Source organism: Lycium ferocissimum, unplaced genomic scaffold (genome assembly GCF_029784015.1).
Source record: "Lycium ferocissimum isolate CSIRO_LF1 unplaced genomic scaffold, AGI_CSIRO_Lferr_CH_V1 ctg381, whole genome shotgun sequence".
Classification (NCBI taxonomy): Eukaryota; Viridiplantae; Streptophyta; class Magnoliopsida; order Solanales; family Solanaceae; genus Lycium; species Lycium ferocissimum.
The window spans coordinates 179,017-251,105 of record NW_026725495.1 but is presented as its reverse complement, the minus strand read 5'-3'; the positions used below and the strand labels follow the sequence as shown (position 1 = coordinate 251,105).

At 35.7% G+C, this 72,089-nt stretch overlaps 4 protein-coding genes and 1 long non-coding RNA gene across 8 annotated transcripts; 2 read left to right on the top strand and 3 right to left on the bottom strand.

The window, feature by feature from the left end:
- The first annotated feature begins 24,549 nt into the window (after positions 1–24,549).
- Positions 24,550–26,934, top strand: LOC132044185 (uncharacterized). Its single transcript, XR_009412061.1, has 2 exons — positions 24,550–24,871; positions 26,400–26,934. It is a non-coding gene; the product is annotated as an uncharacterized LOC132044185 (long non-coding RNA).
- An 889-nt stretch (positions 26,935–27,823) lies between these two features.
- LOC132044179 (uncharacterized) lies at positions 27,824–33,263 on the bottom strand. The gene is made up of 12 exons (XM_059434666.1): positions 32,859–33,263; positions 31,935–32,171; positions 31,315–31,836; positions 30,690–31,235; positions 30,514–30,606; positions 30,318–30,440; positions 30,049–30,165; positions 29,664–29,943; positions 29,314–29,455; positions 28,847–28,883; positions 28,138–28,670; positions 27,824–28,052 (listed from the first exon to the last, which is right to left on the bottom strand). The coding sequence occupies exons 1-12, from the start codon at positions 33,261–33,263 to the stop codon at positions 27,824–27,826; spliced, it is 3,264 nt and encodes a 1,087-aa protein (XP_059290649.1).
- A 7,445-nt stretch (positions 33,264–40,708) lies between these two features.
- LOC132044195 (inorganic phosphate transporter 2-1, chloroplastic) lies at positions 40,709–47,869 on the top strand. Its single transcript, XM_059434681.1, has 3 exons — positions 40,709–41,767; positions 46,562–46,753; positions 46,837–47,869. The coding sequence occupies exons 1-3, from the start codon at positions 41,021–41,023 to the stop codon at positions 47,659–47,661; spliced, it is 1,764 nt and encodes a 587-aa protein (XP_059290664.1). The 5' UTR covers positions 40,709–41,020; the 3' UTR covers positions 47,662–47,869.
- Positions 47,870–48,462: 593 nt separating this feature from the next.
- On the bottom strand, positions 48,463–54,496 carry LOC132044194 (beta-arabinofuranosyltransferase RAY1). The gene is made up of 6 exons (XM_059434680.1): positions 54,154–54,496; positions 53,083–53,423; positions 51,928–52,180; positions 51,080–51,847; positions 50,604–50,850; positions 48,463–50,138 (listed from the first exon to the last, which is right to left on the bottom strand). The coding sequence occupies exons 1-6, from the start codon at positions 54,202–54,204 to the stop codon at positions 49,696–49,698; spliced, it is 2,103 nt and encodes a 700-aa protein (XP_059290663.1). The 5' UTR covers positions 54,205–54,496; the 3' UTR covers positions 48,463–49,695.
- A 736-nt stretch (positions 54,497–55,232) lies between these two features.
- LOC132044193 (uncharacterized) lies at positions 55,233–68,417 on the bottom strand. 4 transcript variants are annotated; one of them, XM_059434676.1, is made up of 12 exons: positions 67,918–68,417; positions 65,370–65,418; positions 63,723–64,151; positions 61,304–61,665; positions 61,023–61,217; positions 60,742–60,939; positions 60,421–60,495; positions 60,278–60,344; positions 59,171–60,188; positions 59,037–59,090; positions 55,924–55,998; positions 55,233–55,778 (listed from the first exon to the last, which is right to left on the bottom strand). In XM_059434676.1, exons 1-12 carry the CDS (start codon positions 68,215–68,217, stop codon positions 55,715–55,717), a joined length of 2,886 nt encoding a protein of 961 aa, XP_059290659.1. In that variant the 5' UTR covers positions 68,218–68,417; the 3' UTR covers positions 55,233–55,714. The 4 variants fall into 4 exon arrangements, with proteins under 4 accessions (XP_059290659.1, XP_059290661.1, XP_059290660.1 ...); XM_059434678.1 differs by having other exon boundaries at positions 61,316–61,665; XM_059434677.1 differs by having other exon boundaries at positions 63,723–64,148.
- Between the last annotated feature and the right edge of the window lie 3,672 nt (positions 68,418–72,089).

Below are 72,089 nucleotides of genomic sequence, written 5' to 3'. Positions count from 1 at the left end.
ATCCATAACCTCAACTAGTCATCACACAAAAAATGAAAATGGGCAATGGTGTAACTATGATTAGGCAGTGACCATTTTGGAACTTAAATCACCTAGCTCTTAACTATGTTCATACCAACATTAATCAAACTAATCCAAACTAGAGTTATGATCTACTAACAGCAATACTAAACCAGTGCATAAGCTTAAAACTATACCTTAATCTCTGTCCTTGAGTTACTTATCATTACACAATCTTAAACTAATCTAGTTTAAACTGAAACAAATAGCAACCAGACTTAACATATGAGGGTAAAATAAATTAATTATTTAACTCTAATAAGGTCACACAACTAAACATTCTACACAGATTGAGAAATAACAGAATTAAAATGATAAACAGAATGTTAAGACAAGGAGGAGAATTGCACACTACAAATCAGCAACTTAGCATTAAAACTAACTAAATTAATCTAACCAGGTAAAACTAAGACTAAAGGTAAATTACATTTTTGTCGAGTAGCGACGGGGTTAAATACATATTCGACGAAATTAGTCGTTCTACACTAATTTACAACAAAACGAGGAGAGAACACATTCTATCCAACTAAACCAAATAAACGACGAGAAATACTTGAACGACTACATTTCTACTTTTACAAAATTGAAGACGAAGAGAAGACGAATACGATTACCTTCTTCGGGACAGCGAACTAAGGCTATTTGTCATCGTCGAGTCTCCGAATCCGCTCGAAAAACTTGTCGTTTCAGCCGAGAACTTGAGAAGAGATTTCGACAGCCAAAAAAGAAACTTAAAGTTAAAAGAGGATTTTTCTGAAAACTTAGCAAGAACTATGGATTTTTAGTTATGAAGACTTATGAAAAAGAAAGGGATTTTTCAATTCAACTTTAGAGTAAATATAAGTTTTCTCTCAAAATTCCAAGCCCGTTTCAAGGGGGATTTTCAGCCTTCAAAAACCTATCTAGAACAGCCCAGGAAGGCCGTATTTATAGGCAAACACTGAGGGGGTTTCAACAACTTCTTCAAAGGGAATTTAGCCTTTAAATTTCGAATCAAAAGAGGGGGGAAAATCTGAAATTTCAAAAAGAGGAAATGATGAAGAAAAAGTGACGGATTTTCACCTTTTCAGATGGGTTTGATGGCTGTGGATTCGCTCTTTCCCGTTCTCAGAGGTCTCAATCGACCTTTTTATGAGTCGTCAAGCTCCACTTTCAGAAAAAGGGAGATGGGTGATGGGAGAAAAGGCGACTGATGAGGCCAGTGGCGTCGCTGACCACTTTAATCCAGCGGTCCGATGGCGTGGTGGTGGTGACAACGTGATGGAAGTGACGGGGTGGAGGCGTGGCAGCGTTGGGGGTTGTGCTGGTTGAAGAGAAAAAGGGATCGTTTGGTTAGGGATGTTTAGTTGAAGGAGAAAGAGTTAGGGGTTTGTTTGGTTAAGGCTGATTTAGTTTAGGGGTCTTGGGCCAGGTCGGGTCGGCGGGGAATTGGGCTGGGGCGGTTGAGTGTTGGGCCATAGATTTTGATTTAGATATAATAATAATTGATCCAAATTGTTAGTAGATGATTTGATTTCCTAATCCCCTTTTACTTCAATCAATTAATTAAAATATGCTTCTTTGTCTTAATTAATCCCCACAAAATGCATACCTATATAAATTATGACACAAGTAATTTAATATACGCATTTAGTTTAAAAATAGAGTAAAAGATGATTAATACGGTAATAAGTAAGATTAAAGGAAAAATGCCAATGCCAATATTGATATACGAATATCAACATTTTTATTATTATTATTATTATTATTATTATTATTATTATTATTATTATTATTATTATTTTTGAATGATTTTAATTATAAAAAAAAATGTTTAGTCCTTTTCAATTATAAAATATGATGTTTGGTCATTTTTAAGAAACAATAAAAATGTTCTTAATTTTAGCGAAATATATCTCAAAAAATAGTGTAATAATTAGCGAAAATATTCCAAACTCATTTTCGGGGAATTTTCACGACTGAGAAGCATAGTGGAATTAATTAAATAAAAAAGGAAGGCCAAAATTGGGTGTCAACACACCCCTGCACCATCATCCCTCGCCTTCACCATTTTACCTCCCTAATTTCCTCTCTCCCTTTGTTGTGTGTAACCCTAGTAGTGGCATATTGTGTGTTCATCATTCCTTAGGGCCTACACTCTAGTCTTCTTTCAATTTTAAGGTATAATAGATCATGTATTGCTTGTTCACTTGTTCATACTAGTTGTTTGCTTGCCTTCCATGTTTTTCTATTATTTTGCTTGCCTTCCAATTGCTCCATGTTTTTCTCTTATTTCGCCTGGGATGCTCATTTTTTTGTTGGGGGTGGTTTCTTTATGGATGTTGATTCATTGGTCTTTCGCCGAGTCGGAGGGCATTACGACAAACACACCTCATTCATGAGATTGTTGTTGTTTTGCCCGCCACATTTTTTGATGAAATGCCAAAGTGTGGTGTTGTTTGTAACATTGGCTTGGAGGGCATTACGACCACAGAGTTGTTTTGCTCGCTAATTGTTTCCCCTATTCTAACCCAAGCCAATGTGGGGTGAAGTCTGAGTAACCCCAAACTACGTGAGGATCTGCACCACGACCAAGGATTGTATTGAATTTGTTAGCAGCAGCCTACAAAATCATTCGACGCTCAGTTCGACGGTCCGTCGATTCATTCGACAAACCATCCTTCTAACATCGAATGAGTCCTCTTAGACGTGGACTTGACGGCCCATCGAGTCAAGCGACAGCCCATCGAGTCAAACGACGGGGCGTCCTTCCCACCGTCTTTAAGTTGTAATTTCCAGTGGCTAACAAGAGATCGACGATGAGATCGACGACTCGTCGATCGATTTGACGAACAATTCGACGCTCCGTCGATCTGTTTGACGACTCTTCTAGAAAATCGACGGATCGCTGGCAGCTTTAACATTATCACATATTTTGCACCTTTTTCTGGTTTTGTTATATTTCTATGGTTGTCTCAACAACGAAGGGTGTTCTTTTTGCAGATATGCCTCCAAAGGATCCAGTCAAGCGGGGTGGTCCTAGAAAAGGCCGAGGTCGGGGATAAACAGCCCTTACTCTTAGGGATGAACCCTCCGACTCTGAACGTCAAGCGGTGGTCCCAAAGACTAGAATGAGGGCACAAGCCACCACTCCCCACGCAGTATCATCTGCCCCACACTCCTCCCAGTCTGAAGAGAGGGCTTCGTCCTCCACATCCGCTAGTGCTAGCGAGGCAGCAACAGAGCAACCAGTCGCTCCTGAGCAAAATTCAGATGAGGAACAAGAGCGGCTGCGGCTGCAAAAGATTGAGGTAGCTGTAATCCGTTTCCCTTATGAGGGGTGCCGAAAGTACTACATAAAGGGGGCGACTACAATCAGCGGGGATAATCCGAGTAGGACTATTCAAGAAGAAGAAGAATAAATCAGTATGAGTGGATTAGAGAGTTACCCTTGGATTACTGATCTAATCCAGCACTATCATCTTGAGGCATTCACAGCCCTCCAGGGGATTATTACCCGACCATGGTTCGAGAATTCTATGCTACCTACAGAGTGCTTCTAGAGTAACGGCACAAGGACAAGAGAGCTTTGAAAATCGCCCCTCCATTAGACACAATGTATGTTCGGGGTGTACATGTTGATATCTCAGCCCGCACACATGTTGATATCTCAGCCCGCACAATCAACAGGTTTTATTTTGGGGATGACTTCGTGGCACCGACCACAGTGGAATATGATGATAAGTTTGAAAGAAGAGGCGAGCAATACGCGAGGAAATGGTTTGCGACGGTGATGGCTAGAGGGCTGGCGGACAAGGCCCCATGGGTGAGCAACTTGGCTGCCAAAATACATAAGGCGGATATCAGCTTGGAAGCTAATTTTGGTGGAATTTCGTCATATATCGGGTTCTACCCACGGGAGCAGATAACATAGTCGCACTGGACAGAGCAGTGGTTATGGCTGCCATGCTATCCAGGTACCCAATGAACTTGGGTGAATTGATCAGTAGATCCATTCGGGCACGCGTACAACAGGAGGCGACATCTTTGATATTCCCGTGCCTTATCACACAGTTGTGTAGGTTGGCCCAGGTGAGGAACATTGATACGTTCGTAGCCACTCTCCCCACAACAAAGGTGTGTGACATCACACGGAGTAAGGATGAGACCCTCCGTACATCTCAAGCCACAGTACTTCACTGTTGATCTCACGGATGAGCAGACTGAGCATGTTATGGATTCAATGCCACAGGGCACAGTTGATGCGGGCACGGAGGGACCGTCCGCGCGAGGCCTCCACACCATCTGTAGCTGATGCTACCCCTCCTTCAGAGGCACCACCTCGGCCTGCTGTCCCATCTTCATCTCTTATTCCTCCTTCAACCACAGCATAGGCCTCCGAGGATCTCTTTGTCCTCAACAGAGCCAACTTCAGAGAGTTTGCCATCAAGGTAAAGCGTGCTGTTCAGCAGGTGACCGGGATATTACAGCAGTTGGGTAGGTTTGTTAGCAAAGAGATTGCACCAAAGTTGGAGCCTCTTCAGGAGGCTATGGAGAGGTATCACGCTAGGGTGAATGCGTGACTTGACAGTTTAGAGATGCGAATACTCATTATTGAGAAGAAGAGTGAGAGTGGCACTTCGGGAGATTTGAAGACCGAGCTTGACCAGCTCGGAGGGCGAGATCAAGGCCCTTCGTGCAAGAGAGCTGGTTATTGTGGATGACCCGACACCACCTACACCAGTCGCCAGCATTTCAGATTTGATCAGAGTAGTTGACTTAGTGACTGAGGATGAGCCTAAGGAAAGTCGCAAGAGAAAGAGGCCTAACACATTGGCTGATGATGATGATGAGGGGGAGGATAACGAGGATGAGGACCCCAAGCTTCAGGAGGGTATTCGGCAGTCGAGCCTGGACACGAGGTTCACCGGAACATCTTCCAGCACCAGTGCTATCCTAGCACCAGTCAGGCCGATTACGATAGCTCCTCGGGACTTTGCGGCCCCACGGGGCCGACCAACTCCACCTCTTGGAGTCCCGAGCCGGCGGTGAGAGGGTTTCCATTCGCATTGATGCGGAGGAGACACCTCAGCAGCAACAACAGGATTAGAGCATCTCAGGTCGGCCCCTCCACCATGGGGTGATGGTATGATTTTTGATGCATTGGGGATAATGCATCCTCTTTTTGCTGGGGGTGGGGTAACGTGATGTATCTTGTAGTATATATATGTGTTAAATCTTGTTTAAAGTAATTGTGACTTTCATGGTTGTTGCATTTTGAACTTATGGCATGAATTTTGAATGAAAAGGATATTTGTGAACTTGAAAATGGATTGATTTGAAATTGACCCCTCCGAAAGTTTATTGCGTATCGTAAGTTGTAATGAATTGACATGTATGGTTCTTTTTGTGACATCATAGATATTAGAGTGTGTATGAGTTGAGTGTTCAAATCCTTATGCCATTGTGCGTGTGAGAACTTCTTGTGTTCATTGTTAGCATATGTAGATCTAGAACTTGCCTGGTAGGTTGTGCTATATTGCTTAGGACAGTTGGTTGTGAAGTGATCATAGGCCTTCCTTGTAAATAGTCACGTTAACCTTAAAAAGCCTAAAACCCGTTCTATATGAATATCATTAGTTCCCATTTTGAGCCTTTGACTTGTTTTCTTAATTAGCCGTAACAAACATTTTCCTCGCTTCGTGAATTCATTCCATCTTTGCACCCGTTCCCTCCTTGACACTACTAGAGAAAAGAGAGCTGAGGGTGGTATATGTGTGAAGTAGAGGCCAAGAGCCTAAAGCTAGGGGTGTGTGAGTTACATAGTCGAGAACTGGATGTGATAGCGAATCAAATTTGAGAAAGTGTTTTATAAAAAAAAATTTAAAAAAAATTGTCTCATAAAAAGATTGTAAAGTCTAGTAAGAATAAAATCACATCTTAGTCATGAGTTGAAGAATGAATAGAATGGGCGTGACGTGAGAATGTGTAGTGTCAAGAAGGATGAGTCACTAATTCCCAAATGAGTATCCTACCCATCCCCGAGCCTACATTACAACCCGAGAACAAGTCCAATAGTGATCACAACTAAACCATCCGAAAGTGTTAGGCATTGAAATTAAGGGCAAGCGTATGGTATCTGCACTTGTAAATCATGAACTTCTTTGTGAGCGCGAGTGCTTTATATTCTCATCCATCCTTGTCCCGGTTCTTATCTTAAAATTGTGTGTGGGACATTCTCTGATCTAAGTAAGGGCATAATGGTGAATACTCGCACGCGTAGATGCTTCTGATAATGTGATGTCATTGATTGAAGCGTCATGGTCAATTCTAATAAGTATTACGAAAGAACCTTGTTTGGGAATGAGGAAAGAGGGAGTTGATTTGAAAATGCACATGCCGGTAGTGATGAGCAAACACCATTGTAGTTAGTTTTACTTTATTTTTAGTATAGTTGTAGTTTTATTTTGTAGTTGTTTTGTCTGACTTGCTTGAGGACAAGCAAAGATCCTAAGTTGGGGGTGTTGATGTGCCGCAGATTTGTGACACATTCGACGCCTTTTTACTATGAATTTTGGTTGTTTTCAAGTAATTCTGGTTCATGTTAATATGTTTATGTTGTGTTTTAGGAAGATGATGGCCCAAAAGCAAAAACAAATAACAAAGGAAAAATTGGCCAGAAATGAAGAATCGATGGCCCGTCGACGTCCTTTGAAGCGTCGATAAGCTTGATTTTCCAGTGATGGCCTTAGTTGAAGACAACAAAGGACGGAGCTATCGATGAAGCGTCGAACTGATCGACGCTTCGTCATTTGTGTCGTCGACCAAGATTTGTCAACAAGAAGAGAGAAAGACGGAATACTCAACGGAGCGTCGAACTGGTCGACGGCACCGTCGAATGGATCACATCGGGGCGAAGAAATAAAAGACGGAGGAATCGACGGATCGTCGAACCATCGACGGATCGTCGAACCATCGACGGTCCATCGATCTTGCTGTCAGGGGAAATTTTGTCAATCGTTGCTGTGCATTTTTGGAGCCTATTTAAAGAACATTTTAGGTTATTTTTTGCAGCTAGTTTTTATTGCACACGTGAACAAAGTTCCATTGGTGGGTGAGCATTGATTACTCCACTTTTGGAGCTTAGTGAAGACAATAAGATTTCATTTTTCCATCATCTTTATCACACTTTGTAAGCTTTATGTCTCTATTATTGCTTACTACTTTTGTGACCATTATGTGTGAGTAGTTTCTTTAATCAAAGTTGTGGACCCAAATGATGGGTGTTATGTAATGTGTGTCAAACATTGTATATATATATAATGGGTTGTGATGTGTTTTATTATTTTTCATATTCATTGTTAGTTAGTGGTTGCAAACACTTGCTTATGCACAAACCCTAGTTTGTTTGGAAAGATGAACTAGGGTGTGAGTTGAAATAATATAACAAGGACTCGGGGCGCTAACCCTCATTTAATGAACTCACTTAGGGATAAGATGAGTTCTACTTGGCATAGTTAATCGGTCTTACTTGCAACTTTTCTACATTTGGGAAAATCATGAAAAGAAATACTTTCTAACTATTGGAAAATATTAAGAAGTGCATTAGAGATTAAGTGCATACAAAACCTCGACCCATTAGAAATACATCATATTGATACCCATATCATAACATCTAATCACCGCGGGAACACAACTTTGGTTCTTTTAATCCAAACAAATTCCAAATACTTCAAAATAGCGAATACAAACCAAACCTCTCCTCTACACTATTCGGAATAAAATTAAAGTTTCTAGAGATTAGTTACATATATAATTAGTACCTTTTTCTCTCCATATTCCCTATGGGATTCGACCCCAACCTTGTTTGGGTTACTATATTTGACAACGTCCGCTTTACGCCACTAATAGGTGTAATTTGAGCGTATCAATTGGGCTGGTGAGAGGAATGATAGAAAATCAACCTCCGGCTATGTATTCTTACTTATTGATGTTACTATTTCACAAAAAGTAAGAAATAAACTTGCACGGTGATTTTGTATATGGAAGCTGAATTTGTGGCTTGTGCATTTGTAGTACAAGAAGTTTTTTGGTTAAGGATTCTTTGATAATTTTAATATTGCGAATAATTCTCAGGATTCAATAATTTTATATTGTGATAGTCAAGAGGCTATTGCATATACAAAGGATCCTAAGTTTCATAATAAGACCAAACAAATTGATTTCAAGTACATATAACTTCGTGAGACATCATGGCAAGTGGATAAATATAATTGCAATACATATATACTGCAATTATTGCAAAAATGATTGTTGATCCTCTTACAAAATCAATATCTAGCTAGAGACATATTTGAGAAACATGATGTAGCTCTAGGTTTGCGAAGGATATGTTAAAATTTATGCATTGTAAGATGTTTTGGTTATAATAGTATACTTATCATTGAATATATTGAGATTATGTTGTTATTTTATATGCATGTAATGATATCCTACTGAAGGATATAAATGTGTCGAACAAGTCGCGAGACCGACTCTCTCACACGAGCGGTCGCCTCTGACATCGAGGAATGTGCAAAGATGAGACCTATTAAAACCTTGATTAGTGCAAGTTCATGTATATCTTTTGATAAAATGATCGGTCTTGACTAGAGCTCAGACTAACGGATTATGGCATCCTTATGACTTGTTTTGTAAGCCAGATGCGAGTTTTTTCAAAAGGTTAGATTTGAGGATTCCTTGAAAGGAGAACTCGGGTTAGACATCTGGACGTGTCTAGACCAATATTTATACGGTGTTGAATGAGTAAAATAATGAGACTCGCGCGCAAATATAAGGTGAGAACACTGTAAAGACGTATTTCATACCATGTGTGCTTAGAGACCAATGGGTTAATGAGGAATGGATCCCTGCTTCTTCATTGTGTGAGACCCAGAAAGTAATATTGACTTTCCATTGGAATACCCTTTGACCTTTTACTGTTCTTGAAGTACAGATCAGTGTTGCTACTTTAGAATGTCACTAATAGCTATGAATGATTCGGCAATGCAGTGCATGTCTAGGAAAGCAGTTGATCTGGGATGGACACTTTCGTGTAGAAAAGGAAGACAACTAGGATTAATAATTTAACTTGTATTCAGAGGTCGACCATCACACTTACCATAGGGTAACAAGTGTAATTGTGAATAAAGTTATACATGAACTCGAGTTCACCTCTTTAGAGGATGAGGGATTGGATAAGTAACTACTGGAGTAGTGAATGATGTCTGGGTGTTGCGAGTAACAAGATCCTCATGTTAGTAGTGAATCCTTTCCGCATGTGATTGGATTTCTACATGGAGCTTTTGTGAAACCTTAACGGATTAAGAGTATTATAGCTCTCGATGCTCGCAGGTCGCACGAACTATTTGTCGGTATGAATTGTGTGTGTTATTACATGGTACTGGCATGAGCTCAGTCCACCATGTGCGAAGTGGGAGATGTTGAATATTTGGGTTTTAACCGTGGGTCGCCCATGTGGACTGACCCGACCTATTTGTAATTGGATAATTTGGAGAAGTTACTTGGGAAGTTAAAAAGAGATTACCTCATCATATCACTTTAGCACTACTATATACATGCATGGGGATGTGATTAAAAATAACTTCTCCTTAAAAATAAAAATTAAAAACTTCTTCTCCTTAAGAAAAAAAAACATTGCTTTCTCTTCTTTTTGGGTACAGAGAAAATTCTCCTCTTATTCTCCAATGATCACACAAAGTAAAAGACATTAAGTTCGTGGTACATTAACTTTGTTTTCTACTTAATCGAAGTTCGACTTGGGGCAATTATATTGGTGGTGAATTCAACGATCTTCCGCTGCGTTAAAAGGTACGCAATGTTGTTCTCGGCCCGTGATTTATTCTAACAACGATGATTTACATATGCCTAGAGTTATAATTTCATTAATAATTACGTAGCATGTATATCATATATATATGTTTCTTTTTTAAATCAAAAACCACTATGGTGATAGACCCCTACCAATATATAAAAGTCACGCCAAAGAAAAATATATGGAGGAGGACATACACCTTTACCTCCATTACAAAGTGAAAGAATGCTCCTTTTCTTATCAGAGAATAAACAAAAGGAAAATCTTGAAACGAGGAGGACTCCTCTACCTTTGATCCTTATGGTTTCACAAACAATTAACTATGAGATGAGTTAGTGTCACAACATGTATACATACAAAATTATACTGGGCAAGTCCGATGGTGCGTCATTCTGATGTGCCCAATTCTGAAAAGAACATCTCAGCAATTCTTGCATCTGCATATATATTTCCTCCATTCCAATTCATTGTCATGTTTCAATTTCTAGGATTGTTTTTATTAATGATTTAAGATCATAAGCATATTAGATTTACTTTTTCAGAGTGGAAATTACAGTATTAGAATTTAGAAACTATATGAGAAACACTAAGACAAGTTAGGATAAATATTATTTCAAAGTATCTACGTTTGATATGGTAACTCACAGTATGAGGGAGAAAAAAAGAAACAGAAAAAGCAAGGTCCCAAGCTTTTCCACTGGAAAGGTGAGAAATGAGATAAAAAAAGATAAGATAAGGAAAGAAAAAAAGAAATAATATTTGCCTGCATGGCCGCTTAATGTGATGGACAATCTTCCTTATTGGCCTAGAGACTTAACTACAAACGGACATTACAATAACGTGGTTTAATATTTAATTTGACACTTGTAGATGCAGGACTTTACCTCCTATTCATTGCTAAATTTCTTTTATTCCTAACTAGCTAACTTGATGGGACGTTAATAATTGAAAATGTCAAATGCAAGACGAACCTGATTCACACAGTCAAGCAGCAAAGACATTCTTTCGTAACAGCTATAAAAAAAAAAAAGGGTCTTTCCCCTCATGGAAGGCTATTGGGATCGTCATGTAATGCATTGTATGTCTCATAATAGGTCTCATTCTTCTAATCTTTCTCGGAAGTCAATGACTATTCATTACAGTACCTATATTTTTTATGTACACATTGGTTTGAGAGCAAGTCATGTTTGTTAGAGGCGGATTCAGACTTTAAAGTTTATAGGTTTCTATTGTTTCAGTTAATACTATAATAATAAATGGATTCATAGTCGAATATTTATAATGTTATTAAATCTGTATTGCAAAAAATACTTTGAAACAATAACAGAAAAAACATAAACTGGACAGATTCTGCAAACTGCAGAAAATGAAATTGCAGAAACTGAAAAATACTATGAACAGTATGTTAAATTATATGGAAAAATCAAATCGAGCCCCACTCGAATTCACAAGCAGTGTCCTTAAGGAAATTATTCCCCTCAATGTACCCGAGGTATTGTAATCTTTCCTCCCAGGACAGAACGATTTACTCACCAAAATAGCGGTACAGCAAATTCTGATGACTACGAATCACTCGAAGGTAGTATATCACACGAAAGTTTTTAAGAAGTGTAGAAGAGAAAGAAGAAGAATATCAGAAAATTTCGTAAGTAAAAATTCTGAGGATCAACGGAAATATATAGCCTGTTTGGGAAAAGGTTTGCAACTTTTCAGAAAAGGTTTGCAACCTTTCAGAAAAATTCCGTTTAAAAACGGAGGGAAATTTTTTTTTTCCTGGAAAGAAACGGGTCGGGTCACAGGTCAGGATCTTTAATTAATTAATTAATTAAATAATATAATTAAATAATTAAAATTAAAGGAAATTTGGTCCAAAAAGATTATCAATCAATCAGATCATAAATCCAAATCTGAAGCTGAAGCCGAAGCCGAGCAGAGCGACGTCGACGGCGCGAGGGGAGACCCTCTTCTTGACCCTTTAGCAACAAGAAGGAGTGCTTCTACTTTTAAGTAGGAGAACTTTTCTTTCCACCACCTATGAGGGACAAATGCTTATTTCATAAAGCAAGAGGGAACAACTCATTTTCCCTCCACTTCTTTTCCTTCCATTTCCCATTCAACCTATCAATTAAACCCAACAATCCCCCACATGAATGGGGAATGGCTATAAGATAAAGGAATGCACGGACAAGTGTGTGATATATAAGCGAAGATTAATTGCATCTGGATAAGTAGGTTTCCCTTTGAACTTTCCGTAGTGAACTTATATCTAATATACTCGATCAATCGGTAGATGTGATATCTTTAAACCGTCGAACTTTGTTGTATACCTAGACAACATAAGTCACACAATTAACCCTCAACCGTCTATGGTTCTCACGGTTGTGTTCGTTTCAGCCATGAACATGCCTGGTTTCGTGAATGCATAGAGAATGGGCCTTTACCATCATTCCCCTTGAAACGGCTTATACTTCACACTCACATAGGTGATTTCTAAACGTGTAGTCCTATAGACACACTATCTGGTCATGTTCTGCCAGACTTAGACAATCATTAAAAAACTTTAATGCTTTATTAACTCATTAAAAAGCCTTAAGGTTTTATCCTTGTTTCTGAACATTGTCTTTATCACGAGAATGGGTTGAGTTATTTGACAATGTTGAACCGTCATTCATAATTTTGTTTGATCTCTTTGAACCTAGCTCTTGGGATCTCCAGTCTACTAGGTAGAGTTACCGCCATGATGACTTGTCCTAGGCCTTAACCCCATTCCCCTCGATGATCTTTCAACAAATTTCCCCTAGATAGGCCTTTTGTTAGCTGATCCGATACGTTATCTCTTGACTTTACGTAGTCAATAGTGATAACACCACTAGAGGGTAGTTGTCTAACGGTATTGTGTCGCCGTCGAATGTGCCACGATTTTTCGTTATACATAACGCTCCCTGCCCTACCTATTGCCGCTTGGATATCACAATGTATACATATAGGTGCCAAAGGTTTGGGCCAAAATGGAATGTCTTCCAAGAAATTTCGGAGCCATTCTTACCTTCTTCACCAAATTGTCTAAAGCTATAAATTCGGATTCCATTGTAGCAGGCGATGCATGCCTGCTTTGATGATTTCCAAGACACCGGCTTCTCCACCAACGGTGAAACATATCCACTTGCGGATTTAACTTCAGATGATCCAGCCGATCCAGGTTGCATCAATATATCCCTCAATTATCGCGGATATTTATTATAATGCAAAGCATAGTTTTGGTATGTTTCAAATACCCCAAGATTCGTTTCATTACATCCAATGAGTTTGATTGGGATTACTCGTGAATCGACTCACTTGCTAATAGCACATGCTATATCCGGTCGGTACAATTCATAATACACATCAAACTTCCCAAAACTCATGCATAGTCCAATTGTGAGTCACTTTCACCTTCATTCTTTTGAAGTGCAAAACTTACATCAATTGGTGTCTTTGCAACATTGAAATTTAAATACTTGAACTTGTCAAGCACCCTTTCAATATAGTGTGACTGTGATAATGACCTTGTGGAGTTTTATGGATCCTAATTCCTAAGATCAAATCAAAGAACTCCTAAGTCTTTCATGTCAAATTTGCTAGCAAGCATACGATTTGTAGCATTTACATCGGCAATATCTCTACTCATTATCAACATGTCATCAACATATAAACAAACAATGACTTCATGATTTGGAGTATTTTTAATGTAAACACATTTGTCAAACTCATTAATCTTAAATTCATTTGCCAACATGGTTTGGTCAAATTTCGCATGCCATTGTTTGGGTGCTTATTTAAGTCCATAAAGTGACTTAACAAGTTTACACACTTTCCTTTCTTTACCAGGAACCACAAAACCCCTTCAGTTGTTCCATGTAAATTTCTTCCTCCAATTCTCCATTTAAGAAAGCCGTCTTGACATCCATTTTTGATGGATTTCAAGATCATATACTACGCGCCGCCACTAACACCCGAATGATGTTATTCTTGTTACGGCGAGTACGTGTCAAAGTAATCAAGGCCTTCTTTTTGTCTATAACCTTTGACCACAAGTCTTGCCTTATATTTGTCAATAGTGCCATCAGCTTTCATCTTCCTTTTAAAGATCCATTTTGATCCTAAAAGTTTATTTCCAAGAGGAAGATCAACCAATTCCCATGTATGGTTGTTCAAAATTGATTCAATCTCACTATTGACTGCCTCTTTCCAAAATGTTGAATCAAAAGAAGACATCGCTACTTTAAATGTTTGAGGCTCATTTTCAAGCAAGAATGTCACAAAATCTGGTCCAAAGGAAGTAGATGTCCTTTGATGTTTGCTACGCCTTGGATCCTCTTCACTTGGTGTACTTTTCTTTGGTTCTTCCCGCGGTCGTTTAGATCTTTCACTTGACGACTCACATTCAGTTTTATACGGATAAATGTTTTCAAAGAATTCAGCACTATCTGATTCAATTACCGTATTAATATGAATTTCGAGATTGTCCGATTTGTGAACCAAAAACCGACAAGCTTTGCTATTTGTGGCATAACCAATAAAAGTACAATCCACAACTTTTGGTCTGATTTTTACCCTTTTGGGCAAAAGAACTTGGACCTTTGCTAAACACCCCCACACTTTGAAATATTTCAAGTTGGGTTTTCTTCCTTTCCATAGTTCATATGGAATGATTGTGTTTTGCTGCGAGGCACCCCGTCGAGTATTTGATTAGCCGTAAGGATAGCTTCCCCCACAAGCTTTCAGGTGTGTTGGAACTTATTAATAAAGCATTCATCATTTCCTTTAATGTTCGGTTTTTCCTTTCCAATTCCATTTGATCGGTGGTGGGTGTATGTGTGAAGGTTTGATGAATAATTCCATATTCTAAACATATCTCGCAAAATGAGATTCGTATTCTCCCACCCCTATCACTTCTAATCATTTTTATCTTTTTATTCAATTGATTTTCCACCTCGTTCTTGTATTGCTTAAATGCATCAATTGCTTCATCCTTACTATTAAGCAAATACACATAACAATATCAAGTGCAATCATCAATAAAAGTTATAAAATACTTTTTCCCACCGTGAGATGGTATTGACTTCATATCACATATATCTGTGTGGATTAAATCTAAAGGATTTGAACTCCTATCAATAGACTTATATGGATGTTTAACAAACTTAGATTCAAACAGATTTCACATTTTGATTTATTACACTCGAATTTAGGCAATACTTCTAAATTAGTTAATTTTTGAAAGGTTTTGTAGTTGACATGTCCTAAACGAACATACCATAAATCATTTGACTCACAATAAGTAAGACGAAGCTGAATTCTTATTAATACTGTCAACAACCATTACATTTAGTTTGAAAAGGCCCTCGGTGAGGTAGCCTTTTCCTATGAACATATAATTCTTACTTATTACAATTTTCTCACACACCAGCATGCACTTAAACCCGTTTTTGACGAGTAGTCCGGCTGAAACTAAATTCTTCCTAATTGTTGGAACATGTAACGTTGTCGAGAGTCGCACTTTGCCTAAGCCATCTTTGGGTATCTTCCCATATCCTTCAACCTTGGTTGTTGCAGTATTTCCCATAAACAACTCCTCTTCGGGTCCAAATGGGGAGCGTAGGTTGCAAATGCTTCTTTTACAGTCAGAACATGTCGAGTGGCACCGTAATCAAGCCACCACCTTTGGGTTTCCAACCAAATTTCACTCGATAGCATTGCACACAAATCATCTATGTCATCATTCTTCTCCACCATATTGGCTTGTCCCTTTTTCTTTAACTTCAGAGAGACAACAATCGGGGCTTTCAGGACTACTTTTCTCATAATTATAGTGCTTGCCCTTGAATTTTCTCTTTGTTCGCTCTTTACTTTTTCCAAAAGGTTTCTTCCTTTTCTTATTCTTGGAGCCTTCTTCAACGATGTTCTCTTCCATAATCGTTGAATTTCCTACGCGACTTTTCAAAGAACTTTATTATCTTCCTCAATCTTCAAGTTTAATCACAAGATCTTCCAACACATTTTCTTACGCTTGTTTCGGATAGTTCTTGAAGTCCTCCCATGAAGGAGGCAACTTCTCAATCACAGCAGCCACTTGAAATGTCTCGTTGATCACCATACCTTTAGCAATAAGTTCATGGATAAGGACTTGGAGTTCTTGAACTGGTTCCAAATGTAGGCTTACTATCTCGTCATCTCGTAGGGTCAAGAAACTTGGCAACCACGAATTTTTTCTGCCACGTGATCTCCCGCCTTTATACTTCTTTTCGAGTGCAAGCCATAATTCTTTTGAAGTTTTGGCAGAACTGTAGACATTAGATAGATCATCATCTAATGCACTAAGGATGTATCCTTTGCACAAAAAATCTGCATGATTCCAAGCCTCAATAATCATAAAGCGCTGGTTTTTAGGCATTCCTTCTCCAAGAATGTGAGGATTTTCATTTGTGAACTTCTGATGCCTAGAGTGGTCAACAAGAACATTCTTTTGTTGCCATCCTTTGAAGTTGATACCGTAAAACTTCCCGGTTTCTTCGTCGGCCATCGCGTGTACAACATTTTGGACTGCTTGACGACGCAACATTTGTCGCCCCAATGTAATGCCGCCCAACAAGAGTACCAACAGCAGCCCATTAGGAGCATTAACATCACTTTCTGTTTTCATTCCTCACTGTCAATAATTGGCAAACTATTTAATAAATGGCAAATGAAACAGAACAGTAAACAAAGAAGATATATCTTTTTTCATAATTTGTTTCACGATGAAGTTTTTATGTTCTTCAAATCGCGTCACTGTTATGAACTTTAATAATCCAACGAAGTTTTTATGTTCTTCAAGTTGGACTAGAAAACCAATGGAGTAGAAAACCAGAAGGTTTTAGTCTCCAAAATGTATCATGCATTAATATAAATATATAAACGTTAATTTCCTTAAGATTGTTATTAAATCTGTATTGCAAAAAATACTTTGAAACTGTAACAGAAACTGGACAGATTCTGCAAACTACAGAAAACAAAATTAGCAGAAACTGAAAAATACTATGAACAGTATGTTAAATTACATGAAAAAATCAAATCGAGCCCACTGAATTCACAGTGTGTCCTTAAGGAAATTATTCCCCTCAACGTACCCGAGGTATTGGAATCTTTCCCCCAGGATCTTTAATTAATTAATTAAATAAATAATAATTAATTAAATAATTAAAATTAAAGGAAATTTGGTCCAAAAAGATTATCAATCAATCAGATCATAAATCCGAAGCCGAAGCCGAAGCCGAGCGACGACAACGGCGCCAGGGGAGAGGCCCTCTTCTTGACCCTTTAGCAACAAGAAGGAGTGCTTCTACTTTTAAGTAGGAGAACTTTTCTTTCCACAACCTATGAGGGACAAATGCTTATTTCATAAAGCAAGAGGGAACTACTCATTTTCCTTCCACTTCTTTTTCCTCCATTTCCCATTCAACCTATCAATTAAACCCAACAATTAAATATTTAATTAGCAATTTTTTTAATATATACTCCCTCTGTTTCAATTTATGTGAACATATTTCCTTTTTAGTCTGTGACAAAATAAATGACCTCTTTCCTAATTTAGAAAACAAATTCACTTTATGAATGATTTATAGCCACACAAATATTCAAGACTTATTTTGAACCACAAGTTTCAAAGTCTTCCCTCTTTCTTAAATGTCGTGCTCAGTCAAACAGGTTCACATAAATTGAAACGGAGGGAGTATATGGTTTGAGAAAAAGTTACTGAATTCTCGTGAGTCAGTATACATATCTCTAGATCCGCCCGAGATGTTTGTGTCACATGAGAATATTTTGACAAAACTAATTCCTTCTGTTTGAAGGTAGGTCCAAAATGATACTTTAAATACATATATGCAGTTTTAGTCCTTTATGTAGTTTGCCAACAGATAGCACTTTAGGTCCCCATTAAATATATAGTAAACTCTCATTGCTAAATTGATAGGAACAATAATTTTTTTTTTTAACATGAACTGACATTTGGGTGTTAGTTTAGCAGTTTATACTTGTTACTTCAAGAATTTGTTGTAGCTTTTTGATATGTAATTTCTGTTATTTTTGTAATATCTTTTTTTATGTGTGGTGCAACTTTGTAATATACTTGAAACTGACTTTGATAGTGCATTCTCTGCCCTTAAAGAATTAAAGCCTCCCATTAAAATTGTTACAGGGATTTGGCAGAATTCTTCCAGAATTTACAAAGCCGCCGAAATTTGAATATCAACAACTAATTCGAATTTCCCACAAGAGCAGAATGTTATGATTTGTAGTGAAAGTGAAAGAGTGAAATCTCATCCTTTTACGTTTTGGGGTAATAAGATATTTATAATACCTAAGTCTCTGTTCTAACTGACAGACCTTTTTAATCATAACTAGTCACTTTTAAATTTGAAAATAGTTTTAATTATTAAATAATTTTAAAAGATGACAGAAAATTTACTTGCCATAACTACCTCTAAGACTTATTTATGAATAATAACTATTTTATTCTTTATTTAATTCTTATAGCTTTATTTTTCCAAAATTACATTCCATAACTGGTCCAGTAACTTTCAAAATATATATACCTCTCTCTATTCTCCGTCACTACACATTTAAGATTTTTCATCTTCTCCAAACCCTAAAAAAAATTCTCTCTCCTCTCCTTCCCCTCCCTGCCGCCTCTCACCCCTCTCTTTCTGTCTCTCCGTTCCCTCTCCTCACCACTTTGTTCAAGAATTTAAAAGAAAGAACAAGAAGAACATCAAGCGGTAACCCGAGAGCTCTTAAAAGATTGAGGACAGCTTGTGAAAGGGCGAAAGAACTCTTTCCTCCTTTGCCTGCCTGTAGACAACAATTGAAATCAATTCCCTATATGAGGGAGTTGACTTCTATACGACCATTACTCGTGCAGTTTTGAGGAGTTGAACATGGATCTTTTCGAAGTGTATGGAGCCCGTTGAGAAATGTTTGAGGGATGCCAAGATGGACAAGAGCACTTTTGTACATGATGTTGTTCTTGTTGGTGGATCTATTCGAATTCCCAAGGTTCAACAATCAAGGTGCAGACTTCTTTAACAGGAAGGAGCTTTGCAAAAGCATCAACCCAGATGAAGTTGTTGCCTATGGTGCTACTGTGCAAGCTGCCATTCCCCCGCCGCCCAAAGAGAGAATGGAGAGCTAAAACATGTTTTATTACAGTGTTAATAGTTCCTTTGAATTGTGTTTCGTTGTATTTCAATCTATTCATTTTTTTTTTGTGTAAATATAGTGAATGTTCCAGATATAGAGCTTAATTTTACTCCACTCTGTTTTCACGATTTTTGTGTTTTGCTGCATTTCAATGTATTCATCTTATTTTGGTGTAAATATAGTGAATGTTCCAAATATAAAGCTTGTTTTTACTCCACTTTATTTTCACGATTTTTATATTTCGCTGTATTTCAATGTATTCATCTTTTTTTGGTGTAAATATAGTGAATGTTCCGATGGGACATTTGTAAACAGTGATATACAACCACTGAGACATTTGTATTTCATTGTATTTCAAAACGAGGAAATACAGCCGCTGGTGTATTTACGTATTTCTAAAAGTTTTGAATAGAGTAATTTGGAGAGAGAAACGTGAGCTGTTATGGAACTTCAACCGTTATACGTGATACATGGTTGATTTAATTTGACTTACCATTTAAAATGAAAGAAGAGAATCTGTTCCATAAATACAGCCTATTTTTACTAAGCCGGATTTTGTATTTCCGTGTATTTCAAAAACGCGAACTCTGCCGGATTTAGTATTTCCGTGTATTTCAAAAACGCGAAATACAACCTAATACAACAAAAACTAGCTACGGTTTGTAAATATAGAAAAAGTAGCTATAAATTATTAGAAGCTATTAAAAAGTAGTTGTTTATGTAAGTTTCACAAAATATATTCACAAACACTGGGCTGCTTAATTTGTCCCCAAGCCCAATTGCCAAGTGCCATCTTAGACTATTTATATAATATAGTCAAATTCAATTTTCCCTCCAAAATATTCCTCAAAATATCCAAATTATGTAGGACAAGAAGTGTTTAAAAATACTTCTATTCTCTGTTCTTTTTTCTGATGAGGGACAAAAATCTCTTCTCAATACTTTTCCATCAATAATACTAATAAAATCAAGATCTTTTTAATTCATGGAACTCTTCCAAATCAGATTTAGTAATGGAAAATAGCGTCTCTGGTTAATGTTATTTTAAGAAAATAAAGTTTAAGTTGAGTGACTTTAATGATACTGTTAGAACTTAGTCCACGCATTATTGTGTGACCCATAATTTATTTAATTCATGAAGTTGTAACTCCACCACATAAGTATTCCCATAACCTACTTTAATCGTGTGAGTAAATTGTAACTCCATCACATAACTCCATATAGTAAAAGAATAAGAGTTGAAATTAACTCAACTCCTTGTAGTTCAAGAAGAAGAGTTGAAACTCTTGAATTAAAGTGGGAGTTAAGCTACATTAATAAAAGAAGAGTTATGAAACTATTGAATGGAATAGAATTAGAAGTCACTAAGTTCACCTACACAATAGTGTGACTTGAGTCATTCTTAACACACAAAAGTTGAGAGTAAAACCTTTAGGCTGAGTGTAGTTGCTATGAAGGAACTACAAGATTTCATAAGTGATCTTGTAGGAAGTTGCTAAGGCAATTGATTGTTGGTGAAAATACAATTGGAAATACAATTACAATTGAAAAATGGAATGAAGAAAGTAAAATATCTTTAGGCTAAGGCACGGATATCTCGCTCTCTTTAAGGAGATTCAAGCCTACTGCAGCAAATCTATGATGGTCCAACAGTAATCTTCATGTCCCCTCCAGGATGTTGAGTCCAAAGCTCCACGAAAAGAACACTTTCCTTCAACATATAAACTCTCGTTTTTCCTCACTTTTTCAAGTACTATTCAATTTTTTTTTTCTTTTCACATCACCACAAAGTAAGGATGACCACTATTTATAGATGAGGAATTTCATCCTTGAAATAAATTGGAAGAAAGTGAGGTAATGAATTGTGAGAATATTATGGAGTAGTAAATTGTGAGATAATGAGAGTATGGGTGAATTAATGAGTTAGTGGGAAGAAGAGTTTCAAGAAAACTTATGACCACGTTCTATCACAATAAACGTGAGAAATGAAATACTACTTTCTGTCTTTTTATAGCCACTAACGAAGAAGAATAAATATGGCACTTTAATATTATAATTAGTAATATTAAAATGCTCCAAAAGACCAATAGTGATGGCACACACATCGATCCTAGAAGAAGGTACGTTTAATTTCGCATTAATTTTTTAGTATTATCTTTAATTGGTATCGGAGAGAGGTTGTATATGGATGTGTTTTCTTTCACCGTTGCAGGGTTAAATGTTTTAAAAAATTGAATTTTTCATTTTAGAGATGCTGCATGCTAAAAGATTTGTGAAAAGTAAGATTAATATTTCTACTTCAACTGTGTTTTCTTCAGCTTTGAGATGCAAAATTATTAATAACTTTTTTATAATCAGTTTCTTCTGATATTTTCTTCCACCATTGGTTATTATTTTTCTGCCAAATAAATTATCTCTTTTCCTCACTTTTTCAAGTATTCTACAATATTTTTTTTCACACCACCACAAAGTAAGGATGACTGCTATTTATAGGTGAAGAATTTCATCCTTGAAATAAATTGGAAGAAAATGAGAAAGTGGGGTAATGAATTGCGAGAATATGGAGTAGTAAACTGTAACAGTATACCACCAAAGGATGTGTTGCAACAGATGAGACTGCTCCTCCCTTAACCAGAGGTCTCGGGTTCGAGCCCTGAGTATGAAAAATTCCTTAGTAGGTAGCGTTTCTCCTAAATGGTCCCTATGCGGCGCGAATTCAGATTAGTAGGGCTCCAATGCGTGTACCGGACGTCGGATGGAAAATAAAAAATAAAAAATGTGAGAGTATGGGTGAATTAATCATGAGTTAGTGGGAAGAAGAGTTTTAAGGAAACTTATGGCCACATTCTACCACAATAAACGTGAGACATGAATGACTATTTTCTGTCTTTTTTATGGCCACTAACGAAAATAAAGAAATGTGGCACGTTAATATTATAATTAGAAATATTAAAATGCTCCAAAAGACCAACAATGATGGTAACATCGATCCTAGTAGAAGGTACGTCTAATTCCGGATAAGTTTCAAAGTATTATCCTTCATTGTTATCAGAGCGAGGTTGTACAGTCAAACCTCTCTATAGTTGTCATTCGTTATAAGTTATAACAGCATTTCACTGTGACAGCCTAATTTTCTCCGAAATCGATTTTTTATGTTATATCTTACTTCTCTATAACAGCATTCTACCTATAAGTATAACTGCAGTGGTATTCTTTATAGCGGTACACTCTTTGTAAAATTACCTCTCTATAACCGCTATACTCAAATATTGTGTAATACTCCCTCCGATTAAAAAAAAGTGTCCACTTAGCCTTTAATTTTTGGTTAAAAAAATATGTCCACTTATCAAATCAAGAAAGAATTAACATTTTTTTTTTTAAGATTTGCCCTTATTAATTATTAAGTGACCAAATCCCAATATCTATTTAATTTGGGATAGTTGAGTCAAATTACCTATTGTTGCCTAGGAGTTAGCATTTTCTTAAGAGGTGTGCATATGGCTAAGTGAACACTCTTTTGAACCGGAGGGAGTAATATTTTGTAAGAAATATATTATCTTTAAAAATAAAATATTAAAACATTTATGATAATCATCAAGGGAAAGCTATTGAATTTCTTTTTGCTGAAAGTTTGGATAAAATTCTTCGTTAACTCAAGCGTTATATTGTCACTAAGAGACTGGAATTTAGGAAACAACCTGTAATTGCAGAATTCGTACGTCAAACTTGAAATATTTAAATTTTCAATTAATTTAAAATGCATATGTTCCTTAGATTTTAATTCTTTATCGGTATGGTACAACTAGTTATGAATTTATTAGTCATTTTAATTTTTAATTAATAAAATATAAAAATCAATCAAGATTTTAAAATTAACAAGTATTTTGTTTTCGTTTATAACATAAAAAGTACAGAAAAATAAATGTGTGCGTACTTTTATTTATAACAGCTAAATAAGATTCAATCATCAAATGCCAGTATACATATATAATAGCACCTCACTATATCAGCTATAAAATTTTCGGACAAATACTACCACTATAGAGAGGTTTGATTGTATATGGATGTGTTTTCTTCCACCATTGTAAGGTTAAATGTTTCAAAAATTGATTTTTTTCATTTTAGAGATGTAGCATGCCAAAAGATTTGCGATATATGCTTTTGACAATTTTAATTTGGAGAACTTCTTTCCTAATGTGCAATTGTTGTAGATTGTTAACATTAGTCAGTAAATAATATATGCAGTTGGAAATTAATCAAGTCTATCTAATTGAGCATATCGATTAAAATATTATCTTCTACTTCTACCATTTCCTTAAGACTAAACTAATATCTGAAGTGACATTATGTTTTAAGGAAATTTTGTGGTTAAGACAATGTTTTTTTTCATATTCTCCTCACCCAGTGATCTCAACTTTTTACCACTAAATAGAAAATCAAAATTATTTCTCATATGCTTCAAATTGTTTATTCTAATTTGAATTTTTTTTATTTTTGTATTCAAAATTGTCTTTTTTACTTTAACATAATCAAAAAAAGATTTAACGAATAATTTATAAACATACTATCAGTAAAAAGAAGGGCAAACAACAAAAATGACAAAGATTTGGTCTTAAATAAAGCCGCATAGCATATGTTTCACCAATAATATTTTGTAGTAATAATGTAGCTACATGCGCGTCTATACAAATGTTGATTTGCCTCTGTATACGCGAACACAACGCTGTATTCATGTATACCACGAGTTAAAATTTGCTTAAAACGTGGAGCAACATCTTTTTAATTATGGAAAAACAAATCAAATCTTCCTAAAATCATGCTGAACAGCTTACCAAAACTTTCACGCCTCTTAATTCTTCCATACAATCAAATTTGAATTCAAACCTTCATCATCAAGACTTCAAAATAACAGAGCACTTTAAAAAAAAAAAATCGAATTCAATTCTTCCAAATCCATGCATAAAAGCAAAACGCAATTAAATTCGGATTCAATTGCGTTAGTGTATTCGAATTCAGTGTTGCCTGCATCAATTCCTACTTAATTCCTTCTTGTTGATGTATACAAACATCGTTTCGATTGTTCTCGTTTTTATGCATTGAATTTTAAGTTCTGTATTTACAGTTCTGTATTCGAAAGATGTCAAACATAACAGCTGTAATTCGACATTCTGGTTATTGGAATGATGAGAATTGTTTCGTGAATTACGCTGTAGATGCAATAGTTTTCAGAGAGTATGCCTCGTATGAAGAGTTAGTTGATGCAATTTCGAACCAGGTGCGAATAGATACGAGTATCAAAAAAATTACTATCAAATATTTGATCGACGGTAATTGTATGCCTCTAGAAATACACTCTGACATGAGTGTCAGAGTGTATGTTGAACTGAAGAAAGAGAATAGGCAGTTTGGGATGTATCCGTTGTGTATCTCTACAACCGACATTGTGAGTGAACACATTCTTTCAGGTGAAATTGTTATTCATGGTGGCCTTGAACTGGTCGGTACAAATTGTATACAGTCAATGGATACAAATGAATCGATGTCAGTTGCGGCCTCAAGTTCTAATCATCAAGTAGTTACGTTCGGAGGTGACAACGATTTGATAATCTCGAACCGTAACCATAAAGATGTCATGGTAAATCAGGTATACAGTGATAAGGACACTTTGAAAGCTGTGATGGTGAAGTATGCTATTGACAATAGATTTCAATTCCATACCGAGCGGTCGAGTTCTACAAGGTCAGTTTTCCACTAATATATCTATAAGTTTGTATGCATGTATATGAAATTAGTGTAGTTAAACTTGTTGTTTTGAATAATCATTTGATGTGTGTTTGTCAACTGGATGTATATGTATACATATCCGGAATTGCGTACTACACAATTGCATGTATATCCAAGCAATGTGAGTGGAAATTAAAGGCTTCGAGTATTAACAAATCAACAATGTTCAAAATCAGAGAGTTCGTGGACACACATACTTGTCCATTAAAGGATAAGGTGTATACGCAACATCAAGCAAGTAGTGGTTTCATAGCAGGCATTATTAAATCAAAATTTAAAAATCATAAGAGGAAGTACATGCCAAGGGATATAATAGATGATGTGAAAAACGAATTTGGTGTGGATGTGCCCTACATGAAGGCTTACCGTGCTAAAGAAAAAGCTGTGACGGAATTGAGGGGAGAGCCTGCTGAATCATACAAGAAGCTGCCTGGATATGTATACATTTTGGATAAAACGTATCCCAATTCTCATATAAGAATGACGAAATCATCTGAAAATGAATTCTTATACTGTTTGTAGCATTATATGCCTTTATCAAAGGGTTTGACTATTGTAGACCCATCGTGGTAGTAGACGGTAGCCACATCAAAACAACATACAATGGAACATTCGTTTCAAAGAAGCACGATGGATGGTGCAGGTATTGAATATACATCAGTTTGTATACATAATTAAAAAAACATACGTTTTTAAAGTTTTTAAAAATATTCAGTTTTATATTCAATTGTAATTGCAGGGAATATTCTGCCTTTAGCATATGGGGTGATAGATTCGGAAAACGATAAGTCTTGAACATGGTTTTTCGAACAGTTTAAGGAAGCATATAGGAAACGGGAGAACATGTGTGTTGTATCTGATCGTCACGAAAGTATAATCAAGGCTGTATCCAGAATATACCCAAATGTTCTGCATCTTGCGTGCATTTGGCATCTTTGGAAAAACGTATACAACAAATATCGAAAGAGTCACAAGGTGTTGAGTCGAGCGTATTATGCAATGGCAAAAGCATATACACAAAATGAGTTCGATATGCTTATGGAAAAGGTTGAGAAAGTGGATATTCGTGTGAAAAATTACTTGGAGGAAGCTTGACGGGAAAAGTGGGCTAGGCTTTATGCTCCAGTCAATCGAGCATGGACAATGACATCTAATATTGCCGAGTCTATCAATGCATCACTCATCGAGGCAAGAGAATTGCCAATCTTCGATTTTTTGGAAGAAGTTAGGTTGCTGTTTGGCCATTGGAATTGCACCAACCGACAAAATGGATCATATACGTTCACAATGCTTGGGAGGAAATTCAATAAAATGCTATCTGTTAACGAGTATAAATCTGTGAGAATGAAGGTTTGTGTTCTAACTGTATATGTTTGTGTATTTAATTTCTTTTGTAAATTTTATGGCCTGGCTGACGTATTCAGTTTGTGTATGATTTGACATATAGTTATATCATGATAATATGTTTCAGTATTTTTTTTAGGTAATACCATCAACTGAATACGTGCACATGGTGATCGATCAAGGGAGGCTTTTCATAGTTTGTATTGAAAAGAAAACTTGTAGTTGCAAAGAGTTTCAAATGGACAAGATTCCCTGCCCACATGCTTGGGCTGTTTTAAGAAAAAAAAAATCTCAAACCCGATAATTATTGCTCAGAAATATACAAATCGGACACTATGATGAAGACTTATGATGTTCTAATTTACCCTCCACCCGATGAGTCAAACTGGAAAATACCTAGATACATTTTGGAAGATGTAGTTGTCCCACCGAGATTCAAGAGACCACCTGGAAGGCCAAAAAAGAAGCGCGATAATTCTTTAGCCGAGTGGTTTTCATGTTCACGTACAAATTCGTGTAGCAGATGTGGATATACTGGACACAATAGGCGTTCCTATAGAAACGAGCCTCGAAGAAAATAGTTATTGTTTTCGTTGTAATACCTACTGTTTCTCTTGTTTCTGTTTTGGACAAAGTCTTTTGCAAAACGCAGGTCACTATGAATCTGTTCATTTTTTTTTTTTTTTTTGAAACATTGAATAAAGGCATTCTATATGAATATAGTGAAATAATCGTTGTGTATTTTGTTTGATGCCTATTCATGAATTACCATGTATATTCGTTCTCTTTTTTTTTTTTTTTTAATGATACACACGGAACATGCATTCAAGCTTCAAATATGATGATTTACACACGTTAGTTACATATTTAACATATGATGAATCTAAAACAAGTTGTGTATATATAGTAGAAACACCTCTTCGGTTAGTTAAAGATACATATATTTTCACACATTTGTTAATTATGTATTTAAAAAATGCCATATATGATATCTAAAGATTGATGCAATTGTATATAATACACAACTTGATGCAACGTTAAAGGTACATATAACACACGTATGATACAAATTAGAAATTGTAACATCCGTTTTCACACATTTGTTAGTTATGGAATTTTGTTCCGAATCTAAAACAAGCTGTGTATATATAGTTCTGGGATGCATATACACCTCTTCTGGTTAGTCAAAGATACAAATACATATATGCATATACGAGACACTTGTATATGGGAAATTGGAGATTGATACAACTTCTAGCCTTTTTTAAAAATACATATATGTATATACAGCTATGGAAAGATTGATTTTTTTTTTCATCAAAACCTATTGATTGATGCAACTGTAAAATGGTAACACCGTATATTTTTGCAAAAAACGAATGTAACAAACAAAAAGAGAGAGAACAATGAAATACAGCTATCAGATATCGACAAAGACTTGTAAAAACCGTAATGTATTCATCAAAATAATAGTTGTAAATTGTGTATTCATCAAAAAAAAAAAAAAAAACTGATTAAAGCATAAAACTCCAGAATATGTTTTACAATCTAGAACACTTGAAACTAATCAACTATGACTTTTTTAACTTGATCAAAATCAATCACTGCTCTAACTGGCCTTGAAGGTGCCTCATTATCGCTTGCAGCATCTTGCTCTATCTTCTGCCGAGCATAATCCCACAAAAGTGCACCATATCTCGTACGTAATAACTCGGCATCAAGATCAGCAGCTGGGATCCCTTCTCCCTGAATAAGATACTCCGTATATGCAGTGACATAGATGCCGCAATCCCTACAAAAAATATGAAAAAAAGTGTGTTGTCAAATTGTCAATTATCTACGTATGACATACTATAAGTAAACATAAATTTACATACATGCTACCAGGAATTTGTAGTGGCAAGTTTTCAACAAAAACAACATCCAATTTATCAGCCATTGCTTTGCCTTTGTATGCTGGGTGACTTGTCAAATCAATATCCTTCTTCGCATCATAGAAGTTTGTCAACTGTAAGAAAATTGGCAACAGTGTAGCCAGTTTGTCAATTTCGATCTTAACCGCTGCCCCATGACCAGCTGAACGATAAGAATCGTATACATACAAACATCTGTCCGGGAATGAAAGGACTGCCAACAACCAATGATTTTTATCTTTCATGTTTACTGGGATAAGAACATTATCAACTAAATGCCACGGGACAGTGCATAGCAATCTGTGGCCTTTGACGTATTCACACAAATCATCTTCCAGATTCCCAATGTTTGTGGCAGCACCATCCGACTCAACATATGCTTTGGCAATAACATCAATTTTTGGCATAAAAACATAGTCGACAGTGGTAAATTTGTATCCGGAAGATGTATCATACTTGGCTTTCTTTCGGAAGTAGTAAAATATGACATCAATGTGCTGAAACAAAATGTAAATAAATTTAGCGTGGTATACCAACAAAGGTATACAATATATCCAAAAATGACGGTTTAACACACCTCGTCATTCCACAACTACCCATCCATTGATAAGAGGTAAAACCAATTCTTGTCGTTTATTTTTTGAATGCCAAACTCAAAGAAATTTGGCAGTACTGCCTTCCCCTTTTTGTAATGGTCCTCTTTACCCTTTCTAAAAATCAAAAAAACAAACAGCATCAGTCTGATTATATACATGGAATATAACTGCCTCTTTGCACATGAATACAGTTAGTTGTATACAATAATAAAAATGTGATTTTAGATACAATTTAAAATTCACTTGAATACAATGAATCATTTAACAATTCCAAGGTAAAATCAGTGTTGTTGTATACACATGATACAGTCAGTTGTATTCACAAAACTACATTGTATCTTTGATAAGCATCTATCATAATGAAATCAGTGTTGTATACAGTGCAATGACAAAATTGTGTCTTTAAAAATATAAAATACCACATCACACATAATTGTATACATATTATTGACTGTATCGATGGAAGGATAAGTGTATACATTTAATGTTACAGTTAACTTTATTCATAAAATTCAAAAAAATCGTGATTGTTGAATAAACTTACCTGGCATCATGTCTAACAAGTAGCCCCTCTCTAACCCATTTCGAGAAATCAGCTAAAATCTTTTTATCATGTTGCCCCGTGATAGAATCATTCTCAAATGGGTGTTTCATGTTTAATATCTGTGTCAACTTTACTGAGCTACCTGCTTGAATACAATGAAATATAATTAAAATACAAGGATGTTAAAATACATACATACACATCTAATTACGTAATAATATTAACCCGAAGCGGAGCCAAAATTTGTCACGAATGGAGAAACTTGCGAAGGGCCAGGGCGCCTATCTTTACGCAGTTTCATCAAAAGTTTTGCTACAGTATTTTGGGTTGGGAAAAAAATGTCATCCAACTCATCCATTGTTTTCCCCCCAGAATCGGGTTCTGGTCCAACTGAACATGAAATGCAACTTGATGTACGTCATCAGGGGCATCTTCTTTTCTCTCTTGGTTTTGATCAACAACACCAACATTCATCGACGTAGAAGATACACCTTCATTAGGGCGTAACTCAACTGTTTTGTCACCGACTGACACGGGGCTTCTGTCATTGCTAGTTTTGCAAGCAGGAACAACATGGGCAACATCAACTGTATGTTGAGATTTCTCAATTTGGATTTGAGATCCAAATGCCTATAACAACATGACATTACATGAATTTTTTTTAGGAAAAAAGTCTAAAAGAGATAACAAAAAAATGAACAAATAGTTGCATAAAAACTTTAAAATGTTACAAACCACTGATTCAATATGTTGTTCAAAAATGATGGGTTCTTCATGAATCTCTTCTGTATCTGCTCTTACTGTATCTCCACTTGAATTACACTTAGTGACACCGACATCCCCGGCTAAGCCCTATGTTGAATCAGGATTCAAAAAATATAATTTGTATGCACATAATCTTTCATGAATACAATACAGTTGTATAGACATAATCAGTGACCTCTGGTAAATGAATAATGTATCTGATAGTTAGGAAATGTCGGATACGGAACAACAAGAATTACCTCTGTTGCAACATGAGGTGTAAATGTTTGGTTCAGTATTAGTGATGTATCAAATATGTTGTCATCGACTGAACGATGTGTTCCACCATCATGTCGCTGGAATGGAGATTCACTTGCAGCACCCTTTAAAAAAAAGTTGTCTATTAATAATTATTTAACTTAAACATTGTAATGTGTTCAAATGTGTTTATTTTACCTTGTCTGAATCATTTCGTCCTTTAATTGCTTGAAGAACCTCTGTGAATTTATCGTCCATGGATTTACGAAGATCCTTGATGTCGTTCTTTACCTAATCAATATACGAAACTACATCATAAACTTTCGATTATATGGACGACAAAAAAAAAATACAAAGCTATAAATTACACTTACCGATTTCCGAAGACCCTTGATTTCATCCTTTATCGACTTCTTAAAATCATCTATTTCTTGCCTTAACATCACAAACTCATCTTGATTGTTTTCTGTTGGGACATCATCATGCTGGACAAATGGCTTTTTTGGCTGCACTTGCTTTTTAGCCTTTGGAGGGACAGGCTTTTTCACAGGTATATCCATTTTTGAAGTAGGCCTCTTCAATGGTGTATTCATTTTTGGAGTAGGCCTCTTCACAGGTGTATTTAAATTTGAATTAGGCCTCTTCGCAGGTGTATTCAGTTTTGAATTTGTCCTCTTCACAGGTGTATTCAATTTTGAAGCAGTCCTCTTTACAGGTGTATCCTTTTTCGTTGATGAAGAAGGTCCATCAGACATTTGCTTATGTTTCTTCTGTGGTGGTGTAGAAACAAAGTCATCATCTGATTCATGTTCATCTTCTGTTGCAATGGTAGTTTGCGCTTCACATATGGAAAGCGGTGGCAGTTGAAGACATGCAACCTCGTTGATGGTCGGGACCATATTATCAAATAGAGGTACCTCCTAAAACAGTATACAAAACAATCAGTATTTGTCAAAAAAAAGGTAAAACATAGGAAAAATGTTGGATACAACAAATTACCGGGTTGTCATCTTCCTTAAATATGCCGTCCATCAGATCCTTATAAGCCGGTTGACTTTCGATGGTCTTCCGATTGAGCATTCTAGGAATGTTGCCGCCTGATTTGACCGCTATAATATGGTCACTTGACTTAAGTACACGATTGTTGTCAACCAATGGACAACACTCATATACCCAAATTTGCATAGCAAGGGGCATCCCGTGAAGCCTATAAATTTTTTTCTCAAACGTCATCGTCTTGCTTAGGCTTTTAATCAAATCACGGAATGCTACCTTTCCCCATGGGAAATCTGTGTATCTACCATTCTCTACCAACTCAAAGTGTAGCCTTGGTATTCTAACAACATTCTTCTCATTGGATAGTATATAAGTATGTATGAAGTATAAAATGGAAATTTTAACGGCATCGACATCATTAAGGTAAGCATCTTTGTCATTGAAGCAGTCAATCAGTGCTGCCTTCTTTGGCAAAGTTTTAGACCCCCGAAGTATGTTTCCAATATCCTGTTTTGCTTCTTTGAGCTAACCCCAACTTTAAATTCATCTTCATTGCCGATACACTTCAATCCAGTTATGAGTGCAAACTCACGTATAGAAAAACACAATTCCTTACCGTTTACATCCATCAGGAATGCATCAGGCCTGCTACAAGTAAGTTCTCTCACCATGCAACACCTCATAATCTGTGCTTGAATATCACAACGCTGCATCCGGAGGAACACACCAAAGCAAGTTTCACCGAACAATTTGTACTGCTCATCAGTGAGCTTGGCCTTCAAATCTTTAAATACATCAGTGTTTGTGTAACAACTCATGTGCACCGTTTGAGTGGGAGGTTTTTTCACATAGAGTTTTCTCTACATATCCATAATCAAATCACTGATAGTCAACTTGCATAAATATAACCATAACTGTATACACTGTATTCATAAAAACTACAATGGCATTATACAGTGCAAATGGTAGAAATTATTTGTATTCATGAATACATGAAAATAATAGAAAAATGCATACAAATGCACACTGTATTCATGAAAAATATCAAAATGCATACATTGTATCAAAAAAACATAAATCAACATTCATGAATATACATTGTATTCATGAATACATTAACAAAACACCTTGTATTGAACCAAAAAACATATATGATAAATTGTATTCATAGAAATTGTATCAAAGAAACTAAAAAGCAACATTCATGAATACACACTGTATTGATGAATACACACCTTGTATTCAACCAAAAAAAACATATATGAGAAATTGTATTCAGATATACACTGTATTCGTATAAATATGTTGTATTCAACCAAAACACATATATGACAAATTGTATTCATAGAAATTGTATCAAAAAAACTAAAAATCAACATTCATGAATACACACCGATTCAAATACATGAACAAACATTGTATTCAATAAAAAAAAAACATATATGAGAAATTGTATTCAGAGATACACTGTATTCATATAAACATGAACATCAATATACGTGCAATGAGAACTTGTATATAACAAATGTATAAAACAACATTTTTACCTTCACTTTCTTTGGTGGTTCATCTTCAACAACGTTTTTTCCTTTGCTTCCTGATGCATCCTCGACAATTTTTCTCCGTTTTTCAGTACTTTGCACAGATGGTCTGGAATCTGATGGATTCAGGACTACTTCTTTTCTTTTGATAGATTTAGAACCTTCATCTCCAATTTTAATACTACTACTCTGAGCAGCCATTCTAGCAACAGAGCCTGCATTGTCTTCTTCATCTTGAGTTTGAGTGATACACAAATCAAAAGATGGACCATCATAAAAAATAATGGGAATACCTCTAGTAACTCTGTTCGGAGTGCCTCCATCCGCCGTTAACACAAATTCGAAGCTTGATTTTAAAAACCCTAACAATGTCGAACCTTTCCCCCAACAATGGCGGACACCTGCTTGCATGTAAAATTGGAGAAAACTCAAAAATATATACCAAAATACACAATAGATTGATACTGATTAGAGAGAAACACAAAAATTTACTTATCAAGTAGTGCGTAGCTACAAATTAGGAAGAAAATCTGGTGGAGAAATCGTGTATAATAGATATGGAGAAAAAATAGGAGGAGATTGATACTGATGAGAGAGAAATGGGTTTGAAAAGTGGACAACGTGGATAGACGTTATTGCATTTATTGTTTTTTACTTAATTAGTTATTAAATGATATTATTAAACAAATGTTTGCTATTGAATGTCATTAAGGTAAAGTATTGCTACTAAATGTCAATACCCATTATATGTTCGTTAAGCCATGTAGTTTTCCCTATATAGTAAGTATTTAGGGAAACTTTCGCATAAGTGTCATCCACCTAAACAGTTTGCACTTCTTGTAGTCCCATTTTAATTTGCACCTTCGCTTAGCCATAAATGTCCAAATGTCTATCCTCTTCTTAATTCTTTACTCTTTCTTCATTCCACCCACCAGGTCGCCCTTTTCTTGGCCTTATCTCAAATCCTAAGTTTTTTTCTTTTTATAGGAGAAATCAATGCAATTTAGGAGGAATCAATGAAATTTAGGAGGAACCAATGAGAGGACATCAATTCAAATCCTGAATTTTCAAATGGAGAGAGATCAAGAATTTTCACCATTTCTTAGATTCATGGACCCAATTCAATTCAGTGGGATCCTTCATTCACATTTTTTTCCACCAAGAATGTTTTCTAAAACTCTTTGATCCCCGAATTTGGAGTATCCTACTTTCACGCAATTCACAGGGTTCAACAAGCAATGAACAATAATTTTTTTAATAAATTGTTAATAAACACACAAACACAATAATGTTAATGCAATACATTTCCCAAGCATTTTTTCATGGATTGTATAATTGTATCCTCCTCAAAGCATTACCAGCCTTTTATTTCATTAAGAAAAAAAAATACGGTAAGAAAAGTAGAGATGCTCATCACCATTATAACATCACAGCAATCTCGTTTCCACCACCACGTAATAAAATCATCACATTGAAGAATATATAACAATCCAAAAAGAAGGAGAAGTAAAACTCAGATCTAAAGAAAAAGAGATAAGAATGAGCAGATCCAAAGAAAGGGAGATAAAGAACCAAATATCAATCTCTCCTAAACCCAAGTCTATAAATAATAATATAAAAACGTATACTTTATGTATAATAGTGTATAAATATGTATGTACACCTCTTATATATTGTTATATGGTTATATTTACGCTACCTTAAATGTTCGTACAATGTATAAGTAGTATATAAGGATGTATAAATAATGTATAAAGGTGTATATATACTGTATAAAAATATATAAAGGTGTATATACACCTCTAATATATTTTTATACAATGTACATACACTCCTCAGAAGACTTATTACTCAAACATCATTGTACTGTTACACCAATGTCCATCAATTTCATTTTCTCCCAATCTTCAACCCATAAATGAATAAAATTTAAAACTCCACTACAACCCTGAACAAAATAGCTTTCTTCATTGCAAAAATGTTAAAAGCTCATAGGGAGGAGATGCCACTAGTTAAAGGGATTTCACCATAATAATCACTGATAGCAGTGAACAAAATTGTGCCCTTTGAGATGTCATGAAATATAATTCGAAAATTACATGGGTCATTCAAATTGATTTGTCGTTGAAGGAATACATAGAGAAATAGATAGAATAAGAGAGGAGAGAATATTAAATAGAGCATAACCGGAGAGTTTTTCTCTTCTCATGGTATTTGAAGTTGTTAGGGGTGGAGTCCATGGGCGGCTCAATAAGATCGGGGGCCTAAAGCAAACTTCTATACGAGGCCTTATATGATTTTTTAACTAAAAATAATCATTATAACTTTTATTTAAATTCTATTTTTCTAGCTTTTAATATGTAAAGTCATTAATAACTCTTTTTCAATTGATAACGTAATTAATCCATTTAAATATGTCTCTTGAGACATTGTTAATCTTAGGTAAGAAATTATCTGTTTTAATTTCGAAAACTTCTTTCTGCTGAGAGGATTTGTTAACATTATTCAATAAGCAATACAAGCTAAGTACGTATTTGAAAAAGAATCAAGATTTTTATCTGATTGAGTATATCAATTAGAGTATCATCTCTACTTGTACTACTTCTGTTAACACTTTATCCGTCGAAAAATAAGTCTAAACAATCAATATCAGTGGCTATTATGTTTTACACATAATTCAAAATTAATGAAATATCATGTCAAATTGTCATACCGAATAAAAACTCAAAATTATCAAACTCATATACATGTTGTGAAATAAGTATCTTCACTTTTAGTTTTTGGATTATCACTAACTTCTACTAATTTCAATAAAGCATTTTTTATTTGTGAAGCTTGAAATATTATTGCTTTTATACTTTTGATACGATTTCCCCAACGTGTTTGTGACAATAATTTAAAAGTTAGGTTGGGTACACTGTCTTTTAAAACCTTCAACTGCTTATTAGAAGAAAAAAATAGTGAATATATACGTTACATCACTGCAAAAAATTATATAACATTCACACAAGAACTAGTCATGTCACGAAGTACCAAATTTAAATTATGACAATATTAAAAAAAAAAAAAACTATATATATTTTAATAGAAAAAATTGGGGCCCCCCAAATTCACTTGCATGAGTTGCTTTATGGTTCAGCCGGCCATGGGTGGGGATAGGAATGGGCGTGGGGGAACAGAAGAAAGAGAAATGTGTTGTCTTCTCTGTAGCAAAAGAATAGTGGAAGACTTACGAAGAAAGAGAGCTAATGTCGCTATAATATAAGATTAGAGCTAAATTGAGTAACAAATAAGAAGTTGGGCCAAAACGGATAAACTAGAAATTATCAAGTATATTTATTGACATATTTTTGTGGGCAATTCGCAGAATTTCCCTTCTTTTGGGGTGGTCTTTAAATTTTTCCCCTCATATTTGAAATTTTTAAATTTTGCCCTTCGGCTAAAAAAACCCATGGGTTCCGGGTTCGAACCTCACATGTCAAAATTTTAAAAAAATTTGCAAGGCAGAGTTTAAATTTCGCTATGCCCCACCGGTATACACTTGTTAAGGAATTATCAAAGTTATGCCGGACCCGACATACTTATGCCTTATGGGCGATTTGGCATAAGTATCTTGGGTCCGGATAACTTTGGTAATTCCTTCACAAGTTTATGCGGTCCGCATAAAAGTTTGTCCATTAAAAGTATGCCCCCATCGGCATAAACTTGTTAATAAATTACCAAAGTTATATCGGACCGACATACTTATGCCAAGTCTCCATTAAAAAGGCATGAGTATACGGTCCGGTATAAATTTGGTAATTCCTTAACATGAGTATCTTGCAGTCCGCATACACGCAACCCAAACCTTGTCTTGCAATTTTTTTTTTTAATTTTTGCTTAGCGGGGTTCGAATTCGAACCTCATAATTTCTGCGTGAACGCTCGGGTTACAATGCGAAGGGCAAAAATTAAAGACCAGCAATATGAGGGGCATAATTTAAAGACCACAAATATGAGGGGCAAAATTTAAAGACCACTCCAAAAAAAGGGCAATCCGCGCAAAAAAATGTATTTTTGTCAATGATTAGATTTAGCAATTGAAGCCCAAAAAAATTGTCATTCTTCTTCTTCAACTTCGAATCGGTCGGAAACACTTGGACGAGAATATACAAAATTTAAGAAGTACTAAAAGTGGTTTGGCGTTATTTATACAATATATAAGCACGGTGGATCGTCATCCGTCCCCAAAACAAAGAAAAAAAAAAGCCCATGTTAAAAAATATATTAAAAAAATCCTCCAAACTCATGTAAAAAAAAATGGATCTCATATTAAAAATTAAGCAATATCAAAAAAAAAGTATATCAAAAAATATATATATAAAAAAAAGCACATCCCATATTAAAAAATCAAACAATATTCATAGATTCCAATATGACATATGTATATCAATCCATGTATATAAAAAACGTGGACCCCATATTATTGCTTTTCTTCATACAATTTTTTTTTATATATATTACACACAAACATATTATTCGGTCATTTATTTGTTATGTTTACAAAATAAATATACTTAATATAATTATTAAAAAAATCCTCCAAACTCATGTAAAAATATATTAAAAATTAAGCAATATCAAAAAAAAAAAAAAGTGATATATTAAAAAAAATATATTAAAAAAAAGCGTACATCCCATATTAAAAATCAAACAATATTCATGAATATATTCATGGAATTCACACATGCGTATCAACCCATTAGATGGAGTCATTTTATTATTACTTTTCTTCAAAAGATTAAGTAGTCAAACCATACAATTTCTTTTTTTTTTTTTATATTATGAAATCTATTTAACTGCTGTCATTTATTTGTTATTTTACAAAATAAATATACTTAATATATTTATATTATAACTATTTAGACCCAAACACCTTCGTCAATTAAAATAAAATAAAATTGTGCTCCCCATATTAAACACCAACCAATATTTTTTTTTAAAAAAAAAAGAAGAAAAAAAAAAAAGTGGAACACACCATCTCCAAACTCACGGATAAAAAAAAAAAAGTGGACTCCATATTAACAAAATCAAGCAATATCACATAAAAAAAAAAGTGAATTCCATATTAAAAAAACAAACAATGTCAAAAAAAAAAAAAAGTGCATCCCATATTAAAAAATCAAACACTAAACCCATGCTTCGACGTCCCTCATCCATTAAAAAAAAAAAAGTGTGGACCCCATACTAAACACCAACCAATATTTAAAAAAAAAAGTGGAATCCACCATCTTCAAACTCACGGAAAAAAAAGTGGACCCCATATTAACAAAATCAAGCAATATCAAAAAAAAAAAAAAGGTGAATCCCATATTAAAAAAATAAACAATGTCAAAAAAAAAAAGTGCATCCCATATTAAAAAATCAAACAATATTCATGTAATTTCCAAAGTATCTCATTAAATCAATAATGATGGATTCATTGCCACATCGCGTATCAACCTATTAGTGGGAAATGAAATTATTGGACCTCATATTATCTTTTCTTCAAAAGCAAGGGTATAAACCATACAATTTTCTTTCTTTTTTTATATTAAATTTGAGATGTAATCTAGATATTGAACCATTGTATTTGCTATTCTGTTATTTATTTGTTATGTTTACTAAAATAAATATACTCAAAATACTTATATTTTAAAATAAGATAGAATTTAATTAATTTTTCATTTTTTTCCTTACTCTAATAAATGTGAAACGAGATTAATGTCATAAAAGAAAATAATATTAAATGGAGATCAAATAATTAATAAGGTAAATTATAAATTATAATTCTAATTGACGTTTCCTTAAAAAACCGGGAAATAACAACATGATAAGTAAAATAAGCTAAACCAAAAATATTTATCAAAAATTAAAAAATAGTAGTTTTTCATTTAAATAGAAAATCAAATTTCTACTTTGTTTCATTTTAAACATGTAAAATTAATATAATAATTTGAATTAGAATTATCCAAATCAAAATTTGATAAAAGATAACAAATATTGTTTAGGCTCAATCTACATATATTAACAATAGAATATTTTACACCTTTAAATATCTTAAATATGTATTATAAATCTCAAAGTTATAGAAAATAGTTCTCTTTAAATAAGTCTTCTCTTTTAAAAAGTATTAATAAATTTTTACAGCCCATAGCAAACACGAATATAATAAAGTTTTAGATCTGAAAGATAAACTACGTTGTTATATTAATCGTGTTTTGAATATAGATATATATATATATATATTATCACTATCCAAACACAATTACATATACATGTATACACTATAATCTTTTGGTAACAAATACACACGCATATGCCATCTAGTATCAAGTAAAACAATCAAGCCTAGATAATGCCTCTGTGGAATGTGTATAATTTATTGTATATCAACGTATATCACACATAAATTTTCATAGATGCCACTATGACATATGTATATAACACTGCATATCGTGTACACAAACATTTACGGAGATACACAGATATACAGAACTTATAAAAATATATACTCGTGATATACACTAATATACATGGGAATATACATGGAATACAGTGGGATACATAGATGGAGTCATTTTTAATCTCAAGTTCTCAGTATGAAATTCTGCTCAAATTCACATCAAATCATTCCCAAACACCTTCTAAGTTGATATTTAAGTTCCTTAAGATGTTCCCAACAAAGTCCAATATCACCCATTCTAGACAAATAACAAATACACAAATAGAAAAAAATTGAATCAAGCTCCAATGATTTTGAATGGTGTTCTTAGATCCTTATCATAAAAAAAAAAAAAAATATTCCAACTCATCAACAAAATCGATGAAGAACCCGAAAAATAATGGAAAAATTGGTATTGCAACGCCAACAAGAAACCAATGAAGATTTTATTAGCCGAAAAGGGAGTAGATGGATTTGCTGAAAGTTAGGATCGTAGCAGAAAAAAGTAGAGAGAGCTGGGTATAATTATTCAAGGATTCTTGTGAAATAGTCAGCAGAAAGAGAGTGACAGAGAGGGAGAATAGTATATATTATTTGCTATTTTTACGAATGAATTTTGGTTATTGGTTGTCAAACCCTTTAGATAGATATTAAATTTGGGCTACTGAATGTCATATGTTAATGAATGGGCTCTTTTAGCCAATTATTGCACAAAATTATTTTTTCGTGCCAATTTCTCGTGATTAGGTCGAAACTTTAAGGCCTAACTCATCTGGTTGAACGCATGTCATAATTGTGTTATATAATGCTTAGTACAAAAAACTTGAACAAGTAAAAATAGAGCAAGTTGATCGCTTTACAAGCATGTAACTGAAAAATAATTTGTACTTGAATTTCGAAAATAAATCTAGATAAAAATCTCTTAGCTAAAGCACAAATAAACTCTAACAGATGAACTCTTACAAGTGGATTTCAAGCGTTGGAGTTCTTACTTCTATAAATTAAATAACAACACATTGTGCTAGAGATCATTTTGCCAAGTCAGGGATCAATTACACATCTTCCATGATAATGCAAAAATTCATCATCCTCGCCAATTGAAAATCAATGGTTTACACGGGATTTTGTGCAAGTAATGTTGATATTGAAGAAGGTGAACAAATAAACAAATAATTGCAACTAGATTATCTTTAAACTTAAATATGAGACTTTATGTAAACTTAACTTCTCAGCTACTATTTTAATATTTCTTTCACTATCATAAGTCAAATTAATTTTTAAAATTCCTTATCCAAAACACAATTGAATACCTATAAAATGAGACTTGAAAGCAAATTGTTTTTTTTTCTTATATTTCAAATTTAGAGTTGAAAAACTAGTGGCCATGCAGATGAACTTCCACTTTGGGAGATGCCATGCCCACCACTCATTACAAATAGAACCGAATCTAGCAACCAAATCCATTAATCTCACCCTTAGCTTTTCCACCACCAAACTTATAGATCAAAAAGGAAAAAATTAAATCCCAAGGGGAAAAAACACTACGCAAATTGTTCTGTCACAATTCTTCCTCTACCAACTACTCCTCTCTTTGCTTCCTCTTCATCTTCCTTCTATGGCCAAGAATCTTCCTGAATAATTCCTTTTTATTCTTCTTCACTTTGTCTCTTCACTGTTTTATCAACTATTTTCCTTCCATTTATGTCATGACTTCTTCTTACTCTTTATCTTCTATAAGAAACACTACTAAATCGGAAGCCTTGTTAGTAGCTCAAAAATCTTATCTTTTCTTTCCAAAACAAAGGCTTTGTGTGTTTTCCAATGAAACTCAATTTCCCAAGAAAGATTTTCTTGTACTCAAGCCCCAAATTTCTTCTTCTTTTTCATTTTTGAGACTGAAAAATTCCAGCTTTACACACCCTTTTGCTGCCTTATCATCGTTTGCTGAATCAGATGGTGATAAAAAAAGTGAGAATTTTGAAGTCAAATCCCACCAAGAAAATGCCATCTCTTCTGAGGAAGAGGGTGACTTGCCTGGAATGGCACAAGCTTTTCACATATCTTCAAGCACAGCTTCTGCTATATCAATATGCATTGCATTGGCTGCACTAGTTTTCCCATTTTTCATGAAGTCATTGGGTCAAGGATTGGTCTTAAAGTACAAGATTTTATCTTATGTAACAATCTTGTTTGGTTTTTACATGGCTTGGAATATTGGAGCCAATGATGTGGCAAATGCCATGGGAACTTCTGTTGGTTCGGGGGCACTGAGTCTCCGGCAAGCCGTAGTCACTGCGGGGATTCTTGAATTTTTAGGGGCACTGTCAATGGGAACACATGTTACCAGTACAATGCAGAAGGGTATTCTTGTGGCTAATGTTTTCCAAGGAAAAGATACTTTACTCTTTGCTGGTCTGCTTTCTTCTCTGGCTGCTGCAGGGACATGGTTGCAGGTGCATTTAGAACTTTGACATTATCAGTGTTATTTACCCTCTATTATAGATTACCAATGAAGTTTTTATGTAGAGTTACTTAAAATTGCCTTCTATAGGTGACATGATTGCTTGTATTGTTCACATACCGTAAGTACATAGAACTTAAACTAGTAAGTGACATAAGTGTGGGTAGGTTAGTGAAGTCCGAAAGTCCCTGCAGATCAAAGCACTAGGTGATTTCTTTCCATTTGCCTAAGCTTTGATGAACTAATTTACCTGAAACCTGCGCCGGTGGGAGGCAACTGAAGTGCTGGATTGAACACTACTGCTATTAAAAACTAAAAATATGAATTAGTGACATAAATTGGAAGGAATGGAGTAATAATTTAATAAATTTAGCTTGTGAGAAATTCTAGTAGTTTTGGATGTTCCTGATTTCTACAAGGTAGTCCTGTACTAGGTTCTGTTTCTGAATATTTCAATGAGACAAGGAGTTAAGAACTAGGATTCTGTAAGCAAACATTGGAAACCACTGAAATACCTGACCTTTAGAAAAGTCTTGAGTTTCTTGTTACTGGATAAAGCTAACAACTTAGGCCAGCATTCGTTAGCCGTTACCTCAATAGTAACACTAGGAAACCTTGTCAAGGAAATCACTCCCTTGGACTAAAAAACGGATGTGCTTTTTGTTTTTTTTTTTAATTTTGATTATCGAAAAAGAAACTAGGGACAAACTTAATACATGTGACATAAGTTAATTTTATATTCTTACGGGTTAACTCTCTCAATTAGTGGCTCGGCATAAGTAATTACTTAACAAAGTCTTGTGTTTTGACTGTCATATATATGTCATTAGCTTAGACTGGCAAATAATAAACAACATTTCAAGCCATGCCAATCATTTCGTAGATTACTGGAACTTATGAAAGTTACCGACCCCATACTTAAAAAAGTCATGTAAGCTGTCTTGGTTGTTTTGACTAACATTCAATGCAAACTGTTTCTTTCTTGATTGATAAATTGCACATGGAGGCTTACATATCCAAGTTTCACCAAAATAGCTAGCTGAGATTTTCCTTTTCCTTTTCTTGCTATTGAAATGATAAGCACTTTGCACTTGGAGTTGTCTTGATGTTCCTACACAAAGGGAACTTGAGTTCAAACTGGACACCAACCCGCCGCTAGGCATTCCTTCCGCAATTTAAATTGTTAGTGTCACAGTGGCTAAAAATAATAACAATGACTTAGAACATAAACACTTACATTAACACATTTTCTGACTGTAACAAATACACCCCGTCCAACAACCCCTTGGCCTTTGTACTTAGTCACCGCCCCTCCCCATGTATAAAAATAGTTTGATAATTCGTTAACAAATTTATGCGGTGTAATAGTAACGATGGGATTAATTATGCCGGTATTAAAAGTTTTTTAGTTAAACACAACTAAAAGTCTCGAATGCAAACACATTCAATGCAAAATATGGACAATAAACCAAGAACCATACCAATGCAAAATATGGACAATAAACCAAGTAATAAATAACAATGTTGCACGAAATGCAATTTTGTTTTTTTTTTAATTTCGTTTTTTATATTAAAAACGAAATAATAAAAAAAAGGGTGTTTTTTTTTTTTTTTTTTTAATTTCGTTTTTAATATAAAAAACGAAATTAAAAAAAAAAAAGAAATTTTGGAATTAACTGCATCGTTCCAACGAAATGCAACAAATTTCTTTTTTTTTTTAATTTCGTTTTTTATATTAAAAGCGAAATTAAAAAAAAAAAAAATTTGTTGCATTTCGTGCAACATTGCACGAAATACCCATTTGGGTTTAAAAAAAAAAAAAGACATGCCATTTTGGTGTAATGGCTGTAAAAAGAAGCCATTTTGGCTCCGGACTCAAGGAAATCACTCCCTTGGACTGGATGTGCTTAGATTATCGAAAAAGAAACTAGGGACAAACTTAATACATGTGACATAAGTTAATTTTATATTCTTACGGGAACGGCATAAGTAATTACTTAACAAAGTCTTGTGTTTTGACTGTCAATATAGGTCATTAGCTTAGACTGGCAAATAATAAACAACATTTCAAGCCATGCCAATCATTTCGTAGATTACTGAACTTAAAAAAGTCATGTAAGCTGTCTTGGTTGTTTTGACCTGTTTCTTTCTTGATTGATAAATTGCACATGGATACAGAAGCTATTGAAATGATAAATTCTTGATGGTACACAAAGGGAACTTCAGTTCAAACTGCACGGAATACACAGACTACCCTAACATAAACTACCTGACGGAATAACTTTTCTGACTGTAAGTCGTTTGGTAGGATGTATAAAAATAGTTGCGAATAGGGTGTAATAGTAACGATGGGATTAATTACGCTGGTATTATTTTTTTTATCGATTGTTTGGTTTGTTGTATTAAATAACATGAATTCCGTAACTTTTAAATAATACTAAATAGGGTGTATTAGAATAGGAATAGTACTGGTATTGTTAATGTCATGGTTTACTATGTATAAGAATAGTACTGAATAGAGTGTATAACTAATACAAGTATTAGTTATACATAAGTTGAAAACACTACCATACAAGGGATTAAACAATACAAAAGCTAATACCAGTATTATTTTCTCTAATACCTCCTACCGAACGACCCCTAATTGCTAAAAACGGCTAATAAGTCTTAGCTAGCACCTCTGCCTTTGTCTCATATTTGTTAGAATATTTGCTTTTGGACTGCAGTAACTTTGTTTTACTGTTTTTGAATAAATTTTGTTTTACTGTTAGAAATATATTCTGCAGAGATATTCTAGTCTAGCTTGGTTAGTTAAAGATATACTCTGTAGAGATATTTTAGGCTAGTTTATGATTATCTTTTTATTATTTTTTCCTATAAATGAAGAGCTAAACATAGCTAAATAATGTAATTCACTTTGACTGCATTGCAGTATATTTTTCTCTCATTATTTTTTCTCTGTTATTTCCTACGTTTCTTTGTTAAAAAACCCAACAATTGGTATCTAGAGCCATTTTCTTGAGGGACCTGTGAGTGAGATGGATGCTAAAAATAGCTTTTCTCAAATAGCTCCTCCCGTCTTTGATGGTGAAAATTATCATCTATGGGCAGTAAGAATGGAGACTTATATTGATGCTTTAGATCTTTGGGAGGCTGTGGAAGAGGATTATGATGTTTTTCCGCTGCCAAATAATTCCACCCTGGCCCAGATCAAAAGCCAAAAAGAAAAAAAATCAGAAAATCAAAGGCAAAAGCAACTTTGTTTGCTGGTGTTCTGCAACAATTTTCACAAGAGTTATGGCTCTCAAAACAACAAAAGAAATTTGAGATTATCTGAAGGAAGAATACACAGGAGATGAAAGAATACGAGGCATGAAAGTGTTAAGTTTAATAAGGCAATTCGAATTGCAAAAGATGAAGGAATCTGAGACAGTCAGACCGACTTCTTGGCATTGTTAACAAGGTAAGATTGCTTGGTACTAAGTTTAAAGATTCAAGAATCGTTGAAAAAATTCTTGTTACGGTGCCTGAAAGATACAAAGTATCCATAACTACCTTGGAAAACACAAAAGATCTGTCCAAGATTACTTTGGCAGAATTGCTAAACACATTGCAGGCACAAGAGCGCTTACGAGGCAAGATGGTATGGCTGAAGGAGCTTTGATAGCCAACCACAAGACTCAAAGCAAGGGTGATAATTCAAAGAAAAATTACCCACCTTGCCAGCATTGGGGCAAAAAAGGTCATCCTCCATTTAAATGTTGGAAAAGGCCAGATGCACAGTGCAAGATCTGCAACCAACTTGGTCATGAAGCAGTGATTTACAAAAACAAATCTCAAAAATATGAAGCAAATGCACAAGTCGCCAATGAAGAAGAAGAAGGCCACTTGTTTGTGGCAACATATTTTTCAACCAAGAAATCTGATTTTTGGATGATTGACAGTGATTGTACAAATGACATGACATATGACAGAAATATTTTTAAAGAGTTTATGTCAATGGAAAATAAGAAAGCCAGAATCGGTTCCTGCAAAAGGAAAAGGAACTATTGCAATCAAAACAGGCTCAGGTACAAAAATAATTTCAGATGTTCTTTACGTGCCTGATATTGATCAACATTCGTTAAGTGTTGGCTAGCTAGTGGAAAAAGGATTTAAATTATTATTCGATGACAAGTACTGTCGAATCTTTGATGCCACTAAGCAGGAGATTTTACGAGTTAAAATGAGGGGTAAAAACTTCTCATTTAATCCAGCAGAAGATGACCACATGCCAGAAAACTGCAAGACCAAAGATGAATTGGCAGATTTGTTCATGAATTCAATTCCTGAGTTTGCAGTTCCAAAACCAAGGAGGAGTGTTAGAATATTTGCTTTTGGACTGCAGTAACTTTGTTTTACTGTTTTTTAATAAACTTTGTTTTACTGTTAGTAATTAGTTAGTTAGAATATATTCTGCAGAGATATTCTAGTCTAGCTTGGTTAGTTAAAGATATACTCTGCAGAGATATTTTAGGCTAGTTTATGATTATCTTTTTATTGTTTTTTCCTATAAATGAAGAGCTAAACATAGCTAAATAATATAATTCCCTTTGACTGCATTGCAGTATATTTTTCTCTCATTATTTTTTCTCTGTTATTTCCTACGCTTCTTTGTTAAAAAACCAACAATATTTCATTCAGATGAATCTCCACTATTAACAGCTGAAACAGTGCTGTACATTTAGCAATTCGCCAAGTACTCTCGTATGAAGTTTCTGGTAAACCCCTTGCTTTTCTTGCTCAGGTTGCATCATATTATGGTTGGCCAGTATCCACTACGCATTGTATAGTAGGATCCATGGTTGGTTTTGGTCTTGTTTATGGAGGAACTGGTGCAGTCTTTTGGAGTTCACTAGCAAGGGTAACTTCCTCATGGGTGATCTCACCTTTACTGGGAGCAGTGGTGTCCTTTCTCGTCTACAAATGCATCCGGAGGGTATGTGTGCATACTCTTCCTCGGGCTCTACTTTCTTAATGCAACTCACAATTCCTAATGCTGGTGTTTTTTCCTATTTTTAGTTTGTGTACAGTGCTCGGAACCCAGGACAAGCCGCTGCAGCAGCTGCACCAATTGCTGTCTTTCTTGGTGTCGCTGGAATTTCTTTCATTGCTCTCCCTCTAAGCAAGAATTTAACTATAGCTCTTGGCCAGGCTATAACCTGTGGTGCTATTGGTGCTTTTGTAGTTGACAGGATCATCCGGGGTCAACTTGGTCACCTCCTTGCTAAAGCCAGTTCAAAAGAACCAGAACCAGAACCAGAAACGACCGACGCTAAAAACATTGGTTTCCTTTCAGATATTGCAGGTCCTAAAGGAACACAACTGAAAATAGTTTATGGTGTTTTTGGGTACATGCAAGTGTTATCAGCCTGCTTCATGTCATTTGCTCATGGTGGAAATGATGTCTCCAATGCAATAGGACCATTGGCTGCAGCATTAGCCATTCTTCAAGGTGGGCTAAGCGGAGCCGATATTGTTATTCCAAATGATGTTCTAGCATGGGGAGGGTTTGGAATTGTGGCAGGGCTAACAATGTGGGGATACAGAGTGATTGCGACTATTGGAAAGAAGATAACAGAATTAACACCCACCAGAGGATTTGCAGCTGAGTTTGCAGCCGCATCTGTCGTTTTGTGCGCGTCAAAGCTGGGCCTACCAATCTCAGGAACACATACCCTTGTGGGAGCAGTCATGGGTGTTGGTTTTGCTCGAGGACTGAACAGTGTAAGAGCAGAGACAGTGAAAGAGATTGTCACTTCCTGGCTAGTGACAATTCCAGCTGGTGCCATCTTTGCTGTTGTTTACACATGGATATTCACTAAGCTTTTGGCATACATACTCTGAGTGTAAATTAACAGACAACACAGCACAAACTTCCCCGTGTATGTGATTAATTAGAAAATCAGATAGATGAACTTTCTGTCATGATTTGGGAACTGCAATTTTTGATCCATGAGCGAGAGTAACAGTCCATTCAGTTTGGACGAAGAACAAGAGATCTGTTTTGTTGTCCATTTTGCAATTTGCTTCCCTATTAAATTTGCTTCTTAAACTATTGTTTCGGTTGGCCTTGGCTCAAACTGTGGATTTCTACAACATAGAATTACTGCCAAAAACTCTGAAACCACACTAAAAGTTTCGATCAAGCTGTATCAGCAACCATCAAAACTTGGCACATGGGCGTAGCAGCAAAAATATACAGAATTATAAGGTTTCTCTAAACTATGTAAGCCTCACAGATATTATCTCTACAACTAATGAATATAAAAAGACATTAAAGACTAGAAATTGACTTATTATTCCATGTCAGGTTGCTGATCTTAGACATTGAAGTTTGAAACTATTATTCATCTGCCGGGACCAGTGGGTCAACACCCCAGTGGCCAATTAACAAGAGATTAAAAGTTAAGATTTTGCAGATACTGGAAGGCACAAGTAATATGGTCTGAGATAAAGGATAAAGGGAGGCAGATGACAGGGAGCACAAGAAAATGAGGAGACAAAGTCATGTCTGAAAGTGTGTCTGTGTTCTTTATGCAAGCAAAGAGATTAGTCTAACTTTGACCAAATGGTTAAAATCTAACTCTCCAAAGTTGATCACACTGCAAGCATAATGTAAACAGGAAAAAATATGCCACAACTATAGACGACAAAGATACTTTTATTTCTTGGAAAGTCAGACCTATGTCTGTTTATGTGGTGTACAAGTACATAACAGAATATTACATTATACAGTATTTCTCCTTCCTTGTCTTTCCAGCTTCTTTTCAGCACGTAACATTTGTAACCAACGCAAATAATGACTAAGTCTCGCAAAATTGAGAGATAGCAACAGAAAAAGAGCAGGCAATCAAAACGGACATGAAAAAATAATTATCTCCTTAGATGAAGATAGAACTTTGCAGTTAAACAACATGAAAAAATTGACATACCAGATTCTTTGGTAATAGTTAAAGTGGTTTGGGAATCAGATGAGAGGATACTCATGGCGAAATCTCCTCTATTGAATTTAGATTAGGTTCCCATCTCGAAGCCCTCCATGGTTTTGGTGTGGGGATAGGAGGTACAAATGGCTTGTTCTCCTGCTGCCTTTTCTTCCATAACCAACCGGACCATCTCTCTTTGGAGGCATAAAAGTCCTTTGCAAAAGATACAGAGTTCTCTAAGCAATCTCCGTTTACATCCACAACTTCTTCGCGGTCCAACTTAGGCTCCTCGGTTTCAGTGGGATGTTTTGCTTTGCGCTTCAGTTTCTCTACCGTACTAGATGGGATTGCAAAGTACTTTTGCCCTGGCAATAGAATATCATCTGCAGTGAGAAGAGATTCATGGGGACGATTGAAAAAATCCGGCAGAGCTACGTGCCTTCCTGGATAATTCTTTAATAACTGAGCTGCAGAAATGGCACATTCGTACATATCTACCTTCCCACCAGGATGAACTATCCGCACAGTGATATCCTTAAGTTGTAAACTCAGGCTAAAAGAATCAGTTTCCTTCAACTTTTTCCTTTTCTCAGATTCTCTGTCGGTATTCCGGCCTCGTCCTGACTTGTTACCACAAAGCTTCAGCATTTCCAGCAAATAGAAAGCCACAAAAATTACGAGCATCATGGATCAGAAACAGAAAAAATAGGAGCGTAGTTGCAGTCAGATATCTCTATATAAACAAGGTCTCCAGCATAATAAACATATTTTGTTTCTCTAGGCCAGCCATGATGAACTTAACATTATCTCAAATGAATCAAGTGATAACTCCAAAGGCCAAATATAAAATTATATCCTCCAACAATAAAATCTCTTTGTATTCTCCTCAACCGGCAAAACCAAAGCTTTCCATGACACAAGAAGCAGCAAAAGCATCCAAGTTTTTGTTGTTTCAAAAATATACAAATTTTGTTTTGTGCCACGTCTGCAAACACATGCTTGTGCTCATATCGTATTCCCAGAGCCCTGATGGCACTTGACGTTCTAGCTTTTTCCTTCTCCCACTAATCCAGTTGTTATGAATAATAAAACAACCCTTCACCAAGCAGGCTTCCTTCACATTTCTTTCTTGCCAAAGATCTTTATATGCGCCATTCGGAAAGAGGTCTCTGTCAAGGAATTGAACGGTCAGGTTCGTTTGAGGTTCTAAGCATCTGCTGTCATCTATGCGATTGTATCCACCTTCCCCGCACAATGTATCATAGAAGCTTGGTTGCTCAGAGAGATTTGAGTTTGCTGCATGCTTCACAACCTTCTCAAGAGCAGCAATAGTCATAGCATCCGAATAAGCATAATAGAACCCAGAATTCAGACGTCGAGGTAAGTTTATAGGTCCTGTAGTTGAGCCGTGCATATTTGTGCACAAAATAATGAGACAATTAGCTTAAATCAAGGCTGGTAACAGTTTATATTCTAACAGCACAAGCATGTGATTAGAAGATATCTTCCTCCTGAAGATGAATCCCACCAATTAACTACCCCCTCCGTCCCAATTTATGTAGCACTTTTCGCTTCCTGAGAATCAATTTGACTAATCTTTGAAGCTAAATTGGACTAGATCAACTCAATATTTTAAAATTAAAATTTAGATTTTCAGAAACTATACTACAAGTACTATAAGTTGCAATTCTTCTCATGTCAATATGTTGAAAAAATACATTTTAAACTGTTGGTCAAAGTTCATACAGTTTAAATCTTGAAAAGTAATAAGTGTCACATAAAGCAGGACAAAGGGAGTAGTTTTTTGCACTCCCAATTTCGTCTTTCAATAATGTCCTTCAAAGGGAAATACATAAATACCTGTCAACTTGTATTCATCTGATTGTGCCACAAGAACTGCAGGGCCAAACGAGCTAAGCAAGGGGAGTGGATTCTTGAACCAATAAATGTCAACATCGCTCATTAATACATTGTAACCTAGCTTCAGTATCTGCAGAACCATTCTGGACTTAACTTTGGTTACTTTCTGAAAGCACTCAGTTCCAAAATGACAGTTGTCAAAGCTGATATTGGTTTCAAGATTGGCATACTTGTAGACGGCTAGGCCCTAGAAAATACAAGTTCATCTTAGTTATTTAGTAAGTGGTAACAGAAGGGAGGGAGGTGAAATATTAACATTCTCTGTATGGTGTCAGACATATAATTTCCAACAGAAATTTGGTTATTCATAATAAATGGCGGCAGTCGGAAAGATAAATGAGCGAGCTACTACTGAGCTGCCGTAATGGTTCAACCTATTAGCGTGGAGAATATTAGCTAATAAACAAAAAAATTACCTGAAAGATGGAGAAATCATATATATCATCGTCAAGAGCACAGACCAAAAAGTTAGAGATTTGGAGATGGTTCAGCCTGCAGACCCAACTCATTAGCATGTCCTTGTAATTATACCCAACAACTGCTAGCACAACTGTCTTATTTTTGTCTGCACGAAGGGACAGTAGTGTTTCTAAAGATAATGGAAACAAAATCGGGATCGACACATTCAAGTGGTCCTTCACAGAGCAATCTTTAGCTCGCTCAGTTGATCTGACAGTATCAATGCATTCCAAAATATTTTTCTCTCTTGTTGACTTGAACAATACTTCGTTTCTTAAACTCAATGATCCTTTGTATCTCAAAGGGTAAACAACCAATTGTGCGGAATTTATGAAGAGATAGTGTCCTCCACACTGGAGAAGTCTAAATATGTTAGAGAAGTTCTGTTCATGGAAATATAATGATCCATAAAGCATTGCCAGATTGGAGTTCCCTGCAACTTCCCAAAACCTTTTTCCAGTAGCCAGGTCAAGAAAATCTTCACTTGCACGATCGAAATCCTGGTCAAGGTCATTAAGGTAGAAATTTGAAATGGCCCAACTAGCATCAAAGACAAATCTGAAATCAGATAGCAGAGCTTCATTTATAAGCCAGCGGTTATGAAGCCCCTTCCCATATATAAAAGCGGGGAGGACTCCTTTATGCAAAGGAAAATCTCCATTGTTCCACGCTATTAGCATTTTTCCTTCACAAAAGTTCCATTTCCATTCTTGTGAAAGGACATCCTGCAATTACAGGAACAGCATGCTCAAATTAAGAAGTTTCCTCAGGACTGATCCTGTCCAAATCATTTGTAAGACCATACCTTTAGGTTCTTCACTCGGCTTCCATCATCTCGGAGCCAATGTTTTCCATCTGCATCCAAGTGAAATGGAAAGTGGGGAACACTTTTCGATGAAGAAAAAAGGAGCCAATCATGATCAAGTCTATGAGCATGTCTGATAGTTTTAATGAAGTCTGGCAAGATTATGGTGTTTGGATCAATCACAACAGAAACATCTGAAGATGATGCTTTTGACCTTGCAACCATGGAATGAAAAAATGGTGTGCCAAGGAACCTAAAAATAAAAATTATAGTAACAACTCAAAATTTCCATATCAATTTAAAGCCTAAAACTGACAAAAATAATGTAAGTTCACATACAACCCAAAAATCAGCTTTTCAGGTAAGTGATCATCATATTGATCCTCTTCTCAAACTCTTTCATTAGGGTATTAAGCTCTTAAGTTACTGTTAGATGCAAGATACATTCTTTTATATATATACTAAGAGCTTGCATACCAACTTGGACCATTTGTTATAAAAGTAACTTAACTAACTACTGGTGACTATTTTACATTTCTCTGTAAATGCCCAATGTTTGTGTTATCTATAAACGTATCCAACCATTAGAGATATAATTATCAGTTCAAATCCAAGCTTTATATAGAAGTCCAACTTTTGGCAGCAAGAAATTCCAGTATCAGCATAGTACCAGAGATTATATGCAGCCTCTTAGCAGAAAAATGCAAATACTGCAAACAGTAACACCCGCTCTCCTCTTACTACCTCACTAACCGGAAGCACTTCGCGTCCCTTTTTATGCAGGATTGACTGTTCAAAGATTAAAAGTTAAAACTGTGAAGTTCGTTGACAACAAAAAAAAAAAAAAAAAAAAAAAAAACAATTAATTTCAGGTAAACAAAAACTTTTGTCTCATTAAACTAACTAAACTTTACGGGCAATAATAGTAAAGACAACTATTTTTTCTCCTATTAAAGTAGCTGAACTTTATCTGTTATAACAGCCAAGTCACTGAACGTCCCACTATAGCAACGAAGCATATCCATCAAGGTGATTTAACTATTATGATTAATGCAGTTTTGTGACTTCATAGTACTAAAAAATAATAGGACAGTGAAAACACCAAAATTACTTGCAAAGAAGAGATTAACTAAGAAACAAAAGTAAAAGTCGTACGTGAAATCGATGTTTGGCTCAACTGATACCCGGGGACTTAATAATCCAGCAAAGGAGAAAACTGAAGGATCATGACTGAAAAGAACAATACTAATATCTGGTGATAAGCCAAGCCAAGATTGAATAGCAACAGCCTGCCTTTCCCCAACAGTACCCATAAAAGGCCTTGGTGCTGTAAATATAGTAATAGTGGGACCATTCAATTCACCATTGAAAAGTATGGTCTTTTTTATCTGACCTTTAAAAGAAGATGGCAATGGCATAATTTGAGTAGCATAAAAGGAGACACCAATTAAGATAAACCCCCATAGCCAAATCAACCACAACCCAGGTTTCTCTGCCTGTGAATCCACCAAATGAGAGGGAAAAAAAAACAATATTGATTTGAGAATTAAAGAACACAATTGCACAGTAAATGCATAAAGTTAAAAGCTTTATTGAAGTGGAAAAAATAATCAATAATGATTGATGCTAAAGAACGTACTCCCTCCGTCCCAATTTATATGCCACCTTTCGGATTTTGAGATTCAAAACAAGTCTTTCTTTGACAAATATTTTGAATTGTCAATTATTGTGACATATGTAATTTTATTTCAAAAACTAAAGATTTCATGCCTGAATTCAAGGTCAAAATTAAATTGTTTGACTCTCGAAATTCAAACTGTGTTATAGTAAAATGCAGAAAGCTGAGAGCTTTGTTGCAAATGGAGAAAAAGAATTCAATCTTGAAAAAGTTGAAAACTTTGTTGAAGTGGGAAAAAAAATTCATCTAGAATGACAATAAACAAGACAGTAATAATACAGTAAAAGCAGAGAGCTGAAAATTTTGCTGAAATGGAGAAAGAAATCAATCTTGATTGATAACAAAGAACAAAGTAGCATAGCAAATACATAAAGCTGAAAACTTTGTTGAAGAGGGAAAAATTCCATCTTGATTGACAATAAACAACATAGTAGCATAGTAAAAGCAGATGGCCGAAAATTTTGCTAAAATGGATAAAGAAATAAATAGTGATTGATAACAAAAGAACATAATGAATGCATAAAGATGAAAGGTTTGATGAAATGGACCTTGTTGTTGTAGAGAAATGGGAAGAGAATAGTAGACTGAAAGAAGTTCATTGTTGTTAGTGAAAAGAATGAGGGGTTGGAGATTTCATGATCTTGTTTTTATGCAGCTTTAACCGATAAAAAGAAGTGAAAAAGTGAGGAGTTGGGACAGTGGCAGCAGTAGCAACGCCGTGAGAAAAGCATTTTAGTGGAGAAGAAGCTAAAAACATGTGAGGTATTTGCGTTAGGCAGGCAACCGTAGGTTTTAAGGGTCAACGAATGTCACCATTTTCTTCACTATTTTAATGCTGAGTGCAATTGGAACTGCCAATCCGCCATTATGGAACATTTGTATTATACTCACTCCCTTCACTTTACTTGTCTAATGCACTAAAAATAAGTTCACTTTTGCTTGTATTAGTTGATCACTTATTAGTTTAATGCTGACACAAAATAAATATAGATATTTCCGTTATATATGGCATACAAACATCATATGAGAGAAGATTGCCTGGTTGACATACAATTGATCAAACTCTACATACCAACTGAAAAAATAGTCGGTTTTTTCAACAAGAATCCTAAACACATTCAACTATATCCTAGACCTTTTCATCCGAATACAAGTAAATAATTATCCTTAAAGCAAATTATAGAACATGCGATAATATAATTAGCTTTATAAAATTGAAGGGAAAAAAATGCTAATGCATACAGTACACTAGAAAAAATAACATATTAACCAAAAATGCTTTTTTTTTCCCCCTTTCTTTAACTTCAGATGACCAAAATAAAATACAAATTCTAAAATTATTAATATTGTTCCTTAGTTGATCCACACTTGATCAAGTTTTTCTTTGCGTTTCCTTCTTGACAGGCATTTACACTTTACAAGGTGATTTATCAGCCATCCTTACATAAAATAGCAACCCTAGGAAACAATCCAACTAAATAGCTGACACTTCTACATTATAAGCATGTCCACAAGTTAGCATAGATCCCTTCTCACTTTCACTTTCCCAGACACAATGCTCTTCTTCAGTACATAATGCCTAATATTCCATTTTTTTAACTCAATGAAACAATATAGTAATATAAGCTTGCATAATAATGGGGATCCGGGACTTCCCAACTTCCAAAAAATATTAATACCAAATGGAAAAAGGTCACATGGATGTTCAAGTGTTGGTTCACCTCCTCTTCAGACACCTCAACCTCCAAATACAATTTACAGCTAACAAAATTATCAACCTCAACATTATAATTAATAAGCTGTCGCAAATGTCAACAACGGACGAGCTGATAACAGATACAGACACTATAAACCTCTCATATCATTAATCCTCTGCATAAGGGTATCGCAGCTTTGCTCCTGGCAGCCACAACCTGGAACCAAGGATTTTAATACGTCAACTTGCATATCTATTGTCAAACTTAACAGCCCAAGGCAGTAAAGAGGATTTCAAACAGGTCAACTGGTGCAGCATCCACTCTCTACTTAACAGCCAAAGGCCATGGACAATAAGAGTATCCGAGGTTATTGGCCTTCATTACTCTGTCTTGACTCCACGTACTCGTTTGCTCATCTTTTCCTACGAACAGGAGACCTTGATCTTGATCTTGATCTCGACCTTGACCTCCTTCCCCTGCCATTACATGGACCAGCTTATAAACAAGATAAAATTCCTGAAGTGCTTTTATTAGATTAATTCACCTGTATGTTATTAGCTATGCTGATGGATGATTAAGTAGAAAATATCAAGAGAAATTTAAGAACACCCAACAAGATACCTGATACTTTCACTAGCAGCGTAAGGAGAATGCCTGCGCTGAGAGTGCTTGCTATGAGGAGACCGCGAAACATGTCTAAAAATCAAAAGATTACATGCTAAACCAGTAAGTGGTGACAAAAAGATACAATATTTTGGACACATATTCTCAGCCTTGTATACAGTCAGACTCAGGCTACAGAAGACTTTGACCTCTGTATGGCTGCATTGTTATTAATAAGTTATAATATATAGCTAATGATGATTGTCAAAGGATTCTGAGGTGGAATTGCCTCAATCTTGAAAAGGGCTCAGAATACATAAATTCCACATATTCAAACAGTGGAGTCAGTTTGTAGTTTTTTCCTCTTGATGGGAGTACTACTTCCTGGTTCAAAATCCCGTAATAATAGCTGCTTAAGAAGAATTTATCAAACATGTTACCAGTCTAAAAAAAAAAAGAAGAATTTATCAAACAATAAAGTAGTCACATCATTAAGCTACTTCTTATCATTAAAAAATTGAATCAAAAAGTCATTAATCAATTGCAGCTTTAAGTAGGCATCTTTACCAATCCCTTTATAAGTAATGGTACTTGGGGTGTGCTTCGTTTAGAGGAAAACATTCTAGAAAATGTTTTTCAATTTTCCCATGTTTGGTTTTGGCTTAAGTGGTTAGAAAAATATTTTTCTTATAAACTCATTTTCCTCCAATTTCAGGAAAATGACTTCTCTACCAAGATGGAAAACATTATCCGGAACTCTCTAATTGACGGGTCTGACCCTCCCCATCCTACCCCCAACCCAACCCCACTTCGGCCATCCCCAGCCCCCTTGTACCAAAACCACTTATTTTCTAGGAAAATATTTCCCAAAAAAAAAAAAAAAAACCAAAGACACCCTTAAAATAAAGTTTGTCACGGATATGAAACTATAATAAAACTATAAAAGAAGCCACTTATCCACAAAGTAGCTTTAGATGGTTGAGTATTACAAGATTCAAGACTAATAGATTTCAGGAATTTCATTACACATTTTCTTTTGACAAGGCAAATAATTTTATTGATGTTTGACAAACCCCATGACAGGGAATTTCATTTACACTTAAACTTACTGAAGCGACGACTCTACTCTTTCAGCAAACAATTTTAAAACAACTATAATTGCGGAATTTGGACCGGTTTGAAAATAGAATTGCATAATCCTTTTAAGCATGTGAGAAAGAAAACTGGCTTAGTAACCTTGTGAGGGAATACGTTATCGAAACATTAAAGCTTTACCTAAATATTCCATGTGAAAAGGAAAACCTCTAAATTCAACAGAAAGTCATCCCATCTCAAAGATTTGGGTAATTCATTCAACAACAACATACTCAGTGTAATCCCACAACTGGGGTCAAGGGAGGGTGGTGTGTACGCAGACCTTACCCCTACCTTGTGAAGGTAGAGAGGTCGTTTCCTGATTTGGGTAATTCATTGAAAGGGCTAAAATCAGCATAAAGGGTATTCAACAAAGAAATTTGTCCAACTCCTATAATTTTTCTTGAGATGACACATCACCCCTTCAAAAACCACCTTAAAGAAAAGATATCACAGAGGACATGAGCACAACAATTTGGAATCACAAGCGATTACCCTAATTATGGATTTTCTTTGGAAGTACAATAAATAGGAGTTCTCTATCAAGCATTTTGGTTTTTATAAGGCATATGCATCGAAACTATAAGACTAATAATCATGTCCACAGGGACCACTCACTACGGCATAAGCAATGACACTAGCAAAAAGCAGGTGACAACAGAGTACACAATTTAAGCCTGAGTAATTAATTTATTGATCACTAGAATACATGGTATTAGTACTTCTTTTATAAGTTAAATAATATGAAAAACATCAAGGGACTACTCATCCAACAAGGGCACGCATCTTTAAGTGGGAGAATAACCTATCGAGCCTCCAACTCCACAGAACGCTTGGATGTTAAATCAGATAGATGACACTTACAACACTTGCAAAGATATATGGAGATGCACTTACAAATTAGTGATGCTAAATTGATTGTACAAAGCTATCAAACCAGATAATAACACCATGATGAAACTGACAGGAATACATCTTAGGAGTCAGTGGCAGTGATACATTGTTCATTATTTTCTTCTGACGTTATCTTTACTACAAGTCCAAGCTATCGGCTATTTCAATGCACTCAGAAGGGGAACCAGGACTAGTCTGTGGTATGCTTAGATGTTTAACCCACAAGTACCAGGATGTAACGAGTAAACTCTCATCATACCTTTTGCTGCCAGCCTCCTAAACATATTTAATTACTATTGACTCAACTGCAGAGTCTTTTCCATCGAATGCGTTGTTTTCATTTGTCCACACATCCATGGATGTTATTCATCAAATAATTGATCGCACTAGCTTTATATTCACAAGCGATCTTTAAAGTAAAGTCTTTACTAGATTCAGTCAAGTTCTCATCTCAATCAAAAAATTCTAATCCGTCCATTTCATTTTTTAGGATGCTCCTCTTTTTTGTTCTGGAATCTTTTCGGGAAAGAATGATATTTTACTATAACTGGAAACTCTAACTTTAGCATGTTTAAAACCACAAGTTCCAACAATACTTCTAGTATGTTCCAAAAGTCTTTCTTTCTTAAGATCCATGTCTAGTCAAATACTGCCATATAAAATAAAATGGAGGGAGTAATATGTTTAGAACCAAAGCAGTAACGCCTAAGGGAAATTGCTTTGACGTTCCCAAAATAATTACTCTCTTGTTGGAAATATAGTAATTTTTTCACTCAGCAGCAAGTTGCCTGCTTGATCTTTGCCTGATGTTAGCTTGTTCCCACAATATCTGTAAAGACTCATATACCTTGTTGAACGGAAGATGAGACAGTCAGAAATGTTTGCATGTAGTAGGAACTACCCCATCCCCTCACATTACTAACCCGAATTAAGTAGTGAACAGTTAATTAAAAATAAATAAATTTTAAGAAAAAAGATGTCATTTCCCAGGGAAGCGGAAGACCATGACCAACAAACAGTGAAATAATTAGTGAATAAAACATATGATCTTGATATTTGAGTTAATGGAAACAATCAGAATATCCAGGCTCTTCAAAAGATACCTTTTCCTTGACCTGAGTGGTGATGGTGATCTGTGTCTATTTGGTTGCACCTTCCTGCAATCCACAAGAAAAAAATGAGCAATTACGTCAGGGTCAAATTGTTGCAGCGCAAATTGGAGAAAATAAAAATAAACCTTCTAGAATCATCTGAAGATTCATCACTGGGATTGTTGGCACGGCTTGAGTTGTCCTTGCTGTCTCTACCCCTGCTATCAATAGACGATGAACGATGTCTTTTACGTCTGCTGGAGCCCCTTTCATCTTTTCGTCTAGATTTTTCTCTTTTCTCATCCCTCGTTCTCTCTCTTTTTCTACCATTATCTGTGATAACACCAGTTCTGATGTCTCTCTCTGTCTCCTTTCTTTCTTCCTTGACATTAGAGGGCGAGAGCCTTTTCCTTGAGTCAGATTCCTTGGCTTTTTCCCCTGATTTACGGCTTTTCTCCTTCACAATATTTTTTGAACCATCTAGATCATCCACTTTTCCCTTTCTAGCATGTGTTTCCTCATGATTCCCACGGTTTCCTTCTTCTATCTCAGTTCTTCTGTCCTTTGAGCTTGTAATGTGCATACCATTATCATTTGTGCCAGAACCCTTTCTAACTTCACGTTTCCCGCTCTTATCCGACTTATCTCTTCTGTCTTCACTTCTGGAATTATCTATTTTAGTCTTTTTGGAGTCAAGAGTCTGGGATGACTTTTCAGTTTTCACAACATCCTTCGCACCTGGCATCTTATCCTCCGGAACATTGGATTCAGTCTTAGAGAAGCCTCCATCATCTTCACGTTCAGAATATCTAGTTGACCTGTCATCAGTTCCAACATCAGGGCTCATTTTGTGAGGTTCTTTCCCCAGGTTTGCAGGAGATCTATCATGCTCCTCAGATTCTTCATGTGATTTTCCATTGTCATGCTCTTTGGGCTTCTGCTTATCAGAACTCGGGCTTTCATTGCCATCCTCATCATCGGATGCATAGTTAGCAAGGCCTAATAGATCCCCAGGAGAAGTGGAAATAGACTTTTCACTGGCATTAGCAGAATCAGCATCCTTAAGTTTGACTGGTATCAGAACCTTGGCAGAGGCCTTGGGAGTTGTAACAGCTTGAACAGATGCTAACACCTTCTGACTAGCACCACTAGTTTTTTGCTCAACTTAAGGGAGGAAAAAGACCAACTTAGTCAATGAAAGGGAAAAAGAAGAAATTTAAAGAGGAAAGGATTTGAAAAAGGAAGACACCAACCATCAACAGTGAGATCCTCTTCGCTAAGAACCCTTGTCGCAATCTCATTAAATAGCTCGTCAGTAACCTGTAAAAACAGCATCCAGTCAATACATCTGCAAAAACGAAATAAGGAAATCGATCACATATTAACCATCAATAACCTTTAAAAGAACTTCAGTTAGGACACGCTTTATTTCCTGATTCATTGCTGCAGTTCGTGCTGCTTCCACCTCAACCTGAATCGACAATAAAAAATAAGCCTAAACATTGTATGGCGTGAATAAGATAATAATCAAAGACAACCCAAAAAGAATAACTCAAGAAAATTAAAAAAGGGAAAGCTTCAACACTATATATTCATTGGAACAGTATAGTCCAAAAAAGGGTATATTAAACCAAGTAAACAGATTTCCTACAAGAAACAAATTCAACCAAAAAACATCATCTTCTGCCAAATGAGTAATTAAGGAAAAGTAAAAAACCTCATCATCATCCTCTTCCTCGGTTGACCTTGAAGAATCTATGCTTTTGCTATCAGCCTGGTCACCTTTCCGATAAGATTTATCGACACCTTCATCTTCAATAGATTGTGAATCCTCCTTTGGAAGGTCTGGAGCTGAAGTTGTGATGACAGCTTTCTTCTTTATTATTTCCTCTCTAAGCCAGTTTGGAACAGCAGCCTAAAAAATACGAGACAAATAATACAGATGAATCATGACTCTATAGTTTACAAACTGAAAGCCCGTAGAACAAGTATACAAACCTTCTTAGGGCGATCAGCAATCCCATATGCATCAGCAGGAAAAGCTGCTGAAGGATGCAGGGTGGCACCGGCACCAACACCAAAGTGGGCACCAACTGACGGAACAGTTGCATGGAAGCTTGAAGTCTGTGCCCTTCCAAAGAGTGGTGCAGTGTGTTCAGGGGCTGGAGAAGCTCCAACAACAGAAGGATCAACCTGCGATATAAAAATGACAATAGGGAAGCTCTATCATGGCTTCTAGATCATCGGGTTTAAGTTAACCTTGGAGTTAAAACTAAAACCTGGGACCCAACTGGAGGTACTGGAGGAAGAGGAGGATACGCAGCAGCACCAGGAGCAGAAGAAGAAGGCCATGTATAATTGGAAGGCATTGCTGAAACAGGATCTGCACCCCCCACAGAGCCCCCTGAATCAGCACGGACATAATAGGGCTGGGAATGCTGGTCATGCTCATGATTAAAACGAGGTGCAAAATCCAAAGGTCGATCACTAAGATCAGGACCCATCACGTAATGACGCTCTTCCGTCACTGCAGCTTTATTGGGTGCTGACATTAGGTGTGCGTAATGCTGCTGAGTAGAGCTGGCAGGCAAAGATGAAGAACCATAGAAAGCCTCATTTTGATTCCCAACCTCTTCTTTACCTGACAATAGAATGGGCATTCAGAAACTAAGACTTGCAAATCGACAAACAATTTTACTCTGTAAACTTCTACTATTGTATTTGCAACCACAAAGACTAAGGTAACATTTCCTGAACTTCAGAAATGTAGAGGATTCTCAACTCCGTGATATGTTAAGAAACATGACAAACAAACTGCTACAAGAACCGGCCTACTAACTCCTATGAAAATGGTGGTTCGATCGTGCAAGAGGTGTCAAACAGTTTTAAGACATTAAAAGAGAAGTCTCACCACTGTGAGGTAAAGTTCTATATCTCATGCATAAACTGTACATTAGAACTACATAATAATGTATTGCTTTCAACAGAACCTTAATCTTTCGACTAATTATTATTTTATGCTTGCACTATTTCCCTAGTATAGTTGATCAGGCAAAGGTCTTTAGCTACACATGCAACGAAAGTGTTGAAGGTGAAACAATCATATATAGGCAAAGAACACTTCAAAAAGAGCCTCTGTCAGCAGCATCAAACTTATACTGCTCGAGAATCTGGTCCTCCATTTTTTGGGTTTTTCGCTTATTCAATAACTTTATGGATATAACGCTGACATCTCCTACAAAACCTTTCTAGACATGAAGGCAGAACAAAACAAATAGTTTGAGGGAAAGAAGAATAATAAATGAATGATTTTTAATTACAATCTTTCACAATTTGAAATATTTGATATTTTAGTTTAAGAAAAAGGTGGGTAATTGGTATAGGTACCAACGCCGTGCTAACCAGGACAAAAGATAAAGAGTGCAAATGGACAAAAAGAATTGAATTTGTAAAACCCTCTAAAAAACTGTGTCTTCAAGTGCAAGAGCTGCTGGTTTTTTTTTTGCAAACAGAAATATACTTTGCCATTCTAATTTGCATTTTTCATGTGCCCCATAATATTTGTAGTCCTTCATAAGTTATATGTTTCCTACAACTTTCAATTCCTTTTAGACTTAATCTCAGCTTATCACTCAGATAATTGTCAGGCTACTTAGATAACACTAATGCAATATATGAGAACCAAATCTTCAAATAAATTGAATCCTCTCCACCAGCTTTTTTAAATAACTGAGAAATCCCAAGGACCAGTGGGGCACAGTTCAACACTAGGTGGATAATGGGCCCGCCTCTTCTTCTGCTCTTAATATCATTGCTTATCTGTGGCACCATAAGAAACCGTGAGGTGAGCCTAACCCACACATTACGCATTGTGGTCACTAGACCAAAAAGCCTTGCGGCCAAATCAACCCTCCTCTTCCAATTTAATCTCAATAGAGAAGATATGGAAGAGGAAACAATTACTGGACAAAAAAGTTCTGCCAATTCCATGTCACGATTCAAATCCATTGGTTCACTATTAGCAAGAAGGGCAGAAAACTAAACAGAGGCCCATTCAAGGAATGTGCAATCAAGCAGGTCTAATTGACAAGTACAAGCATATCATTGAAATCCACTGCCTACTCTAGCTGAATAGAATAAAGGAAATTGCTTAAAAGTCTATTTGATCATTGAAATCCATTCTGCCTACTCTAGCTGAATAGAATAAAGGAAATTGCTTAAAAGTCACTTTATTTTTTGATAAGGTATTGCCTAAATGTTTATCCAATAGCTTGATTAACATCAATCCAAGTGGACTTCAAAATAGTATCTAATTTTCAACTGTTCCTCTTTTTTTGTAATCCTTGGGAAAAAATTATCAGAAACAAGAGTATTCCTGAAAAACAAAACACAAAGTTAGCAGGACGGCCAACGGAAAGAATATGCCAGCACGATGGAGCCATATTCCATGAAATCAAAATAAAATAGCATCAATTATCTAAAGTGAATTCCGTCACACTGAGGCTTTATATAAGACAAGGAACCGACAAGGATGAAATTCTACTTTATGTTTTAAGGGGCTCGAGGTAATACAACTTGCCAAACAAGTAACTAGAAGCCACAAGCAGGACAAAGTTATATAGACGCTCCTGTACACAAACAATTTCAACAGCGCAGTAACTTCAGATGCAATATTGATATATTAATTAATTTTTTTACCTGCAATAGAAGAATAACTAGAAGGTACCTCCTGCTGATGGACCAATGGACTTATGGATGAATTGCCTTGCTGAGGGAATGAAGCAACTGAATCTCCAGTGAAATTTCCATCTCTAGCAGTGTAAGGTAGAACATAAGGAGATTGCCCAGAGCTGCAGAATGAGGGCTCCTGCGAATAGCCAAACGATGCCCTCTGAGAAGGTGCCACAGGAGTAATGGCGTGTTGATTACTTGATGGCAGAACTGGTGGTTGTTGCATGTCTTGGAGATGTTGATCAGCAGATTGAGTGTATTGTTCATAGTAATGACTCTGCTGGTCCAGCCTGCTATCATATGTAAATTGCGAGTGCTGGTGCTGATGGTCACTAGCAGCCTTGGAAGCAGCCCATGCTCGGGCTTTTGCAGCCCAATCTTCATTGCTATTTGCTACTAATTAATAGTAGATTTAATCTTTAGGGAACAGAAGTACCAGAGGGGAACAGAAAGGCAAAGAGCAAACCATCTTTCTATATTATTAACCAAAGGCAGGAAGGAGTCCTCCATGATGAGAAAAGCTAGAAGGAAATATGCAAGTGTACATCACAAGAAACTAATTACTGCTGCTACAGAGTCAGAATTTGGCCAGAGCTAAAGAGAAATAAAAGCCTAAAGGTACAGGAAGGGCCCGACGGAGGGAGCCAATCCTAGAGTTCTAATGTAAAAGAGAGCCCCTAAATTCTACTGCAGTAAATAAACCTCTTCCCATAAATAATGAACTAGGTTTTCATATTTAAGCTTCTAAGACCTAATGACAGTTTTTAACAAGAATTTGACCTTCTAAGACCTCTTTTTTTTTTTTTTTTTTTTTTTTTTTTTGATGACATGGGAACCCATGAGCCGCTACCCTTCGGGTGCACACAAGGTAAACCCAACTCCTGTGCAATAGCTCGCAAACCACACAGGAGAGATAACCCGCACTAGGCAAGCCCTGTGCGATGAGCTCGACCCAGAAGGCAAATCCCCTGCTGTTGTAGGCAGGGGGTTTCGAACCTGAGACCTTCATTATGAAAGCCCCATGCTTAGCCAACTGAGCCACCCTTGCAGATAGACCTTCTAAGACCTAACAACCTTGTTTTTTAATAAGGTAAGGTTATCACCTAATAACCTTGTTTTTCTAATAAGGTAAGGCTATTACCTAATAACCTTGTTAAGAGATTAATACCTTCTTTAGCAAACCTCCTCAACCAACAGCTAAGATTTTATCTTTTTGACTCAAGAAAAGACAGCATTGATCAGTTCCACATGACATGACAGACACTTGTAGAGACCATTGCAGAGAACTACATAAAACTTGGAGTATGCGAAATGAAACCCTTCCAGAATTCTAACAAACAAAAGAAGTCCAATTATTTTCAGGTAACATTTAAGCATGTCTGAGTTGCCACAAAAGAACAACAAGCAGAAGCAGTAGAGAAAAGTTAAACACCAACAAATTTTAGGAACTGGCCTCAACTCTGAGAACTAGTATAATTAAGAAAGAAGACACAGCTTGCATCAGATTCTAAACAATTTTCAACCATAAATGGGTTTCAGTAAACTTGCAGATGCATCCCAGCATATTGAATTGCTAAACAAGCATAGACTCTAATCATTACTATATTTCCAAACCTGAGTTTCCCCAACTTTGCTGTTGACCCCAGTTCATGTTGCCCCAGTCCTGTAAGGACATGAGAATCTTACATTCATTAGTCAAACATATCATAACGAATCCATCAGCAGAAAGGAAGCAGTATAATGCACCAACATCAATAACGACTACTACACCTCAATCCCAAATTTTTTGTGTTGCCTATATCAATCCTCGATATCCATATTGGACTCATTCCAATATGTGTAACAGGGGATTCTCTATGTCTTCTATTATCACACAAATCTCCAAACAAAATAAAAAGATTCCTTACAAAAAAATATGAAGTAGATTTGGGTCGTTGAATCGTCCAATAAGGCATTTTGATAGAATTGGGTGTTCTCGTACTCCGCTTAGTGACTAACTTTGATTCAATTAGAGGCAACCATAGATCTGTGCACCGCTACCAGACCATTGAAGGATTCTCGCAGCTTATGCATAACACTTAATTTGTTGATTAGAACAGTTAAATCTTGGATTGAAGAAATTTCCCAGTATGGGCAGGATGGTATATCACTCCATCTTTTATTGTATCCATTCTCCGGAATAAATATATTTGATTTCCTATCCCTTATATTTTCACAAATCTGTTTTAGTTGTTGGAATTTTAGAATACTTCATATGTGTATGTTTGAATCATCCTTCCCATCTCCTACAGAGATGCCCATTCCAGTGATGAAAATGCTTGTTTCATATCCTCTTCTGCCGATGAATCTTCAACTACGCTCGATAATCATGCACGACTTGTCGTAAGTCATAATCTTCACTGACATCAAGTAAATCAGAACATGAAAAAATACCTTGCCAGCCATGGCTAGATAAATGAGAAAAAGAACATCAAGAAATAGGCTTCATAGTTTAGGACGTTAGACTCGAGAGAAGAGATACTTTTCTCTCCACATATTCCATGACTTTTTTTTTTTAAATGGTAATGAATTTTCCATGACATTTTTTTTTTTCTTTAGATAATCGAGGAACCCCACGGTCACAGGACACACTCTTCAAAACTCAATGGATAAAGGGCCCGTCCTTTACCCTTCTCCACTTAAAATAATAGGCTTTTGTCTGAGCCAAAGTTCGTACTAGTGACGTGCACCAAGACCTAATATAAGAGTACCAGCACCATAGAACCTTAATCTCAACTACTTAGTCTACTTCTAATGTGCTTTGCTCTTTGTTGAGACTACATGAATACTGAGAGCTTATAGGCAATAGTGAACACTTACTCCCATATAACATTACCATTCCTTATTCTTTTTCTCTCTCTCTCATACTAGTTACCAAGAATAGCTTAACTTTTCACTAGTTTAACAAACTATCAGCACTAGCACACAGTTTTTTTTACAATAGTTGCAGCAACTAGCATCATTGATCAAAGCTATTACTTAAATCCACAAACCAAAAGAATAAGAAAAATAATCCAAGGATGTAAAACAAATGACTTTTGCATATGAGTTAATAGTTATGACATACATTATAACTCTTCTTAGACTAATAGAAAAATAAAACAGAACAATAAGCAAGCTTCATTGTAATCTGTAATGCATACTTTTATTAATCTAGCTTCAGAAACTGCATAACCAATGAACTTATCCCTCATTTTAGTTTTCATATCATCCAAACATTTGCAAAATGTACCATTTTCCACCTAGTACTACAATCAGATTTCAAGTTTCATGCCCTGACAGTAAATGTTTGCACAATCCCAATTCGAGCTAAATATCTACATGAAGGATGGGTTGGTAACCTGAAAAAAGAGGGTAATTATCATGTTGGAGACTTGGAGTAGGTCAAATTACAATAAGCTTGTAAAAAGAGAATTTACAACATCCGATGGCTAAAACTTGGAAGTCATACAAAACTGGACCATTTTAGAAGCAGAGTAAGCAAAATAAATGGTGAAAATAGTTGTTACCTGTTTTTTTTTTTAAAAAAAGGTGAAAATGCTATCAATTTTTGCAAAAATATACAACCCAGCGTAATATATTACACCTACATAGCCATATTTTCAGTTTACATTCGCATAACCAGCTTTTTTTTTTTTTTTTGCAACAGTGCTTATACACATGGTATAAACATTCTACAAACATTATACACTTACAGTAAACAATGTGTCCACCTTGTGTAATAGTTTATAAGAGACGTTTAAGGAAAAACTGAGCTAAACCAGGTAATTAAGGAAAAACTAGGCTAAACCGGGTACATATTCTTTCCCGGTAGACATAGAGCATAATATTGCCGAAAGAAACACGAACAAACAGCAAGAAAAGAAGGGTACGGGGTAGAGCTACTATAAAAAGAAAATGTAAAGGATAAAATAGGATTATTAGATAATAAGTAGAGATAAAATGGGAAAGAGAAACAAGGTAAGCAGGCGATTACACAAAATGGGAGTTTTTAAGGATCAAATACAATAAAATGAAAGTAGGAATGAAAACAAACATTGTATCTAAAGTAACAACAGAATAAGTAACATCCATCCAAAGAAAGTGGTAGAAGCAAAATAAAATGAAGAGAGTATATCATCACCTGATTTCCATGAGGGCGAGGGGGAAGAGGATATTGGGGCTGGGCCTGTTGTTGAATATGATGATGAGGTGGTGGATAAGCCCCATTAGGAGGAGGATATGGAGGAGGAGGGGGCGGACCCCACTGCTGCTGCGGCTGAGGGTGAGGGGGTGGGTGGTATTGGAATTGGCTCGAGTAGGACCATGAAGCAGGTGATGGCACCGGAGGTCGTGGATAGTGGGGATCCCCCATCGACGGTGGCGGTGGTAACGGCGGTGGTGGTTGCCTATTGTACGGATGCGCTTGTTGTTGGAACTCCATACTCCTTTTTTTAGGGTTTTGAGAGTTAGGTTGAGGGTTTAAGACGCTGATTGGTGTTCCGGTGGTCGGTCGAAAAAGAGAATATAGAGCGATAAAATACAAGTATTTGGTGAAGAGGGGTGGTTTTAGGTTGAAGAACAAGCAGGGAGAGACTGCACCCTTGATGTTTTTCTTTTGCCAATATTATACTATCATCTATATAGGTAAAATATTTATTTATAGTAATAATAATATTACTACTTCCATCTCAATTTAGTGTCTTAGTAAATATTTATAGTAATAATAATATTATTACTTCCATCTCAATTTAAGTGTCTTAGTTTTACTAGATATAAAGTTTTTAAGAAACAAATAAACACTTTTGAATGTTATGATCCTAAATTAAAATTTTGTATAATGTATTAAAATATCTTTTAAATCTGTAGTTATAACTTGTCATGTTGGAGGTTGGAATTGTCAACTTAATAATATAAAAAGAGACACTCTCTTGAGACGGACTAAAAAGAAAAGTAAGACACTTAAATTGAAATGAAATTTTAATATTGTACAAAATATATAAATAGACACTTCAAATTAACATTCACAATCTTATAGATACTTTAATTATCTTTGTCATCAGGAATGGAGAGGAGAGGTCTTAGAAAAAGTGAAAGCCAAGAGAGTTGTTTACACGGTGTTAATGTGAAGCTTAGACGGGGAGGACAAAAGAAGGAATAGGGAGAGTATAGGACGACTAAGAAGGAGGCGAAGTTAGCGATCACAGCGACTAAAAACAACAGTAGTTGAGCATCTGTATAGAGAGCTCGAGTGCATACGTGGGGATACAAAATTGTATAGGCTCGCCAAGGTAAGAGAGAGGAGGGCCCATGACCAGAACCAAGTAAAGCGCATCAAGCATGAGAATAAATAAAGCTTGGTAGAAGAGGCACACATTACACGGAGATGACAGACGTATTTACATAAGTTCTCAAACGAAGAAGGGGATAGAGATCGTGTTAGGGAAGTTAGAACATTCCAAGAGTCGTAGATATTTTGGGTACTGTACATGCATAATGGCTACAGAGGTTAGGGGGGCTATTCGTAAGACGAAGAGGGAAGAGCGACCGGACTAGACGAGATGCCAGTTGAGTTTTGAAAAAATGCAGGTGAGACAAGTACGGAGTGGCTGACTGGGTTGTTTAATGTCATTTTTGAGACAGCTAAAATGTCAGTAGTATTGAGGTGGAGTTCAATGATTCTGTTGTACAAGATCAAGGGTTATATTTAGAATTGCAACAACGATAGGGGTATCAAGATACTAACCTATACTATAAAAATTTGGGAGAGGGTGGTAGAGATGAGGATGAGAAGGTGTGTATCTATCTCTAAAAACAAGTCTGGATTTATGCCGAGGCAATCAAATACAGAAGTCATTCATCTCGTAAGGAAGCTGTTGGAGCAGTAAATAACAGAAGAGAAATTTTCACATAGTGTTCATTGACTTAGAAAAGACATATGATAAAGTCCCTTGGAAGGTACTTGGAGATGTTTGGAGTCTAGAGGTGTACATATGGTTTACATTAAGGAAATTATTGACACGTATGATGGAGCTAAGATCCAGATTAGAACAGTGAGAGATGACTCAGAACACTTTCCGATCATGATGGGGTTGTACCAGGGATCAGCCCTTAGCCCGTTCCTATTTGCGTAATCGTTCCTATTTGCTTGAGTGATGGACGAATTCACATCTCAAATTCAAAGGAAGGTGTTGTGGTGTATGTTATTCGCAGACGACATAGTTTTAGTTGACGATACGCGCGGTAGAGTTAACGATAGGACGGAAGTTTGGAGATAGGTCCTGGAGTCTAAAGATTTCAAGTTATGCAAGACTAAGACAAAGTACCTAGGAGTGCAAGCTCAGTGACGTAACACATGGTGGGGGGGGGGGAGTGAAGATCAATGCATGAGTCATATCCTATAGAGGAAGTTTTAAGTATCTTGAGTCCATAATTCAAGAAAACGGAGAGATTAATAATGATGTAGCACATCATATTAGAGCGGGGTGGGTGAAATGGATGCTCGCATCCGGGGTACTGTGCAATTAAGAATGTGTCGCTGACAAGCGCCTAGTGCATAGATAATTTCAACTCGTACTCTTCAAATTCTAGTATAGTTTGTGACATCGTCCCACAGATGATGATCTTGTGAGGTGTCGGATTACGATGGTAATAAAAAATGAAAATAATGAACTCATACCTACTAGAACAATTACTGGATGGAGAGTTTGTATTGATTATAGAAGCCTGAATGATGCCACCAGAAGAGATCATTTTCCTTTACCATTTATTGATCAAATGTTGAATGGGTAGCAGGATATGGTTTTTACTGTTTTCTTGATGGATATTCAGGTTATAACTAGATACCAATAGCACCAGAAGACCAGGATAGACAACTTTCACATGTCTCCATGGAACATATGCCTATAGAAGAATGTCATTTGGTTTGTGTAATGCACCTGCCACATTTCAACGTTGTATGTCAGCAATTTTCTCAAACATGACCGAATTTTTTTTAGAGATTTTTATGGATGATTTCACTCTTTTTGAAAAATCATTTGAAGATTATCTATACCACTTGACCTTAGTTTTAAGAGATGTGAAGAAACAAACTTGATTTTTAATTGGGAGAAATATCATTTTATGGTTACAGAAGGAATTGTCCTAGGACATAAAATCACTGCTAAAGGGATAGAGTTGATAAAGCTAAAATTGATGTTATAGCAAGATTACCCCCTCCCACAACTGTTAAAAGCATTAGAAGTTTTTTAGGACATGCAGGTTTTACAGACAGTTCATAAAAGACTTTTCAAAGATTTCAAAACCGCTGACTAATTTTTTAAGACGTTAAGTTTGAAATTTCAGGTGATTGTTTAAAGGCATTTGAAACCCTTAAGAAAAGATTGTCAACAACCCCTATAGTTGTGTCCCCTGATTGGAACCAGCCGTTTGAGATCATGTGTGATGCTAGTGATATAGCTGTAGGAGCTGTTTTAGGCTAGAGAAAATATAAGATTTTTCATCCCATTTACTATGCTAGTAGAACATTAAATGAGGCTCGGTTGAATTATGCAACTACAGAAAGAGAATTCTTGCGGTAGTGTATTTGCATTTAACAAGTTTCGTTCCTATTTAATAGGGACCAAGGTTCTTGTTTTTTTTATTGACCATGCGACTTTAAAATACCTCTTAGCAAAGAAGATGCTCGACGTAGATTGTTAAGATGAATTTTACTTCCGCAAGAATTTGACCTTAAAATAAAAGACAAGAAAAGAACTAAAAATCAAGTAGCTGACCATTTGTTTAGATTAGAGAACCCTTCTCTTGAGTTTATTGAGATAAAGGAAGAATTTCCCGATGAGCATATTTTTTTTTTCTGTTGTAACTCAACCACCCTGGTTTGTAAATATCGCAAATTACTTGGTTGGAAAGTGGACACCTCAAGATCTCACTTATCAGCAAAGAAGAAAGCTTATGTCTGATGCTAAATATTACCTGTGAGATGAACCTTACCTATTTAAAAATTGTGCAGATAATATCATTAGACGCTACGTATCTGAGGAGGATATGAAGAACATACTTTACCACTGTCATGGGGAGCAATTGGTGGACATTATGCAGCCAACCGAATGCCTTTAAAGTTTTGGAAGCTGGATTCTTCTGATTTAAAGATGCTTGGGCATATGTTGCACATTGTGATAAATGTCAGAGAACAGACAATATCACTAAGAGAGATGAGATGCCACTACAATCAATACAGGTGTGTGAAATATTTGATGTTTGGGGAATAGATTTTATGGGTCCTTTCCTTCTTCTCACTCTTATACATATATCCTT

Coding starts and splice junctions, on each gene's coding strand:
- LOC132044193 (XM_059434676.1), bottom strand. CDS start 68,217: ATGGAGTTCCAACAACAAGCGCATCCGTACAATAGGCAACCACCACCG. Junction 64,152..65,369: donor GCAAAGTTGGGGAAACTCAG/GTTTGGAAATAT, acceptor ACTATTAATTAG/TAGCAAATAGCAATGAAGAT. Junction 55,779..55,923: donor GCTGCTAGTGAAAGTATCAG/GTATCTTGTTGG, acceptor ATGTAATGGCAG/GGGAAGGAGGTCAAGGTCGA.
- LOC132044179 (XM_059434666.1), bottom strand. CDS start 33,263: ATGCAAGCAGGTGTCCGCCATTGTTGGGGGAAAGGTTCGACATTGTTA. Junction 30,607..30,689: donor TCAAGGGTCTTCGGAAATCG/GTAAGTGTAATT, acceptor TATATTGATTAG/GTAAAGAACGACATCAAGGA. Junction 30,441..30,513: donor GACGAAATGATTCAGACAAG/GTAAAATAAACA, acceptor TTTTTTTTAAAG/GGTGCTGCAAGTGAATCTCC.
- LOC132044195 (XM_059434681.1), top strand. CDS start 41,021: ATGACTTCTTCTTACTCTTTATCTTCTATAAGAAACACTACTAAATCG. Junction 41,768..46,561: donor CTGCAGGGACATGGTTGCAG/GTGCATTTAGAA, acceptor TTTCTTGCTCAG/GTTGCATCATATTATGGTTG. Junction 46,754..46,836: donor TCTACAAATGCATCCGGAGG/GTATGTGTGCAT, acceptor TCCTATTTTTAG/TTTGTGTACAGTGCTCGGAA.
- LOC132044194 (XM_059434680.1), bottom strand. CDS start 54,204: ATGAACTTCTTTCAGTCTACTATTCTCTTCCCATTTCTCTACAACAAC. Junction 52,181..53,082: donor GAGCCAAACATCGATTTCAC/GTACGACTTTTA, acceptor TTTTATTTTTAG/GTTCCTTGGCACACCATTTT. Junction 50,851..51,079: donor ATGATTTCTCCATCTTTCAG/GTAATTTTTTTG, acceptor TGTATTTTCTAG/GGCCTAGCCGTCTACAAGTA.